Source organism: Tachypleus tridentatus, chromosome 1 (genome assembly GCF_004210375.1).
Source record: "Tachypleus tridentatus isolate NWPU-2018 chromosome 1, ASM421037v1, whole genome shotgun sequence".
NCBI classification, from domain to species: Eukaryota; Metazoa; Arthropoda; class Merostomata; order Xiphosura; family Limulidae; genus Tachypleus; species Tachypleus tridentatus.
Window position 1 is genome coordinate 45,978,207 of NC_134825.1, and position 72,089 is coordinate 46,050,295.

Here is a 72,089-nt window from a genome sequence, read left to right on the forward strand (position 1 = left end):
ACTTGTTTTTGAAATTTTGAATATGGGATTATTTTAAGTTCATTTCTTTCTACTAATAAGAAATTTAGAATTTAATGCTGCAGTTTTCTGTTTGAGTTTTTCTTTCAATTAATTATCCATATTTATCTCTTCCTTTTCCAGGATTATCTAACTTTTTCAGGTGGATTGCTGGTTTGGATGGTCTACTTGCTGTCAGTTTATTTTAGGGATTTTTGTATATAACTACTTCTAACCTTTATCTGGAATTAAACAAAAGGTAGCACCAGCTATCAACTCTTATGAGATATTCTATCAGTTATAGTGTACCCACCACTGTAAAGTTTGGAATAATTTTTTTGGGCTATGGGATATAAACTACAACTAGTAGATTATGCCTACCCCCCAGGCATTTCCTTGAATACATTTTCTTCTCCCACCCCAAAATGCAAAGTGATGATTCGTTCATGTCCTCAGTCACTAGAATCCCCTTCCAACAGCAAACACCTGCCCAATCAACCCAGGGCAGGATTCATAGAGGTCGATAGACCTTCCTTGAATAAGGACAGTAAGGAAAAAGATGTGGTTATAAACAGAAGGATTCTCCACCCAATTTGTCTACACGTAAATAAAAATGGCCACCCTGATACAATGGAACTGTTGAGGTTTACTTTCTAATCTGGATGACATCAAAACACTGATTGCTTCCTACCATCCTGTATGTCTTTTCTTACAGGAAACATTTCTAAAACATGCCGATACAGTCACCTTTAGGCAGTTTTCTTTGTACAGAAGTGACAGGCTGTGTGATGGACGAGTGCATGGAGGGGTGGCACTGTTGGTTGATCAGCATGTGCCCACCCTGTCTTTTAATCCTGGGGGACTTTAATGGACATCATTTCCTCTGGGGAAGTGCTGATATTGATAGGACGGGTTGCACTGTCGAGCGTATGCTCTCTGATCACAACCTTTCTCTTTTCAATACTGGTTCTTCTACTACTTATTTTCATGCACCTAGTTAGTCCTTAACAACTATTGACCTCTCAATTTGCTCCTCTTCATTATTCTCCCATTTTTCATGGAGGGTTGACAATAATCCACGAGGCAGTGATCATTTTCCTATAATTTTAAGAGAAACTGACCATGGTCGAAGCCACCTGACCCTCTTGCCCTGGTGGAAGCTAGATCATGCAAACTGGCTCTCTTTCAATGCTCTCACAGAACTTGATCCTTCCCTCATCTGTAAGCCATGAATAAACGACTGTGTGGCAGCAGTAACTGACTGTATTATACAAGCAGCTGCTCAATGTACTCCTAAAAACCTTGACACAGTTTTCACTATATTTTTGTTCATGGTGGAATCCTGCCTGCTACATGACAGGGAAAGCTCTAAATGGGCCTGGGATACTTTCCGTAGATATCTCGCACTTTTAAACTGCATCACTTTCCAGTAGGCCCATGCACATGCTTGGTGGGTAAGATGTCAAAGCCAGAAGGAATCTTACATTAACTTCACAACCAGCATATCTTCTACCACCAGTTCCAAAGTTATATGAGACAAGATTCAAAAGGTCAGTGGGCAATATAATTCTGTCCCCTTTTGATCTTGCTCTCTGATGGCCAGGAAGTAGCTGATACCAGGAGCATCGCTAGTACTCTAGGTGAAAGCTTTTGCTGGGTATCTAGCACTTCTGCTTCTTCTTCCACCTTTTTAGAGTTGGGCAGAGCGATCACCACTTACCTTTCGAATTGATTGTCTGCATGACTATAATTGTCAACTTACACTGGTGGAACTCAAACTGGCCCTTCATTGGTCTGGCAGTACATCAGTTGGACCTAATGATATACAATATGAAATGCTGCACTATCTATTTCCTGCTTCTCTTGCTATTCTTCTAATTGTTTTTAACTGGATCTGGCAGGAGAATGTTTTTCCTGATGCCTGGTACCAGACTGTTGTCCTTCCTTTCTCTAAGCCTGGGAAGGATCCTAAGATTCCTTCAAACTGCTGTCCAATTGCTTTGACGAACTGTCTCTGTAAGACCTTGGAGAGGATGGTTAATGCTTGTCTTGTTTGGTTCCTCGAATCAAACCTCCTCATCTCGCCCAACCAGTGTGGGTTCCGACAACAGCTCTCCACCATGGACCACCTGATTGGATTTGAAACGTCAATCAGAGAAACCTTTCTCAAATGACAACGTCTTGTATCAATATTCTTTGACATTGAGAAGGCTTATGATACAACATGGAGGTATAGCATTTTGCGAGACATATATATGGGTTACATGGTCGTTTGTCCATTTTTTAATGGACAGAAGATTTCAAGTTCGTATAATTTCAACACTTTCCCGTTCTTTTCTACAGGAAGTAGGAATCCCTCAGGACTGTTTTGAGTGTCACACTTTTCAGTATAAAAATTAATATCATCACTGAACAACTGCCTCTCACTGTTGCAAACAGGCTTTATGTTGACAACTTTCACATCTCATATCAGTTGTTGAACATGAGGTATATTGAGCAGCAACTGCAGACTGCCCTCAATCATTTACTGAAGTGGACCACAGCAAACAGCTTTAACTTCTTTCTCTCTCTCTCTAAAACTGTTTGCATGCACTTTTTCCACCAATGGGGTATTCACCCTGATTCTGAACTCCATATCAGTGAAGTTGTGCTGCTAGTGGTCCCTGAGACAAAGTTTTGGGGCTTATCTTTGACCTAAAGCTGACCTTTATACCACACATCAAGCAGCTACAGGTCAAATGTACAAGAGCACTGAACATCCTCTGTGTCCTCTTTTCCACCACTTGGGAAGCAGATCGATGTTCTGTGCTAAAGATATATCGAGCTCTTATACGATCAAAACTTGACTATGGATCACTGGTCTATGGCTCTGCCAGAGCATCGGCTTTAAAGATGCTGGACCGCATTCATCATCAAGGACTTGGGCTCTGCACTGGGGTTTTCTGCACTTCCCCAGTTCAGAGCTTATACACAGTCTCATGAACCTTCTTTGCACCTCTGCCATTTGCAACTGTCTTTACTATGTGCTTCAAAGCTCTGCTCCTTACCAGAATATCCCACCTGGGGTTGTGTTTTCCTTCCTAGGTGGGCCATACATTTTCAGAACAGACGACCTGCCGTTGCTCTTTTGGCCTTCGTATCCAGGCTCAGTTAAATAAATTGGGTCTGTCCTTGGATAACATTGCTGTATTTACTGGTCAGCCCATCCTACCATGGCTTCTTACAGTTCTCAAATGTGACCTATCTTTAAGTAATCTGAGAAAAGCGGACACTTCCGATTGGAAATACTATTTGTTATTTGTTGAACATCTTTCGAACCGTCCTTCCATTTCTATTTATACAGATGGTTCAAATTCAAGTGACTGTGTGGGCTCTGCCATGGTTTGTTGTGGTTCGGTGGTTGCAAGCGGAATCCCCTCTACAGCTTTTATGTTCACTGCTGAACTGTATGCCATTTCTCTTGCCCTGGATCACATAGAAGCTAAGCAGTATTCCAACTGCACTATGTATACTGACTCGCTTAGTTCTCTACTGGCCCTAGAATTGCTTCATGTTATATCGCACCCTGTTCTTGCCAATATTCAAACCTGACTGGCCCAATTCTCTTTAACATCTACTTCTATCCAGTTTTTATGGATACCAGGCCACGTTTGTATTTGCGGGAATGAACTCGCCGACACCGCAGCTACATCTATCTTCTCTGGCACTATCACCGATGTGCCTGTTCCATACATGGACTATGGTCCTGTATTGAAGGCTCAGCTCTGTGTCAGCTGGCAGTCGACTTGGAGTGAGCAATGCAAAAACAAGCATTTCCAAATAAAACCCTGTATTGGACTTTGGTCATCTTGCTTCTGTAAGGATCAGAATGAGGGAGTTTTAACAAGACTACACATTGGTCACAGTTTTTTAACTCGTCGTTTTCTTTTACCTGGAACTGATGCACCAGTGTGTAGTCTGTGTAACACTCAGGTCACAATAAGCTATATTTTAACTTTCTTGCCATTGTTACAACTCTCAATGATGGAACCTTTTTAAACATGTTCTATCCCAAGGTTTGTCTAGTGTTATTGGTGATGGTGACACTGTCCACCTTGGAAATATTTTTAGTTTTTTAAAGGCCATTAATCTTAACTTCCATCACATAGCCATGATACTCACTTGAGCCCCCCCTCCCAATGAACCAAGCCTTCCTCAGTCCCCAATATTGTTACCTACATATATTCATAAAATATGGAAAACACAATCATTGTTGTTGCTTAACAATTAACATCAAAGAGACATAAATCTGTTGAACTCAATGTCTTCATTAAGATGAAAGATAGTTAGCCTGATAGTGACTTTACTTTTCCTCAGAATGTATTAACTTCACATAGGATAATTCATTTCTGGTATGTAAACTATGTCTTCATGTTATATTTCTTTTGATTTGTAGCTTTACTCTTAATGGTTTTGACAACTGTTTACATTTCATAATAAATTGATTTCAGCATTTGTCAAGGAAGTTCATAAACATATTAAGAAAGAGAAGATAATGATTGAACTGTGAACATTAGATTGAAGTATTTATAAAGTATTGAAAATACTGTTAGACAATAAAATTCAAAAGGAAACAAGTGTCCATGTTCTGTACAAAAATGTATTTCAAGAAGAAACTACTGTAATTTTATATGGTGAATCTACTAAGTAAAATTTTTTTAAGGAAATTATTATTGGTAATTCCTTCCTTATTATACATTAGGTTTCTTAAGACATTTAATTTGCATATAGTTTTTTAAGTTTTTATTGCTTGGTTTTAACATCATAATGTAGGAAAAATATTCAAATTTTTACTGTTACAGTACACTTATTTTTTAACTATTATTGTGCTTTTCTGAATCTTATTTTTGGTTCACATAGAGAGCTGTGTAGATGAAGATTATGGTTTCTTAAACCTTGGGCAAGATCTTGGAGCTTATAACCAAGAAGGACAAAGAATATCAAAAGTATGTTAAAAAAAAAGGGGGGGGTTTAGTTGTATGTTTTTAAAATACTTTTCCAAAGTGCTTTTAATATTTAGATAATTTAATTTTCACAAATTGTTATAAATTACTTTTAAAAGAAACTTAATTCTAAGCATTTGTGTAACAATGTTTGCTGTAAAGAAAATACATTTAAAACTATTTACCAAAAACTAACTTTCTGATCCATTGCTGAAGGTTCTTTTGATCTTTCACAACCTCTCCTTTGAGGACCACAACGTTCCAGTCTTAGCAGCTAATCAAAGTTTTTTAAGGTAAGATAGAAATGTGGTTTTTACAGTAATGTTTATCTTTACTCGTTTGGCAATATTTGGTAATAGAACTGCTTGTGAATAATTGTTTGATAGTAGTTATCTACCATAATGTTTTATTCTGTAAAAGTACTTTTAATTTAGTTTTAATATATTCAAATGTCATTAATAAACTGAAATATTTCATTACAATTTTATAAGGTTATTATTATAAATTTGTGATGAGACTGGCACAAATTTCTGTTTCCAGGTTTCTTTTACTGAGTGTACACTGCAAATGGTCCTCGTTGAAGCAAATTGCTTTAGATACATTAGGAAATCTTGCATCTCAGGTAGTGTTATCCATACTTACCTGTAGAGAAACAGCTCATGTATATTTTGGTTCTGTAACACTTTAATTAATAAAAGAGCTGAACTTTCTTTTTTCAAAGCATATTACTGTGTAATTTGGATAGCATAAATATACTAAATCAAGACTAATATCTGAAATATATAAACAATTGAAAACAAATATTATGCAAAAGAATAAACTCTACTTAGCTATTAAAACTTGAGACAAAGAAATCTAAAATAAAGAAAAACAGCCAAAGGCAGAAAAATAATGTGTTTTGTGAAACTGGTAATTAGAACACATTATTTTTGCATAGGTAAATGTCTTTACACCAAAAACTTTCCTAACATGTTATCTTGAACTTAAAAAAGATTGTAGTGAATAAAGAGAAATCAGTTTTATCATAATCACAAATTCAGTATACTTGTATATTTTATTCAGGTTCTTTCATAGGACTTACTTTAAGGAGTGTTTAATATTAAGACCCATAAAGAAAGTAAAAAGTCACATGAATATCTATGTGAAAGTGATTTATGAAATAATAATTGATCATAAGTTATGGCTGTAAACTACATTTAAATTTTTATTATGTTTTTAGCCACTCGGTTGTTCTTACCATTATGGAATTCCTTCTTTTTACTGTGTTTTTTAAAGTAAACAAATGAAAGAACAATTCAGTTTATTACGTACTGTTCAAAACATTGAGATAATTATATTCTGAATGCTATTGAAAAAGTATCAAAAGAATGTTTTTTTTTGTTTGTTTTTACATATTATACTCTTTTATTTGTTTTTCTGGCAGATATCTTTAGTTCCAGAGGCAAGCATAAGCACACGGCTTTTGTGGTGGACAGTAGCAGAAGGAATTCAGTCAGTTGACAGATTTGTTGCCATGAGATCTTTAGAAATTCTAAGTCAGCTTTGTTTATGTGATGGTAATGAAGAAATTATAACCTCAGAACTTGAGTTTCAGGTTAGAGACAAATTGGACTTTTATTTCACTTTTCAAAATAATTTAATAACTTGTTTTTTGTTTTAACAACTAAGTATGCAAAGTATTTTTTTATAATTATTGAAAATGTATGTTTTACAAAATGTATTTTAATGGAAGATTGCTCTCTCAACAAGAGGTGAAGTGTTATCAGGAATTTAAATAAATAAAAAAAACTAAACTATTCTGCAGAGTTACTTTTATAAGTAAAGAATAAACATGAAAATCGTGAAATAAAATATTTATCCAGTCTTCTTTGTTTTCTTGCTCTCAATTGTAAAAGAGAATTGACTCTAATTGTTTTATACTACTTGCAATGTTACACTTAATAATTTTTATTTTATTATATAAATAATGCACCAAGCAATATAAACAATTAACATGGGAAAAGTAGATAAATTTCTTTACCTCTTGAAATTCTTCTGGCTTTCTAACTCTCTAACCAGAGTTTTTACAAATTCATCCAACCTAGTCATTAACTCTCCCATGGGAATGATGTTGGTACACTGAGTAAAATTGGCATTTAACCATTCAGAACATAACATTATGCAGTACATCATTTGATAGATAAAAACCTTGAATTTCTGTTAGTTATATGTAATATACAATTAAATGTAAGAGAGAACTATTAATAAATTTTGGAAGAGAGGATATGGCAGTTGGGCATGGCAGGAAGGGTCTGATTTTCTATTGATAACTCTATAACCAAACAGAATAGAAGAGAAAACTATAAAAATTATGGTTTATTTGATTAGTAACAATTTTATAATAAGTATTTCACTGTTGATTTTTTTTACTCTTTCATGGGGTGGTGAATAAAATAGAGATGATATGCTCAAAATGAATGTGTTACATTAGGGGAAATTCAAGATTTCTACCCTGACCTGAACAGTGCAGTATGGGGTCTCATTTGAGAGCTGTCAGAGTTATTAGTCATGGGGGGATGGTAGTGACAGATGATCCTTTTCTTCCAGGATGTTATTCCTATTTCTTTGTTGTAGTTAAAGATGTAGTTAAAGGCAAAATGAAGTCACTATGATAATATGGAGAAATGCCTCAATAATCTCAAGCTTGAACATTCACAGGCCTGGTAAATAATGCAAACAGGGGTTGAGAAAGTACACCATTAAGAATGTGGGAGGAGAAATTGACAGATGATTTTCATTCTATTTTATCTCCTCCCAGTTCCTTAATGGTGTACTTTTTCAAGATTATTGAGGCATTTCTCCATGTTATCATAGTGGCTTTATTTTGCCTTTAGCTACATTTCGTGTACAGGGATCGGGTTGTAGAAGTTTTTGCCATATTTTAAGCCTAGCTTAGACTCATATTAAGCTCTAGGCTGTTGTGGAATGGGCAGAAGGTTCTTACTTGCAATGATAATTCTCTCTCTCTTTCTTGCATTTGTGGGCTTTCCTCAAATCTGTTTGTTTTTTTATGAAGATACATGCTACTTCTTCAGTAATCCTAGGACAACTAATGAATCTGGAATTGGAATCCACTGGATCTTGCACTCTTTCATCAGGGACAACATCTTATTTTTGAGTAGTGGTTGGTTTGAATCAACCCTAACATTAGAGTGTATGTGTATAAATATCTAAAAACCTTCTGTTCTGAGTTTATTTCTTTAGAAGTGAGGTATGCAAATTAAAACTCAAGTAATATGGGTTATATGAATAGAGGACATACCTTCATTCTTCATCAGTAATTTAGATCTTGCTATCCAATAGACAATAGTACAAGCTCTAGATCTCTTGCCTAGGAATATTCTCGTGAGACATTCACCAATTTCACAATGAACTCTTCAATTTACTGTCTTGGAAACATTCTCGAAGCTGTTGTTTTTGAAATGTGGTTCTTTCTCTACAGGGCTTATTCCAATATAACAACCTTTTAGCTTGTCATTTTCCTGAAGTGATGAATTTCTTATATTGTCAGTCTTAGCCCTCCATTTTCCTGACTGAATGGATTCTGCATTGTAAGGTTCTGGTTATAGACTTGCTCTCAGGTCAAAGTGCTGATTGATTTTGCCACTCATTGATACTCCCTACTACAAACTTTACCAAATGTTTCCACCATGTCTTGTTTTGACCTGGTTTTCATTTGTATCTAGCTTTGTCTCTTGTTGTTTAGGTCAGACAACTTTTTTCAACTAACACTAGTCATTCTAAACATTTGAAGGTTTTGGACTCTTCAGTGATATTACACCCCTTGTCTCATCAAACACTCGAGCCTTTAGCCCCACGTACAACATATAACCTTTTCCTTAAAAGGTAGATATATTTTGAAAGTTAACATTTTCCTAAACTGAAAATGTATTTCCAATAATACTTACCTCCACCAACACTCTCCTGCCCTTCTTCCCCACTAAGAGCCAGCATTAGTGACTGGGATAGCTTAAGTCTCAAAAAGTGGTTACATTATCTGAGTGAGGTGCTTGAATACAGTTCTAGGATAGAAGGTGCATTGACATGGGTGAAGAGATATGCAAATTAGATATTGCTAAGTGCATTTAAATGGGATATAAGTTATCATTGTTTATATAGGCAAAGCCAATGTTGATGAATAACTATAGTGTCAGTGGAGGTAATTATTACTGGAAATAAATTTTCAATTTAGGAAAGTGTTAACTTCTGTTACATGTTAATAATGTGCATTTTTAACAGTCATGTGATGAATGTATCCCATATTGACAGCACTTTCTTTTGATTTGAGTATTTACAGATACCATACCAGGAACTCTCAGAAACATTTAAAGGGTCTTGTATATAATGAATGGCATTTGAACAAAAACTGTGACTGATTCAACAATTAGTTTCCCATAGTTTTAGCAGCCTGTTATTTCTCTACCCAGTTTCATATGATCCACAATGTTTCACAACCACTAAAACTGCTAATTCACATAGTGTGCCCAAAGTATACTTGATGAACTTTGTTACATTCTGAAGAATCTGATTACTTTTGGTAAAAAAGTGTAAATAAACTTCAAAAATAAACGTTTATATCTTTTATGAAAAGAAGTTGTAAAAACATTAAATCAAAATGAAAGTCATTTGTGTACAAAAAATATAATTGTTTCTTTCCTGTGAATGGTTTTTATATTGATTTTTTTAAAGAGTTTTAATTAATATAATTATGAAGTTTATCAAAGATAAAAAAAGTAAAACTGAACTTCTGAAGTTTGTATTATATGATAAATTAGTAACTTAATACATTTTATAATATTCCAGATTTGTGAGAAAATGTTTTCTTTTCTAACTGTTCATGACATTATGCTTATGATATACACACTGGAGGCATTGTATTCATTCTCAGAACTAGGAAAGAGATCTTGTGAGAAGCTTGTTCGAGTTCATAAGTGTGTAGGTGAGTAACCAGTTTTGTATTATATTGTCTTAAACTGTATTAATACTTCAGATGTTCAGAAAAGAAAAAAAAATTAAAGTAAGAGAAAAAATCAGGATTTTTAATTAGGAATATTTAATATATTTTCTTGTAGAGAAATAGAAGATTTAAATTATTGGTAGTGTGAAAACCATTTTAACGAAAATTAAATATCTGTCTGTGTATTCATTGTACACTCGCTCATAACGCATTTGGAGTTATGATAATAAACATTTACTTCCAAATATATTGGAAATCCTGTGTTACTCTGCTATGTTTTAGTGTACTTCATTTTTCCATTGAAATTCTTGTAAGCACTGTTACATAGGTGTGAGGTATCTGTCTTAAATATTCCAAACATTCTGTATTTTATTTAAACAAAAGAAGTTCCATTTTGAAGATTATAATGTAGATTTTTACCTTTAATGAAAAAGTGTTTTATAGAATGTCATTTGATAAGTTTTAAGAAAAATTTCAAGTGATGACATAAACAAAAGTTTCATTAAAAATGTTGGTGGACATACATGTTTGTACATATTCTTTCAAATAATAAATTATGTACTTTAATTATAGATCATTATCTTTGAGTAGATTTTTTTTGGCTGAAATAGGTCTTGTGTATTTTCTCCAGGAACATTAGTTTCTCTACTGACTTTTGAACAGAGTTTATATGGTGCTAGTGCTCTGTCAAACTATAAACTAGTGGAGACATTTGAGCCAGAAGGTGAATCAAATATGAAACAAAATGCTGCCTCCTATGCAGGTAAATAATTTTAACTTTTTTTTTCACCAACAGTTATATCTGTTTTGTTAAAAAACATTCTACTCTGGAAATATTTTGAAACATTCATGAAATCTATCTGTGATTTGGAAAAAAAAAAACATTTAAAAAATTCTAAGAATTTCCATTTTAATACTCGTTGGTTGCCAAGGTAACATTTTCCTTATGTGGCAATATTGTGTTCCATTGGTATACTGCACAAAGTATGTCATCAAGATGTGTACATGTAATCAGAAAGCACCACTTATTGGGAGAAGTGTGCCATAATGAGATATTTTGGCAAATTTTTTTCACCTGTTTTTGGCTTTCCACCAGTATTATTGACAGTGTGTTGACTTCTACATATCAAAATTACTCATAACTATTTCAACATGGTCAATATGACTGACCACATGACCTATTTGTATTAGTTTAAAGTCTATACATATGATGCTTCCAACTTTCAATACAGTATGTATATTTTCAACATATTTGGCAGTTTTTAGTTAACATTACAAGTCATTCACATATAAAAAAATCATTCTTAGTGAAGTATTTTTAATAAACTAAAATAAAAATTTACCCATTAATATACTAGGTATTTGTTTTGAATAATTCATGTGCAAAGTAATTTTCTTCTAAACAAATGTCAGGTTTACTTTTTATAATAAAATTTCTAAAACCTTCAAAATACAATTCCAACTTTTTTTTTCAGTAAAACATGGATGTTTATATTCCCTAACCTAACTCAAAATGGGGTTGGTCAATTTGACTGACCTTACAACCACAAAAAAAAAAAATTGATATAAATCCAAATTGCCCTTTGAACCATGTCTGATTTATTTGTACCATTATAAGCTGTGAATCACTTGGGGCATGTGCTGCTCACATGCTTGCCTCATGCCTCGTGAAACATTTTGATATTTTTATTATCTATTTTACGTAATCTTTACTAACATAAAAATGTCCCTATTTCTACATTATAATTACTTTTACAATAATAAATAAAGAATAAACATGAATTTTTCTGACTATATGACAAAGAGCTGTTACAAATTCATCCAAGCTAACCATTAAGTTTCTCACTGGAACATTACTTGTACACTGATTAAAACTGAATGTCATCTGCTCAGAACACAGTATTATGCAGTATGTCATTTAATAGGTAAAAACCTCAACTTTCTGTTAAAGATATGTAATATACAATTAAATGTAAGAGAGAACTTATTGACAAATCCTGAAAGAAAGGATGTGACAGGTGGGCATGTTAGGAAGGGTCTGATTTTTTATTGATAGCTCTGTAACCAAGTTAAATTGAAGGCTATTTAAAATTATGGTTTTTCTGAGCAATAACAATTCTTTAGTGACTAATTGCTGTTAAGATTCCATTATTAACTGTAAATGAAAAGTCTTCATTGAAATTACCATTGTTGTTTTTTGTGTAACATAATCTTGGGAAGTCTTTACTAAAGGTAAGTATACTATTATAGTAGTAAAATCTATGTTTGTTCTATTCATCAGGTGGTGCTATTAGTCAGTCTTCTTCCTCACTTAGTATGGCTGAAGTAGATTCTGAAACTTTTGCTTGTCACTGGTATGTAGCTTTTATGAGTATCTGATGTGTTATGTTTACACGAATAATTATTTTTCATACCATTTGTTAAATCCAGCATCTTTGTATTGGAATTAAGTATGATCTTACTTTGTTATATGATTTTTATTCTAAAGAAAAATATTTTTTACATGTTGGTAAATATCAGCTAATTGTGTAAAATATAAATTAGCTTCAAAAAAGATCTTGCTGCAGTTACAAAAGTAGTAATACTAGTTTAACAGCTTAAGTAAATTTAGTATTTTGAGTTGCCTTTCTTTTTTATGTTAGTGTTTTGAGGGTTAACTTGTATATTAGGTATCTATATGGAAGCAAACAAGAATGAATGTGTGTATTTGTGTCCTATAAATTCCTATCTCAGAATTATTTAATGAATTATACTAACTTGTTCTTTTTTATGAATGTTCCGTTTTTTGCTCAAATCATGATCTGTTTATAAGAATCAAAAAGGAAAAATAGTTTTGTATGAATATTTAAGAGCTAAAAATTTTAAATTTCGTCTTTTTGCATTTTTATAATCTATTTCTTATTAAGCATATTTTGGAAAAAAATGTATATAAAGAATTTTTTCATACTATAATGATATAAACATAGATCTTTATTTTCTAGGTTGCAGAGTCATTATGAATATGCTGTGGGTCATACAGTGATAAGGGATGAACTGTATGCTGATTATGTTAAAGGGTGCTGTAAAGCTGGGAGAAAGGGGGTTGTAGTTGCTGGAACATTTAGCAACTGTGTAAAGTAAGTTGTTTTATTAAGATAATGTCTGAAAACTTGCTTCGTAGAAACCATAATTTTAAAATACATTTTGATACATGAAACAAATTTATATTGCAGATTTTGATTTGTAATGTTTCAGTACTTTGGCTAAAGCGAAAAACCTTCTTTATATAGGCCTATACAATAAAGTGATAAATTGTTCCCTCAGGGCTTGAAAAGGGTGAAAAGAAAATTTCTAGTGAGATACAAATAAATTTTGATAATAAATAAAAGACATAGTCCAAATGGCTGCTTGCAATAATCATGTTTATGCTTGAAATAATAAAAATATTTGTATATCTGACATCTACCAATAGTTTGAGTATGGTGCTTCTACATACTGGGTATGTGAGGGAATCCATAGTTACATCATCAGTTCTTGCCAGCCAATCAGAGCTCGCGTAGATGGCTATTTCTTTTTTCTAAGCAGCATAGAAACACCAATGTGATTGTTCACAAGTTAGAAAAAAAAAGGCCTCGTTCACCACATTGTCTTGTTTCTGCCAAATCTAAAAGGACTAAAACTGTGAAAGGGCTTTGTCTACAATCATTATGCTCAGTCATTTGAAATAGTTGGCATCTCTGAAACACTGGTCACAGCTGATTAAAATAAATATTCTGTAAGATGTTGTATTTAATTTTTCAAAGCTGTTTGAAAATAAATTTAAGTAAGCATATAGTTAAAATGATCTAGTTTAAGAAATATGTCAGTGAAAGGTGTGTGTATCATGACAAATTGTGTTCTTCAGAGAGATTTTATAAACAAAAAGTGCTTAAAGCTTAAAAACTTGTGTAGTAAAAGTTACATTCTAGAAAAAACTTTCAATGTTTTTTTAGTGTTAGAATGAGAATTTTAAACATTTTCAAGAGAATTATATTTTATATAAAGTTATGTTGAAAAAATATGATCTAAAAACTTTGGTAATAATTACAATAACATTTGAGTTTAGGTTTGAGTGTTTTTCTTTTTCTTTTTAAGTATATCATATGAGGAAAATGTAATGTAACTAAAGACTTAGTACATAATGTTAACATTGAAATTTGATTTTGTTATCCATTCATTTAATAATTATGAAGTATCTTGTTGAGCACAAAACTATGATGCACTTCCACTAAAGTTTGCTACCTGGTTCTAACAAATAACCAATGACATGGTTTGATATAGTACATGTCTAAAAACATTCTGCCATTTTGGTGAATTACCCTGAAAGTATGTGCATGGGCTTGAAATTATCATATACCTAAAAATGTTGTTATAGTTTAGATCAGACAATAGCTTTATAATTACAATTACCACAGCACCATTGGTAACAGGAATTCAAGGTTTTCAAAAACATCAAGATAAGTGTTTTGGTAACCACATCATCATCTCTTATATGTTCCTTCATTTGTAGTAAGATGACAGAAAAACAAATGACCTAAAAGTTTAGGTCATTGTTGATAAGAACATTTAGCTATATAAAACTACAACACTTAACATCACTCTGGCTTAGTATAATTCTATCAATAAAATGTGCATTTGCTTTTGTTAGATAAAGCAGTTTGTACCATAATGAATTAAATTGATTTCATGCAGTCTGAAACCAAATTACAATTTTAAAGTAACTACATATATCTTGGAACAAAAATATCTGAAAGAGATCATTATATAAGCAGTACCTTTAAAACTGAAAAATTATGAATGGGTGGAATTTAATCATCCATCCAGTACTAACTCATTTTTGTTGGTTGCTTGCAGTAAGAGTATTCTCATGCTGGTTTGTTTTATTTTCATGATGAAATTTCAAATTTTTTGTATTCCTTTTCACTATAATTTATTGTTAAGAAAATATTAACTAAAGACTTTTTGTTTACTTTCTGCTTAATTTCTCCATTCCTGCTCAAAATCAGAAGTGAGTAAAAAAAATAGCATTTTATATCTGTCTTTTGTCTCCCATAAATCATTGCCCTGTGTGATCTTCATTTATTACTAGAACTCATTTTTTGGGGTGGATGATGAGGTACAAAATATTTTATGAAACACTTTTTTATGTAACATACTTATAAAAGTCAGGTTTAAACATTGAAAGCTAGTGCAATATTGGAAAATCAATAGGCCTAAAACCTGTTATAAAAACAATTTGACTGCATAAGTTTGTTTCATTATTTTATACTATTTATCAAATTCCATGTTAATTTTGTCTTGTATTCAGTATTAAAATAAATTAAAACTATGCAGTTGCTTTAGTTGTTTTATTTTTTTTTATTAATTATCTTTCTTCAGTTATTAGTACAACTTTAAGCATTCCAATAGAATTATTATGGTAGCATGTATGGCTTTAAGGTATTCAATAAAACAAATAGAATTATTATGGGCATGTATGGCAGCTGTTAATCTTTTCATTGTGGGCTGATGTGACTACCATCCACTTAACTAGGCAAGGATATTTATGCAGCAAAAATACAGTAAATCAGTGCATTTCTCATGAAACCTTGTAAGACTTTGTTAAAAAGTTCATAAGAATTTTGTACACAAAGACTGACGTTATTTTCATTACAACTTCCTAATAAAATGTTATTTATCAAACAATTAAAATAGTTAAAGTACAAGGTGATTTTTTTCTTTTTTTTTTTTTAGAATATCATTTGAGATGATATTTTGTTTATACTTGTAATTTGAGATCCTTTACTTTTCACATATTGTTACTTTTTAGAATTTTATTTTTCTTTCTTATTCTTTACCATTTATTCTTTTTCTCAACACAAGTCAGCCATACCCATGCAGCATTTTCCAGTGTCTCTAACAGAGACCCGCATTTCTTCAGAAAAATATTTATGCACTGTGTAATACCGTAAGTCTTTAGAACTAACAAAGTATTATGATTAATATTTAAAAAGTGTTTAAACCTTCCATTTCAAAACATAAATAATACATAATGAAAATGTAATAGTAAGACCTAAATATAATTTAGACTGGATCTGTAACTGTAACATATTTAGGTATGAAACAACTATAAATACTATAGTCGATCAAGCAACCTACAATACTGGAATCAGTTACAATGTACCCTATGACAATAACTGAACACCAGTTTCAAAATAACCATTGTCAGATTATAATGTAAAATGAGTTATTTCTCATGATTATAAATATACATATACAATCTGTAAATGTAGGCTAAAAATGCACAATCTTTTGAAGTTGGATGTGACTCCTGTCAGGGATTGACAAAATGTACTACTTGTATCAACTTCATTCATTCACAGGACTTTGAAAAGTACGAGCCAAAAGACTAAATCAGTTGACTTCGTATAGTTTATACATCTACGTAACTGTCATTTGTACCACTGAAAATACAGAATACCAAAATAGAGTTTTCATAGTTCGTTGGTCATGTGACAATGCATCTAAAATTTTACATGTTTTTTTTAATGGTTTCTTTGGAAATCCCCTTGGTGTGGATTCCTGTACGTGGTGAGGGGACCTCCAAGGGAAGGTTCTGTTCTATCTGGTTACCTTCTCTGGAATCTAAACATCCACCCACATGTTTGCCGTGTGTGGCGACCCATGAAGGGGAGGAGAGGATCCTGGTGGTTGAGGGGTCCAACCCTAACACACCACTTTGGCCTCAATTCCTGTAGACAGGCTGCCTTTGGGTGGCCCCCTTGGGTCAATCGGCTGGTCCACTTGGGCTAGAGTCAACCAAGTACCAGTGTTGGAAGTTCTCAACGGGTGTTGTGGACATTGTGCCTGATGCTGGTGTTTGGGTATAGTGCTCACAAAACCCTGGCGTTGCTGCATTGTCCTTGCGTGACTTTGTAGTGCGTCCCCTTGTAGGGCTTCATGGTGGGTGGGGTCAGTGGGTACTGAAATTTTTCCTTTTTCCCATGGATCCTCTAAAAATTTAAATAAAATTGTAAAAAACAGTCAATGGGTAGCGACCACGTCTTGAATACTCAGAACAGCAATCTTCAACATCAGTAACACACGCATTACCTCATTTTCTTATATTACATTCTCTTTGGAAAAACCTTTAGGGCAAATGTCCCCTTTTTTTATTCAAAAGGGACTAGAGGGACTTGCTGGCTCTCCAAAGTCAGTAAAGAAACTTCGATCTGGTGACATATTGGTTGAAACATCCACATCCCAACACAGTGAACTTCTCTTGAATTCAAAGGCAATTGGGGATATACCTATTGAGGTTACACCCCATGCTACCTTGAATTCTTCACGAGGTGTTATTGTTGAAAGGGATTTGAAGAACGCTCCCAGTCAGAGATTCTCGCTGGTCTCTCCACTCAAGGAGTTTCTGCAGTGAGGGGCATCTCCACTCACAAAGATGGAGTTACACTGCCAACAAATATCCTCGTTTTAACATTTACTTCACCACGTGCACCTGTCACCATCAAGGCAGGTTATCTCATTTGCAGGGTTCGGCCATACATACCAAACCCTCTTCGATGTTTCCAATGTCAGAGATTCGGCCACTCAAAGACATCTTGTCGTGGTTCCCTGACATGTGCTTGTTGTGGAGGCAAGGACCACGATGCCTATGACTGTGACATGAACCCACATTGCATAAACTGCAATGCTTCTCACCCCTCTTACTTTCATTCTTGCCCAAAATGGTTGGAGGGAAAAGAGGTGCAGCTTTTGAAAACGACACATAACATTAGTTATCCTGAGGCTCGGAAATTGCTGTCCACAACTCCATCTCGAACATATGCTGCTGCACTTCATTCCGCAACTACAGTGGGAGTGCAGACAGATCTCTCTGTGCCTCCAAGAGAATTGTTTTCAAAAGAAATGAAAAGCCTTTTGACCTCCGTAGTTAAAAAGGTTGATGAATCGACTTCCACACCCATCTCTGTTCCTCCCATACCTTCCAACAAACCTCAAGATCCACGTCCTTCAGTTTCAAATACAGGCATTTCTTCTGATACATCTTTTTCTCCCACCACAAGAGACAAAACAATTATTTGTTCGTGTCCTCAGTCACTGGATTCCCCTTCCAATAACAAAAACCTGCCCACCCGACCCAGAGCAGGATCCATGGAAGTTGATAGACCTCCTCCGACTAAAGACAGTAAAGAAAAAAGATGTGGTCATAAACCGAAGCGTTCTCCAGCCACTTCACCTACCCGTTCTTAAAAATGGCCACCTTGATACAATGGAACTGTCGAGGTTTACGTTCTAATCTGGATGATATCAAAACGCTGATTGCTTCCTACCATCCTGTTTGTCTTTCTTTACAAGAAACATTTCTCAAAACTGCTGATACTGTCTCCATTCGGCAGTTTTCTCTGTACAGAAATGACAGGTTGTGTGATGGTTGAGTACATGGAGGGGTGGCACTGTTGGTTGATCAACACCTGCCCACCCTGTCTTTGTCACTCAACACACCCTTGGAGGCTGTAGCCATCCGTGTTTCCTTGGGTCATACCATCACTGTTTGTCCCCTGGAGAGACATATGATCAATCAGATCTTGATGCTCTCGTTGAACAATTGCCATCTCCATTTCTAATCCTAGGGGATTTTAATGGACATCATCCCCTCTGGGGAAGTGCTATTATTGATGGGAGGGGCCGATCTGTAGAGCGGATGCTCTCTGATCACAATCTTTCTCTTTTCAGTACTGGTTCTTCCACTTACTTTCATGCACCTAGTCAGTCCTTTACCGCTATTGATCTCTCAGTTTGCTCCCCTTCATTATTCTCCCATTTTTCATGGAGGGTTGACAGTAATCCACTAGGCAGTGATCATTTTCCGATCCTTTTGGGAGAGACTGGCCGTGGTCGATGCCACCCTATCCGCGTGCCCCGGTGGAAGCTGGATCAAGCAGACTGGTCCACTTTCACTGCTCTCGCAGAACTTGATCCTGCCAGAGTAAATCAGCCATCAATAGATGACTGTGTAGCAACGGTAACTGACTGTATTACACATGCAGCTGCTCAGTGTATTCCTAAAACCCTACACACGTTTTCCACGATATCCTCGTCCGTGGTAGAATCCTGCTTGCCACTTAGCACGGAAGGCTCAAAAGCGGGCCTGGGATACTTTTCGTAGATATCCCACACTTTCAAACCGGGTTGCTTTCCAACGGGCCCGTGCACATTCTAGGTGGGTAAGACGTCAAAGCCAGAAGGAATCTTGGATTAAGTTCACAACCAGCATATCTTCTACCACCAGTTTCAAGATCATATGGGACAAGATTCAAAGGTTAATGGGCACTACAATTCTGTCCCCTCTCGATCTTACTCTCTGATGGTCAGGAGGTGACTGATGTTGAACATCGCTAACACTCTAGGTGAAAGCTTTTGCGGGTATCTAGCACTTCTGCTTGTTCCTCCACCTTCCTGGCCATCAAGACTTGGGCAGAGCGATCACCTCTTTCCTTTCGAACTGACTGTTTCTTTGACTATAATTGTCCCTTTACCCTGGTGGAACTAAAAATGGCCCTTCATCAGTCTGCCAGTACATCTGTTGGACCTGATGATATTCATTATGACATGCTGCACCATCTATCTCCTGCTTCTCTTGATGTCCTTCTGATTGTTTTCAACCGGATCTGGCAGGAGAATGTTTTTCCTGATGCCTGGCGCCAGGCTATTATTTTATCTTTCTCTAAGCCAGGGAAAGATCCCAAGATTCCTTCAAACTACCGTCCAATTGCTTTGACGAGCTGTCTCTATAAGACATTAGAAAGGATGCTTGTCTTGTTTGGTTCCTTGAATCAAACAACCTCCTCTCGCCCACCCAGTGTGGGTTCCGTCGACAGCACTCCACCACAGACCACCTAATTGCCTTGAAACATCTATCAGAGAAGCCTTTCTCAACCGCCAACATCTTGTATCAAGATTCTTTGACATAGAGAAGGCTTACGACACAACATAGAGGTATGGTGTTTTGCGAGACCTCCATACATATGGGTTACGTGGCCATTTACCCATGTTTATTAAAAAATTTTTTAATGGACAGGAGATTCCAAGTTCGTGTCGGTTCGACACTTTCCGTTCTTTTGTACAGGAACTTGGAGTCCCTCAAGGCTGTGTATTGAGTGTTACACTCTTCAGTATAAAGATAAATGCCATCACTGAACAACTCCCTCTCACTGTTGCGAATGGGCTCTATGTCGACGACTTTCACATCTCATGTCAGTCGTCAAACATGAGATATATTGAGCGGCAACAACAAACCGCCTCAATTGTGTAATGGAAGTGGACTCTGGCGAATGGCTTTAATTTCTCTCTCTCCAAAACTGTATGCATGCACTTTTGCCATCGACGGGGTATTCACCCTGATCCTGAACTTCATATCGGTGAAGTTTTTCTGCCAGTGGTCCCGGAGACCAAATTCTTGGGGCTTATCTTTGATAGTAAGCTGACCTTTATACCACACTTAAAGCAGCTTGGTCAAATGCACAAGAACACTGAACATCCTCCGTGTTCTCTCTTCTACCAGTTGGGGGCAGATCGCTGTTCAATGTTAAAGGTATATCGTGCTCTTATTAGATCGAAACTCGATTATGGATCAATGGTCTGGGGCTCTGCCAGACCCTCGGCCTTAAAGATGCTGGACCCCATTCATTACCAAGGACTTTGACTCTGCACTGGGGCTTTCCGTACATCTCCAGTTCAAAGTATATACATTTGAATCTCATGAACCTTCTCAACACCTTCGCCTTTTGCAACTATCTTTACAATATACATCGTAACTTCATTCCTTACCAAAACATCCCACCTGGAAATGTGTTTTCCTTCCTCGGTGGGCAGTACTTTTTCAGAACAGACGATCTGTCATTGCTCCGTTTGGCCTTCGCATCCAGGCGCAATTGGATGAATTGGGTCTGTCCTTGGATAACATTGCAGATTCCACAGGTTGACCATCCCACCATGGCTTATTACAGCTCCCAAATGTGACCTTTCTTTCAGTCACCTAAAACAGGCAGATACTACAGAATGGAAGTACCGTCTTTTATTCAATGAATATCTTTCAAACAATCATTCAGTTCCCATTTATACAGATGGTTCTAAATCAGGTAATTCAGTGGGCTCTGCTATGGTTTGCTATGGGTCAGTAGTTGCGCTCAGAATCCCTTCTACAGCTTCTGTGTTCACTGCTGAACTGTATGCCGTATCTCTTGCCCTGGATCATATTGCAGCTGAGCAGTACTCCAACTGCACTATTTATACTGATTCGCTTAGTTCTATACTTGCCTTGGAATCGCTACATGGCCTATTCTAAAATGCTACTTCAATCCAGTTTTCTGGATACCAGGCCAGCACCATGGCAGCTAAAATGTCTGCTTCAGCACCATCACCCTATGCCTATTCCGCATATGGACTATGGTGTTGTCTTCAAGGCTCGGCTCCGTGCCAGCTGGCAGTCCACTTGGAGTGAGCAACGTGACAACAAACTTTTTCAAATCAAACCCAAAATTGGACTTTGGCCATCTAGCTTCCGTAAAGTTCAGAAGGAGGAAGTTGTTCTCACTAGGCTACGCATTGGTCACAGTTTTTTAACTCATCATTTTCTTTTATCTGGAACTGATGCACCAATGTGTAGTTTGTGTAACACTCAAATCACTATCAGCCACATTTTACTTTCTTGCCATCGTTACAATTCTCAACAACGGCAATATTTTAAACATGTTTTTTCCAAGGGTCAGTCTGTAACATTGGACACAGTTATTGGTGATGGTGACTCTGTCCACCTTGATAATGTTTTTAATTTTTTAATGGCCATTAATCTTTTTAATCTCATTTAAGTGTTGCATATTTATTCATTACACCTTTTTAATTGTGGTTCCTTATTTACAGTTTTAATCTCTCTCCTTCAATTTGACATTGGACAATGGCCAGAACATTAAATAACTCAACACCAGGACTGGAAAGGCCAACTTCAGGTGACTAACGCTACTGTTTGAACTATCCGTTTGAACTACTCGTTAGTCATCCTGACGAGTTGTTATTATACTTTTGCTGCATATCATTTCACACTTTTACTACTTAACTTTTTAGTACTGGCCATATTGACTCATAACCCGGAACCAGGACTGGAAAGACCAACTTCAGGTGACTGACGGTGGTTTTTATACTTACCTGTTAGTCTTCCTGGCGGGTTATGATCATTACCATTCTGCTACAGGTAGTTCTTTACAACTTTGTTGACTGGATGTCAACATTGGTTTTTACGCCATTTTCTGTTTTAATTGCCATTTTGCTTTTATCTTCAATTACTTTTACAAATTTTACTCCATTTACTTGACTTTTATCTTTTTACTGGACATTTGGCTACTCATTATTATGATTTTGCAGAGTGTCTTTTAAAACTTCTATTCTTTTACATTTTGATACTGGTTGCTATGACACATAACCCGGAATCAGGACTGGAAAGACCAACTTCAGGTGACTGACGGTGGTTCTTGAACTAACTTGACTAACTTACCTGTTAGTCTTCCTGGCGGGTTATGATCATTACCTTTTTGCTAGAGTAAATACCTTACAACTTCTTATACTCTGCCTTCTATCTTAACATTGTAGACTAGGTGTCAACATTGGTTTTATACTTTTTGTTTTACTTTCATTTCCATTTATGTCTATTACTACATTTATTTTTTTTTACATTTTTACCGAATGTCTGGCTCAGATAGCCTCGCTGCTTTGTGCCATAAAACACTAAATCAATCAATCAATCTTTTGAAATAAAGGACTTAAAACTTAGTGCATAGATTAAATAGCCCATGTACACACTTGAAACTGGTGTCTGATGTCAGGATAGTAAAAATGCTAAATTTCTCTGTTTAAAATTTTGTTTTTTATAAGCAGCTGCTAGTGAGTTTGTTTTCTCATTACTAGAACTTGTCAAGCATGCTGGAGCTCAACACAATGCAGTTAATAACTTATTAATTCACTTTCCCTGCTGAAAATATTCTGGTCCACTAGAGATGGCTTAACAAATGTGAGGTGGTTAGGGTGCTTGACTTGTAATCTCAGGGTCGCAGGTTTGATTCCCTATCACACCAAACATGCTCGCTTTTTCAGCTTTGGGACATTATTATGTGACAGTCAATCCCACTATTCATTGGTAAAAGAGCAACCCAAGAATTGGCAGTGGGTGGTGATGACTAGCTGCTTCCCTCTAATCTTATACTGCTAAATTAAGGACAGCTAGCCCTCTTGTAGCTTCATGTGAAATTCAAATAATGAACAAACAAACCATTAAATACAGATATGCTAAAAGCTATTAATTGACCTGTATATTGCTGTCATACTTGTGGTAGGGTACTTTTATCATTCAACAAGATTGGCTTTTCTCTCATTTTGTGCTACTGTCTATATGCAAAAGTTTTTATAAAGCATACCACAACCATCCACACTGTCCCTATTGGAATCAAATACTCAACATGTTTTTCATAGAAATCGGGCATTATCTCTCCACCAACAGGAGAGCACTACTATCACATGGCATGACTGGCTCTCTCTCTGCACCTAGCTTGTTTGTTCCTCTCCTGGATTTTGTTGGCTTTCTCCAGTATAGGGTGTTTTGTCTATTGCTTCTTATCTGATACATGATTCTGCCTCCCAGACTCATTTACTTTTACCTTGGTCCCCTGATATTTGGGTTCACACTGAACTTTTGACTCCAAGTTATGTGATGACATAAGCATGCCTCATTCCAACAAGCTTACAATCATCAGCCCTCTCTTATCATAGGGCAATCTTTCCATATCTGGGCCAACATTTGTTCAATTTTGCCTATTCATTTTGCTAAAGCCCAGTATTTCCATCTCACCCTGACTACTCTTTTGTGGTACCTCTTCTCAATCCATCTCCTATCTGAAGCTCTTCACAGGAATACCGAGGTTTTTTTGGGACATCCTCTTTTTTCTTAGTTTATGTTAGCCATCTTGTCATCTTTGACTCTGGCCCTGAAAATATAGTTTATTTGTTCTTGGGATCTTTTGGGTTGTGATATGATATCATCACAGACCTTTCTCTCAGCTTCTTATTTATAGGACTTTTGGATGGTCTAGATTTTGAAGTTGAGATCTGCTTGTCACAGTCTTAGGATATTTGAAGTTGAAGGTAGTTTCAGTTCAACAACAATTTATCCTTTCTTATCTGATAGTCCATTTGTCCCAGTCAGTGCTGAAAATGGCAATAATTCCTTTTTTCCAATCCTTCCCTTCCTAGTCCTTATCTGTTCCTCCTTCCTTTAGCACCACTGTTCATTGTTTTTCATGACAATGTATGCTACCCCAACAATGCTTCTAGTGGTTTCAGGTCTGGTAGAATCTCATCTGGCAACTTTCATTAATTGGAGGAGCTCTTTCATCTCTAATGGTTTGATTCACCGAGTTTAGTCATAGGGATTCATCGTAACTTTTCATACACTTCCTCCCATGTCTTGCATGTCTGTTTCATGCCCTACTAGTCAGGCTGGCTTTGACACCATATGTTTTTTATCAGATGGTGTGAACCTTCACTTTACGTCTTCATGTCCTGGGATTGCACTTTCACTTTTTAATGGACGACTGGTTTCTTCTTGCCTATTCCAAATGGGAGTCAGTTTGTCGTGCTTGTCAGCTCCTTCTTAAAGTTGTTCTAGTGGGCTGGTTGATCAAATTGGAGAAATCCTTTCTTCATCATACTTTGCACCTCATTCATCTAGGTGTTTTTTCAACACCCACCTCATTTGGGCCCAATATTCTCCACTCCAGCTCTGTTCTTTAGAACTGGCCATATGGGAAACCCTGTCTGCTCATGAGGTTCTATTGCTTTTGGGGGTGTGATCTTTTCTGTGTCATTTCATGCCCCTCAACTTTGCTTCTATATGATCCCCTCATTGGGTCTTCCACAACCATTGGAACTTTGCTTGGGATCTGTTAGATGATCCTATAACACTTCCTTCCTATATTTTGGATGATTTTCAGTGGTGGCTGGACAGGGCTCATACCTTGGTGGGTGTTCTGTTTTTTCCTTCATTGCCAGATTTGCATCTGTTCATGAATGCATTCCTTCAGAGCATAGGAATTACAGGCTTAATCATCAGGAGATTCTAGATCTTTGGTCTGTCAGGTATATTCTCTTTATATCAATGTTCTAGGACTCCTTGCTGTTCATTGGGCTTTGGATCACTTTCTTCCCATTTACAGAGATTGTTTGGTCATAATTCATTCTGACAGCTCAACAGTTGTGGCTTATATCAATCACCAAGGTGGCACCAGGTCAAGATACCAGCATTATCTAATATTAAGCTTTCTCTTTTGGGCCTATGATCATTACATTTCTTTTATCGCATGTTATATGCCTAGTGCTTTTATCCTTGTGGCAGATTGTCTTTCCTGACCTGACCAGGTTTACTTGATGGAGTAGTCCTTTTTCCTTCATCCCCTTGATTTTTTATGCCTTTGAGATTGGTTGGGTATTTCTCATATCAGTGCATTTGACATTTTCCTCAGTCACCATTTACCTTTGTTTTCAGTACTAATTCCCCATGCATAGGCTTTGGCTGTAGATACCTTTAGCTAGAATTGGTTATACAAGTTTCTTTATTTATCCTTCTGTTTGATTACTTTATCAAGTATTCTCCTTCATCCATACCACCCTGTGCAGAGTTTTTTTGATTTCTCCTTACTGGCCCACTCAACTGCAGTTATCTTGCTTACTCCAATTACAGTTGTTCCCTTCTGTCCCTCTTCCTTTATTTTCTAACTCTTATTGTCAAACCCAGTCACTGATTCTACATCCTGAACTTCATGTTCTTTTTCAGCATGCCTGGCAAGGAGATCCATCTTTTCATGTCAGGTGGCATTTCATTTAGGTCATTATATTCATACTTCATTCATGGCTGTATATCAGTGGAAATGGAATGTTTTTGTACCTGATGGCTGACACATATCCAGCTTCTCACCATATGTTTGAAGGTATCATCAAGTTTCTTATATCCCTCCTTTTGAGAAGGGGTCTTCAGTATTCACAGTATTTGGTTATGAGGCACTCCAGCCCTAACCTATACTTTCCATTTTTCTCATTATCACAGTCTTTCTCCTTTTCTTACCTTTTTATCCATTCTGTCCTGATATGTTGGCCACCTAGGTATCCAGTACATTCATGTTGGGTACTAATATTTGTTTTACTCTCCCTTACTTTACCATCTTTTGAGCCCATTGGCTCTGGCTTTTTGTTCCAGCTGTTTTTCAAGACGTATTTCCTACCTCAATTGGCCTGCAAATGGCATTAATCAGAACTGTTTGCTATCAATGTTACATACAACCAGACCTATCTTCTCCTTTATCCAGGTCATTTCTTCCTTCCTAAAACCTTGGCATTTTGTGAGGGTAACTTCTCTTTCTGTCCATTTCTTATCTCCACCCTTATCCAGATCTAGATAGGCTTCTATGTCCACTGTGTGCACTTTGTTGTTATATTGCATGAAGTTCTGGTCTCTTCCTCTCTGGATATTTCTCCCTTTACTCTTACAAATTGGGCTCGTTGTTGATTCTAGTTGGCTTATTCCTCCTCCTCCTCCCAATGTGTTTTGTTCCATGTTACCTTCCATCTAATGTGACACCTCATCTTTGGAGGAGAGCCTGCAGTAGAGCATGTGGACCACTTCTCTGATGTTCATCTCCCTTTACTGATATCACATTGCAATTTCTGCATCCTCTGGATATTGCCCACCACCTGTGGCTATACTTCAGACTTGAGTTTGGTTCTAACAGTAGGTAAGTCTTTAGGAATGCTTTCTTTTTTTATAGGGCCCCTTGCTTCAAATTTCATCTCTTTATTCACTCTTTGTGGTGAGTGGTGCCTGATGAGATGACAAACAGATATGCACTGTATGCCATGTTGATTTTTATACTCTTTCCATTACTCTGCACATTATCTTCAAGATGAAATGTTTCACAAGATCACTGGATGGTCAATAACTTCAAGATATTTGATTTGTAAATGCACTGTTCTGGACCATACCACCCCTGGCTAGCATGAGTAAAGCAGAAGGGGATAGCTGCCTATACTTCCCATGTTTCAGTTGAATAAATTGATATGGTATGCTTTTCAAATTAGGATTTGATGACTCTTCAATGCTCCCCACCTTCCAGTGAAGAACAAGAGTTATAAAAGTTTGAAAATGCTGGTGTGGTTGAACATGGAGGCATCCTGCTGGATGGATTCCACATAGATGGCTATAACCTTTCAGTTCAGAGTAGGGTGGTTGTGTTCTACCAGAGTAGAAGGCATACAATCCTTTAAATTGAGTGGCATACGACAGAGTAAGATGTCTCAATGCAGTTTATATCTTGAATTGGGTGCCCTCATCCTACTCTCACATGGATGTCAGTACCCAGCAAGGAAGTTTTGGATGTAGTTGGCTTACTGAGTGTGGTCCACTGGGTCATAGGTATTCTACACGATGGGACAGATCCTCAAATACCCACTTCTGTGGGAATTAGTTTCCATATTTATCTCATTGAGATCACTTACTTACTTACTCTCTTCCACTTAGATGTGTTCCCTTTCTTTATAACTGAGTTTGTTCATAACTGGTCATGGCAAGGAGGTTACTGGTTCAGAAGTGGTGCAGCACCCCTCTTTCATCTGATCTTTTTTTTTTTTTTTTTTGTATCCTTCAAACTCTTTTGCGAAGTATGTCTATTCTTCCCTTTCACCAGCCCCTCATCCTTTTCAGTATGGGATTCTAGCTAATCTAGTGAGAAGAAGGAAATACCATATCAGAAGTTATAATTTTCCTATACTGAAAATATATTGCTAGTAGGTACTTCCTTTCCTCCATTCACACTTCCCACCTTTCTCCCCACAATTTTCCAGTACTTACATCTGCCAGATTTTGAAGTGATGGTGGCTCAGTAGTGGTGCACAGAGAGAGTCACATGCATCATGTGATAGTAGTGCTCTCCTACTGTGGGAAGAGGTAATATGGTGTTTTTGCATGCGAAACATATTGGAATCAAATAATAAGGGTGTATGGTAGATTTGTTATTTAAAAAAAAGATTGCATATAGAGGGCAGCAGATAACAGGAAAAGCTGGTCTTGTGAGAAAAGGAAGTGCCTACTGAATATGCATTTTCATTAAATTATAACCTCATGAGCTGAAGGAAGTTTAGTTTTTCGAAGTTTTTGTCAAACAGTAATAAAATGTAATAACTTAAACATCAGAAACCATTTTTTTATATGAACTTTCACTTGTAAATTATTATAATTTCTCAGTTTGAGGTTAATAGGATTTGTTTGTTTTTGTCCTTTTTGACACACATATTTAATGTGAAATTTTGCAGGAAGGTTTTTCATCAATCCACACTGAAGATGTTGGAGTCAGAAAACAATCGTCTGTCTTTCCATCATGATGGAATTCGTAAAAAAACAAACATTGAGATTATTTCTTCCAAACCGTCTATGTCTACTAGTTCTGTCTATTCAAAGTCTAAGCTAGGTAGTTATTTGACAGTATAATGAAAAAATTTAATTTTTTAATTTGTTTATCTGTTTTTAAACTTCAACATAATTGTGAAAGACTCAAAGTAGTAAAAATGATTGGTAATATTTTAATATGTTTGTAAAAGCCATAAGCTACATGTGTTTCTGTATTTAAAGAAACGGTAATCTCTAGTACTAAAGACTACAAGTAAAAACCTCACAGAAGATATTTACTCATTTTCTGAATAAGGTATATTTAATGTATTTTTTCTAGTGGTTTGGCTGATGAACAAAATTTTTAGATTGAAAATGGCTTTTGTTAATAATGTTCATAAAATGTAGAACTTGTAGTTGAAATAATCTGTAGCATTATTTTTTAATTTAAAAAAATCAACATTTTAATTGTGTTACATTTTTTTACAATTATACATGTACTGTGTAATGTTGACAGAAATTAAGTTAGATATAAGGATAATAGAAATGTATGCATACCTACTTTGAATTTTTAGAAGCTGGCTCTGCAGTAGCTGTTAATGAGTGATAATGTTTCCTGTTTTGTTTTCAGTAATGAACCTGTGTTTTGTGTATATGTTACCCACAAAGTAAACTTTGAACCTAATTATTTAACTTCAGTGCAAAATTAGTTCTTGGTGAATCTAGTGTTTTTAAAGCATTTTGAAAATTTAAGGAAAAATATTTTTTATATTACTTAAGTTAGTGTTCTTGAAATAACCATTGTTTTTACCATTAATTTCAGGTATTGTATCCACAAATATACTAGCATTACCTCTGTCACGTTCTCCATCACCTCATCCTGTTTTCAGTTCAAACCCTAATAGCAGCCCAATTCTTAAAGCCCAGTTGTCTGCTCCACCACGCTCTTCCACTCCTTCCTCCTCGCATTTCCACTCGACATTTAATCAGGCCCTTGTTGCTCACCCTTCAAACTCCATGTCACCTTCTCATTCTCCCACAACCTACCAAGCATCAGTAGGAGGCTCTACCACTCTCATTAAGCACCTATTGGCTAGCAAGGTTTCCAGGAATCTCAACCACCACCAACAGCAGGTTCAACAAAATGCTTGCTTGACAACAAAACAAAATAGGTTTTCAGGGCAATCTTCCTTAGCAAATATCCAGTCTTTATCCTCAGCAAGTCCTCAACCTTGCTTTTTAGAGTCCAAAGTTAGTTCTGTTACAAGGACAACTACTTCCAGCAAGTTAAACTTAACAAGCTGTCTTACTGGTAGTCGCACAACTAGTGTCATTACCCATACTAGGTGTGCCAGACCAAAACTTTCTATCAATGCTATTTCTTCACGATTTAATGGAATCCAGAGAGAGGTATATATTTCCATTTAATATTTCAAATTACTTTCTGATTTTGGGTTAATTATATTAAACATTTCTTGTTCATTTATACAGAAAAAATTGTACTTTGTATACAATATCAAATTTAATCATTCATTTTTTGTTTTGTTTTTTGTATTATGGGAAAAAACAATGCTACAATCTGTAATCCAATATTTGGAACATACAGATTAAAATTGTCTCATAATACGATTTTGTGCTTGTTTTATGCATAGTTTTGTGAATATAGTTTTTATATAGAATGTTTAAATCCTGGCTAGAAAAGTATTATTTGTCAGTTATTAACTCATAACACTACAGTGAATTTTTTTTTTGTAATTATAAATTGCAGTCACAATCATTAAAAAAAATAATTAATTTTAATGTTTACATATTTTTTAATTTGAACAAAATATTTCATCCAATAGGTTGAAAATGATAAATGTACTATGGTGACTAAAGCTGAGGATAAATTACATGTGAAGATTGATAGAATCACATAATTACTGCCCTAAACTTAAACTGTAAATCTTTGTAACTTGTCACTTTGTGACATTTGTTCTTGTATTTCATGTTTTATGTTGCTTTTTTCACTATAACACTTCAGCTGTTGAATAGTACTCAATAACTGCTATGTTAAAAACAAAACATAATACCGTTGTATTGTGTTTCATGTTAGAAGTAACGTTAATTAATGTTTGTAAAAAATTTTTAATTGTGGGCATAGCTAGATATTTTTATTATTTTTTATGAAGATAGGCCTCAGAAGCAACCAAGAGTAATAGTGATGTCGACTAAAAAAATGTAATGAAACTGTACAATAAACAATGCATGTAAAAAGAGAAACTTGATTTTAGTATTAGTTTTAGAACATGACTTGTCTATTGCATTGCTTTGTAGAGGGTGATACTGAATGAAAGTTTTAAAGTAGTTAAAGCACCAAAAACAAAACCAATCTTGTAACATGTTACTTGGGACACAAATTACCACTTTCTGATTGGCTTTTACATATTCTGCAAGTGTTACATTGGGTTTCAAGAAAGTCTTCTTAAATTTGAAGAAATTGATATACATGTTTTTAAGACTTTTAAGTGTAAATTATTAAAGCTTCATTTTGTTTTTCCCTAAAAATTAAATCTTATCAATGTGAAATTAATGTATATTCTTCAAGATGATTTTTCTTATTTTATTACTGTTATATATTTAAGCAAAGAAAAACCTTAGAAAACATTTTATTCCTTGTCTAAGGAAAGAGTATTGTTAACTTGTAAATTTGATAAATTGTTCAATATTTATCTAACATTTGTTTATTTTTTAACATTAGTTTTAAAACAAGATATACGTCTTGTGGGAATCCATGAATTCAAGAACATATGGACTTTATTACACTTTGATTACCCCTAGGATTTACCTGGCAGCATTGTGATATTAGGGACTTCATTATTAATGAAATATTACATTATGATGTTATAAATTAACAAAAATTAAAATATTTTCTAACATATATTTGTCTTTTAACTTAAATGTTAAGCCCTGATTTCCCCCTTCCTAGAATTTTTTTTTTTTTCTTACAAGTGTATGAATGGTTTAGCAATGTGTACATTATATGTATGTATATTGAGCAGGATTGTTCCCAACCAGAGGAGACAAAGAATGTAATAAGTATGGACAGAAAAGCTCAGAATGAAGATAAGCCTCCATCTTTTAACCATGAAACAACAATAAATTGCAGTCCATCACAAATTGCAGAAAGATCAATCCAAGAATGCTCATCCAGAATTGGCAACCGATTATCAGCTATATCTACTCTGTCTTCCAGAGAAAATAGAGTACCCTTAGGAACCCCAGGTATTAAGACTCAAAATGGAAGTAGTTTAATGAATTCTAAGGCTGCATCACCACTTTCATCTCCGTCCACTCAAATACCATCAACAAACAAACTCATTTCTCCTACACGGTTTTTAAAATCAGTTTTTAGTAGCATTCGTGAATCTGAAACAGAAGAAGAAAGACGTAAAAAACAAATGGTTAAAGAAAAGATTTATAAAAATTCTCCACTTTTAAATGGACTTTTAGATAAAGGAAAGTTACCACTGTTATCACAAAGGAATGATTCTAACATGCTGAATGGAAAGGATCAGATTGAGGAAAAGGATAGCTGTGAAAACGTTCAGATTAAAAGTGTTAGTATTGATAAGAAATGTGCAAACCCCAATGAAAGTAGTGTTTTTAAGAGTATTGACACAAAAGTTTCAACCAGTCCAAGTGTAACTGTAAGCAGTAATTCTGTAAAGGAAGGATATTGTGAGACTCGCAGCTCAGAAAATTCAACTCAAGGCTCAGACTTTTCTTCCATAACTAGTATTGCCCGAACCTTAGATTATGCATCTAATATTATTAATAGAACTAATGTAGAGTGTAACTCTAATGAATTACCAGTTAAAAACTCTTTAGTGAGTTCAACAGCTGCAGCAACCCTAAATAGTACTGTGTCTTCTTGTTCTCTCTCAATTAACAGCTGTTCAAAATCTGCCGTTATTGTAAATGTTATTCATCCGAGCCAGACGGGGCATTCCAGTCAGTTATTGTTACATACTATTGGTCCAGTTCCAAATAAATCAAATGAAACTCAACATTTGTTGTTACATCCTGTTACAAATTCTAATAAGGTGGAAAAAATTCCCCAAAAGTTATTGTTACACTCTGTTGTTAATTCTGTAGATAATTCAGACCATACACACCAGAATATGTTGTTGCAACCAACTGGTAATTTTTCAAACAAATCAGAGGTAATATCTCAGAAACTGTTGTTACACTCTGTTGTTAACTCTGTAGATAGTTCAGACCATACACACCAGAATGTACTGTTGCAACCAACTGGCAATTTCTCAAACAAATCAGAGATAATACCTCAGAAAGTACTATTGCACTCTGTAACCAATTTTGTAAATGATTCTGTTGACATTCCAAAAAAGTATTTGTTTCATCCTGCTGCTAATTCCATAGTCACTTCAAATGAAACTTCTCAGAAGTCTTCATTACAACCTACTGTTAATACATCAGCCAGTTTTATTAAAAATTCTCAAAGGTCATTGCTACAGTCCAATATTAAGGCATCAGTTACTTCATATGAAAGTTCTAAAAATGTTCAAGTATCTTGTACAATTAATACTTCAAATAACCAAGACGAACATTCTCAGAAAGTACTGCTGAATACTGGTGGAAAGTTTCAACTTAACTCAAATGGAGATTCTCAACAGTTGTATGGACATGCTGCCATAAAATCAGGAACTAACCCTGATGGTGATCTAAAATTAGTATGTTTCCAATCAGCTCCTCATCCACCAATTATACCCAAGTGTTCTGAAAATTTTACTTCCCAGAATAAAGTGAGCAAACGGCCATCCACTGATGTTGATCCATCAAGCCAGTTAGAGGCAAAGAAACTACGACAAGATCCTCAGTTAGTGGTAGAACATAGTCACCACAAAGTTAAGCCTCTTGTTTCAACAGATACTCCTAAGACATTTGTGGCAAAGGTGAATCATTCAAATCTAGATTCAGCCCCATCGAGAACACCTCCTGTTGTAAAAAGACCATGCTTTTCCAACTCACAAGCGAATGTGCAGTCACAGGCCTTATCCTCTCAGAAACCAAGTGGTCAACATTCATCTACAGAGAATAAAAATGAAGAATCTCCAGTCAACAAAAGTTCAGGTTCCATTTCAAAATTACAATATATCTGTGAATGGAAAGGATGTGACAGGTAAGGTGAAGTAGTTTTATCTCAAACTTCTTGTAAACCTTAAACTAAATATATAGTACTGTAAATTATAAACTTACCTGTTGAATAGTTATAGTGGTAAATAGGTATTTATATTTTGTTTAAATGCTGGACTTAGTGGCATATAAGAATTATTTATAGTTAATATGCAAGTATGATTTTTGTACATCAGCTTAAATATTTTTGGAAAAACTTGTTTTGTCACATCATAAAATTTCATACAATACTGAGTTATTCCAACAAACTTATAGTATGCATAATGAAGAATAAATTATTACAACTTGCTTCTTAGCATGATTTACATTTTTGAGCATAACATGCATCTCAGCCACAGCAAAGAATTATGAAAATTTTGATAATTATATATATTTATTAACATCAGATTAAAAGTTGGTCTCAGTTTAATAATCTGTTTACTTCCTTTTCTACTCATTTATATGTTAGCATTCTGGCACAAATATGTAATGCATATTTACTAGTTATATCTGTGAGCGTAACTACACATTAATCTTTGCAGGATTTTTAAATCACCCTCAGCTGTACTTTATCATGTGTACAAAGTTCATGCACCCACAGTTAATGGAGAATTTTTTTGTGAGTGGGATACCTGTGACAAGTTAAAACGGAAGCGTCTGTCTTTAGTTACCCACCTCCAGGTATGTTGTTTGTGATTTATTATCTATTCCCTAATGTATGTATATTAACTTATAAATGCTATATGTAAAGTAATAATGCTGTATTTTATCTTCCTATGCAGTAGAGTATACAGAACTACTTTTATATTTTATAATCGTATGAACATTTTAAGAACTGTAAAATCTTTAGTGTGTGTGTAGTGGTTGGATGTATGTGCTGTGTAGGAGGATAATCTGAGATTCCATTAGGTGCCAGGTAAACCTCAACATACCTTGGCTAATTACAGTGCATCTGCTTGGCTCTACTGGTTTTGCATTTGCCCTTTCTACCAGTGTTTTTTAACCCTTTCATTATGGGTCATGGGCCAAAGGACACATCATCATGTTTGCTGACTTGCATTCAAAATTTTATTGAACTACTATTATATGAATTTATGTTAGTAAGTTTCGAATCAAACTGTAGATTATAATTCAAACATCAACATTATATGTGAGTTAATTTATTAATTTAAAAGTAAATATTAAACACACCTAAATATGGATTTTAGCGAGTCATGTGGTATGTTGAATGCAGCACTGTTTAAAATTAGATGTTTGAGATGTCAAAATATTAAGTCTGTAGTTTAGTACAAATTAGGAACTCAAATTACAAATATTAACAAACTAGAATATAAAATAAGAACCTTATCTTTTTATTTTGCTGAGATATGGCTTATGAACTGAATCAAAAACAGTGGCCCAGTTTACCTCTTTCTGTTTTTGGAAACAGTCCCTTGTATACACCTACTTCAACATCTGACATGAATAACCAATCAGCAACTTATTTTTTTTCATAGTGGCCACAACTGTAGCTAATGAAAACAACTAAGACCACAATATTTAAAAAAAAGTTGAAAGATGTGAATTTAATCAAAAAATTACATTTCAACTAACCTTCATTGTGAAAATTGATGGGGGATTTTCATCAACACATTTTGTGAAATTTGGCTTTACATCTGTGCTCAGTGAGCATCTTAGCTCTGCCTCTAAATTTATGTCAGTAAGCTATGATCTGTATCTAAACTTGAGAAAATCTAACGTAGAAAATGTTGACTCGCACACCCATGTGGATCTGAAAATCATTTTGAAATTGCTATCTTTAAGACTGGAAGACTCTCATTTATCAGAATAGTGAGACACACATCTCTGATAGAACATTTTTGTTTACCGTTTATGTGTTATACACTTTGCAGGGTAAAAATCTCGTCTTCAAATCCACTCTTATCCAAAGACAAAAATGTAATTTCCTTACTTAAATTTCTTAACTCAGATTGAAATGGATCATGCAGAAATTCAAATATCAATTTCAAATTTTTAAATTTGGAGAGACATGATTCAAATTTTGAGATCATCTTTAGCATCAGAGAAATCAGTCCTCATTATTTTCTAGAAAACTATTCAACTTTGCAAAATGTGTCAAATCATTCTTTTGTAATTGTTCTGCAAGGAGGTTTAAATTTAATTGAAATTCATGAACAGACTGTGATTGCTCACTTATTATTTTACCTCTTTCCTGAAGCTTCATATTCAAATTATTTAAGTGAGCCATCATGTTGCACAGAAAGTGCAAATCACACTGCCATGACAAAGTTTCAATTTCAGGAAAATTTTCAATCTTATCTTTTTCAACAAGATGCTCTCTTATTTGAGGAAATAAGGAAGTAAATCGTTCCAAGACTTTTCCTCTACTTAACCATCTTACATTTGCAAAATCAGTAAGTACAGTCACTGCTTTTCTTCAAAGACTCAACAAACTATCGATGGATAAGAGAGCTTCCACTTCTAATATAATTCACAATTTTTACAACAGTGTCCATCGAATTTTTCAATTAATCATTTTAGACATTTGAGCACATAAATTTTCCTGATGCAAAATGCAATGGAATTATGTCAGCATGGACTTCAGATTATTTTCAAATAAATGCTGCTTCAAAAGAGAAACAAATCCTAATTTTGCCTTAGTCATGGTGGAAGAGCCATCTGTTGTGAAGAAACAATTTTTTTTAAATCCAGATTAAATTTTTTGACATTTCAGGAAATTTGTTTAAAAAATGTTTTTTCCACATGTTCGATCTCATTATCCACAAAGGCCAAGCATTTCTTCCCTCACCTGAAGATCTGAATTTACATATTGAACCCAAAATATCAACTGTGCTAACATCTGTTAACTCATCTAGTGCTAATAAAAAGTACAAATAGTCTTAGTTGTTCAAGCAACTGATTTTCTATGTCTTTCACTAACTCTAGCATTCTGTGAACAATTGTTCTTCAACTTAATTGCAAATTATTTACCTTTTGAAGAGTATCATCTTTTATTCTTGAATCATAATTCTCCAACAAAGTTTCAATGACTACAATCAATATTTCTTTTACTAGGTCAGCATCAGAAAATTTCCTTTTTTTGAGCTAGAATCCAAGCTACTTTATAGCTAGATAATGTAACTATTCCTGTCGATGATAAAAATCTTTTCAGGCCTCCCTTTTGTTCTTGAAGTTGTGTGTTCAGATGGGTAATTTCATTCATACAATTTTTGCTGGCAGTTGGAAATTTTACATCACATTCATTGTGAAAATTGTTCAAGTGTTGATTAAGATTGTATACTTTATTATTTCTAAAAACTTTGTTACACAAAAGACACACTGGCTTATTATTTACTTCAATCACTGCAAATTTCAACTCCCAACTTTCATTAAATTCTCATTTCACGTTTTTCTCCTTGTGCACCATTCTGTTTTCAGCAGTAATGCCAGAATCAATTAAATTGTCTTTATTTTCTGAGTGTTCACCATCATGTGGATTCTTTAGTTTTCAAATTATCCACTTATCCATATTGTGGGATTAAAAACAAAATATATTTAAATACTTGAAAGTTGCACAATAAAAATGTTTGCAAGTGCATGCAAAACAATGCACACTCAATAAGAAGCATCTAAACCAGACTGACGTTACAAAATTAGTGGAGTCTGTGGCAGTGACGAAGTGTGCGACATAAGCGATGATGTGAGGCAGTGTAGCTGCTGATTACCGAATTTGCAATGAAAAAAATAAATGATGGAACAAGTGTATTCCTAAACTTGAAAATGGCCACAATTGTGCTATCCACTGGTCACATGTGGCCCACATTGAAAATTTTAAAAGACTCAGCAACCTATGTCCAGCAGCAACAGAGTTCAAAGTCTTGGCAAGAAGATATAATGTTTGCCCTACTTCTGGATTTGATTGTTCTGTATTTTAAGAAAAACAAGTTTAATAATTCATTTCTAAATAATAATTTATATGCATATACGTATAATTATTGAAATATGACTGAATGTTACAAAAACGTTAAGTTAACTAAAACAGAGAAGGCTAAAGGTCTGTTTTATATTATTGGACACATAACATGAGTGTCTTTGCATCATGTCAATGCAAGTTCTGTAATGTTTGCTATGCATGACTGCAAGGTCGATATAATAAATATATTTCATTATAAGACTTAAGCTACGTAGGTTAAATATTTGCATTTTCATGTTATAATATGTAGTCATTTTAGCACAAAAGAAGCATAATATATATTTCTTTTTTTTATGGTGGTTATGAGGTTGGTCAAGTGAGAGATCTTACATAGTGAGGGTATAGACAATAACATAAAATATAAAGACTTACTGAAAACAAACTTTTGAAATGTATTTAGGAGGTTTTACAGATTATGCAAGTAATATTTGAGATTTTTCAAATGAAGAATAGTTTTTAATGATAAAATTCAATCACTTTTCACTCAGACTAATAACAAAACCACCTCTATTTTCAAACAAATCTTTGGTAAAAATGTTTCACTAAAAAATCTTATTTTTATGTGCAAAAATTTGTGATTTTTACTAAATGTTTACCACATTTTGTGAGGATACACTTGTTATATCAAAAATTATAGTGTAAATACTTAATGTGTGCAACTGTGAAGACATGTTTGTGTATATTATACCAAGCTTGTTGCAAAATGGTTATTTCTACAGGAGCTCATCATCAGCTTCAATTTAAGTTCAGTTTTTTGAGTCTCTCTTAAAGTGTTTTGAAATTATTTTGAAGCTAATTCTAAAGTCTTAGCAGTGAAAGAATGTACATCATGCAGTCTCATTCCCATTATATGACCACCAGCATGTGCTTAGTATCCACTCTCTGCTCAGTCATATGTAATGAAAATTAAATATTTATTTCTGATTAAATAATTAACCCACAACACAGACAGACAGAGAGAGAGAGAAGAAAGAATATTTTATTTATTTACTAGATTTACCTAGTTCTACTAAATATGTGAAGAAAAACATGATACAAATAAAGGCAACAGTACAGCATTCAATTTGAAAGAGAAAAATGTTATGAAAGAATTTATTTATATTTTATAATTGTATTTTTTTTCTGATTATATAGGACTATCATTGTACAGAGCAAACATTTCGAAGTCGGGCACTACGCAGGCAACAACTAGCCACAAGTGGAAAGACAGTGTTATCCCCCTCTATTGTACAACCTCCTCATCCAGGTTATGCACCAGATGCTGCACGTTTGGCAATACACAGACATTCTGCACAGTTTATTAATCCACGGGAATTTATGGTTTGTAAAGTTTTTTATGTATGACATTGACTTGTTGACATGGGTTTTGGCACTGTTGAATTTAATTCCAAAATAACTTGAAGCTTCTCTCACTTTCATTTGTAGTATGTTACAGTTTTAAATAATTGAAATTTTATCCTTCTTCAAATACAACCTAGAACTGAAATAAGTTAGAAATCCTTTTAAGTATTTTTATCTGTCATAGTTTATTTTACTGAAAAATCAGTGGGAATTTCTTAAAGTTTTAAGTGTTAACTTTCTGTTTGTTATTTAACTGTAAAACTTAATTTCTGTGTTTGCTATGTATGCATTTTCCTGCTATAGTTTCTTTCTAATCCCTAAATTAAATTTAAAAGTAAAAACTTGATCCTTCATTGGCAGTTGCTGCATAATGAATGAAAAACTTAGAACCTTGTATTCAAAAGGTCTAGGTTTTAAAATTTCATACTTTTCTTTAAAAAAAAAAATTGTGTATGCTGTGTGAAGTAGTTTATAAAAGCAGGTAAAACCTTTATCATTATAAATGTTATATGCCTAATAATTATGTTTTGTCAGAAGTACTTTTGCATTGGTATGAAAACTGGAATTTGGTTAAGTCTTCACATGTAAACATTGTAAACTTCATTCCCATGAAATAACAACTTTAGTTAAACCCTTTCTGGACTACAGAACAACAACCTGTTAAGTGCACATCTGCATATGAAATTCAAAATTTAAATAAAAATAATCACTGCAGCATGATGAACCTTTCTAGAATGGACAGCAACTGCCTGTTGTGGAGACAAGTATTAGAGGATGATGGTTTGAAAACCTTCTGCCTTTTTTCTTCTATCAAAGAATCATTACAGCAATTTTAAATTAATATTTTATTTTATCATTATGTAATGTTTAGTGTAATTTGCAAAGAGAAATAAAACAGATGTTCAAACTTTTTTTTTGTGCAGCTCTGAGAAGGAACATCATCTGCAAACAATGCACTTTTGGACTTTTAAAATAATTTTCACATTCCAAAGCATTGATTTATATTTGCTTGAAAAACTATTATATCTTGATAATACAAATATCTATTGTGTATTTCTTGTGTGATTTTACTTCTCTTTCACTGGTTTTATTAGTACAACCTTTCATTCCCAAACTTTTATGATTTCATAGCATTATATTGATCCAAACAAGTAATAATGAAGCTAGCTTTTAAAATAGCTATAGGCAAAATTTAAATATAATTGAAGAGAACATTTATGTTAGTGTAGAGAGAATAAGGTGGTGTGAGAAGTAATTATGGTTTCATTGAAAAGTAACTAGATGAAGTTCCTCCAGAAAAAACAAATGAATTGATAGATGTTTAAAAAACTTGGGAACAAACCCACAGATATGAATTTTTTTTATAGTTGATTCAGATGTTCTTTTCATTTTTGAAAACGTTTTTATTTTAAATTATATTTGTTTTAAAGTCAAAGAAAATTTTCTTGTCATCATGCAAATTTAATTAGATTAAAAAAGCACAACAGACAGTGACAAAATATTCCAATGACTTGTATGTTTACTTATCGAATGCTATTTTAAAGTTTATTATATTCAAACAACATACATAAATAAGAAACTTAATTTATTGAAACGAAACTACTTATTAAATACCAGTTGATATTCATCAAGATTATTGTTAATTCAAGTGTTTTGTTGTAAGTTTCATGCAATTTGATCAAGTATTTATACTACAAGAAGGAAGAGAAAAATTAAGAGATGTCAGTTATAAAGTACAAAAAGAATTAAACACATTTTTATATTGTTCTGTAAATCTTTTTACAGCATGCAACTTTAGCATATTTTGACTTATTATTATGCATATGTTTAGTGTTACTCAGTAAATGTTATAAATTTGAAGAATTTATTGAAAAGTTATTTCTTATTTTAATATTTAAGACACTAATCTTTAACAGCTCTATTTTATAGAACCTCTGTTCTTTATGGAATATATAACAATTGGTGTTTTTCCTCAGAAGGGATATTTTGCATTTAAGTTGAAACATGATATATATATGATTCCATTTTGTGCTGTGTGCAGCAGATGTATTAATTAAAATTAATATATTGCCAATGTTCGATTCCAGCATTTTATTTTTCAATGCATGGAAACATTTCTAATTTTCAAAATGTTTCTTTCCTAGTTTTAGCACCAATAAAAATTGACTGTACAGTTTTTATAAATAATTGCATATTGTGTAAAATAGGTGACAATAGCATTTCAGAGGAATCTGTGTATATAATATAAATCTTTACTGTAAACTTGTAGCATTTTATAACTGAACCTAATTTGAACAGAAAGGATAAATTATTTTCATTGAACTTTGTGTATTTATTTATTATAAAAGATGAAACAAAAGACATGAGCTCATGATTAGTTATTCCAGTAAGGGAATACTTTTGAACCTTAACATATCTTGTGCCAGAATGTCATTAAAGCAACAGTTTTAATATAATGCTATGTTAGTTCATAAATAAAAAAAAAAAAAATTGGGTTGTTGAATAAAAGTTAACTTTAATAATGCAAAAAGCAAAAATGCTTTCTTCTGATGTTGTACATCATTATTTAACTTGTAGACTTTTGTAGAAATATGTGAAAAATATTCTTTTCTCACATACTGTTTTGTTGTTGGAACATCTTGCAGTAGTTTTGTCATTAACTGGCAGGTTTGTTTCTGTCTTGAATTGTTTTTTAATTATTTGCTTGAAATGTTACCAAAAACTTGACAGATTTTTTTTAAGGTGACTTTTCCACAAGGATGTATTTCATTATTTTATCAGCTTCACATTTTTTTAGTTTTTTCTTGTGTGTATGTGTGTGTGCAGAAAACAATTAAATACATACATATCAAAGCAATTTTTTTGTTTTACCAGTTCTAACAAAGCAGTTGTTATTTATAATAAAAAATGCATGTTTTTTTAAGATTTTTTTTCTCTTGCTTTCTAGGAGGAAAAAGAGGGCCATATAACAAAATGTATTAGAATCACGTCAGCCCTTATTCTTAAGAACCTTTGTATAAATTCTGAATTAGCACGCAGGTAATAATATCTGGATTTTTCATGATTTAATTAGAATGGTGAAAGGTAAAGTAAGTTAAATGTGTGAATAAATTTAGGTTAAATATGTATTTATGGTTACATTAATTTACATATCACAAGCATTAGATAGAACTTGTCTCAATCCAAAATCTATGACTTTGATAATTCTCTGTTTTTATTTAGTTGTTTTGAAGTAAAAGCCTTAAATTGTTAATGATAAGTGAAATGTATAATTTTGTATTTCAGCTACTTAAAGAGATACGAACCAGAGCTTACTTTGTTAGCCATGTCGTCGATGGAAGCATCTCGAATACTTGCCCACTGCCTGGCTGAGGCAGCTAGAATTCAGGACTGATACAGGCTTGTGGTTATATTGTACAATTTGTTTTGGCTTATTTAACATGGGCCATTCTTGTTCACTTTGTACAGTTATATAATGCAGATCAACATGTTGAGTCTCCAACTGTTGTGGCAGCAAATCTCATTATCTAATAGGCTGCTTAAGGTGGTGTTTTCTATGTGATTAAATAAATTTTTATTTAAAGTTGTATTTAATGTATCTTATGGGGGTGCCTAAGCATGAAGTAGTATTGTCCATTTTCATTGTTAGAAATGAGCCATAAATAAAGGTTTTTATATACATACTTTACCTCATTTTTTTACAAAAAGATTTGTAAAATTAACTGGTAAAATATGATGTTTGTTGATTGAGTTGAAGATATATTTAAAAAACATGGACCAAACTATATGTTACTGAAGATTGAAAAGCACCTAATTGCATTTCATGTATAGATGCATATTTTTTAAACTTAAGAACTCATCAGGAATAATTTTTTTATACAAGATTTTGTTTTAAGACACAAGGAGTACAAACAGTCATTGTGTACTTAAACTTATAAATAAATCATTAGCTGCCTGATGCTACTGCACTTACAGGCTTTGTAAACTTTTGTATTGTTTGTTGATTTTCAGTAGTTCAAACTTGTAAAGCATTCCAGTTGCTAAATTTATTTGTGTGTTCCTTAATTTGTCAATCAAAAATTGAAGTACATTATTCTTTATTCCCCATAGATACTTAAGCTATATTCATTTGACAATCTGCAGGTAATTATGTAGTATCTGTCATGTAATCGCTTAAGTTTTGTATATCACATGGACATAGTTTCTGTTTTGAAGTTTTTGGTCTATGGAGAACTCGTATGTGTAAAACATTTAATTTTTTTTAATGTGTGTTTGTTTTACATTACATCGTTGATTTTCACTCCCACATCCACATATTTAAGACCATTAACAGTTCTTGGAAGTTCTGTATTTTATGTTTTGCCATTGTGTATCAAGAGCAAATATTAATAGATTTTTTTACAATAAAGTTCAACTTTGGATGTATAAAATAAACAGCTGTTTGGTTTTTATCCATTTGAATAACGTTTGAAGAGAATAGAAAACAACATTCCAGAAAGCTACAATTTGAAACACTTGGTTTGTAGAATCTTTGGAGTAATTTCTGTGCAGAAAGGCCAGGAAATATTGAATGTTGTTAAATGGAAAAAAAAAAGAATAAATTGGCACATCTAAATTAAAACATGTTTTAGATTATTTTGTATGATATTTTGAGCAGATTCCCTTCATCAAGTAGCAAAGACTGTGACAGTGTAATTAGACTAATAAATATTCATTAAGAGGTAAGATAATTCAAAGTTTCTAATTACATACATTCATTACAGAGCACAGTTACAAAAGTACTGGTAAAAACATTGTTGAACACACAAAATAAATATTTAAAAAATTAGCAAGAATATGGAAAATAAATAATTGGAACAACTAAAGTTGTATTTTGAAATAGAAACTTGGGAAAATGTAAATTTGCAAAATAATGAAGTAATAGTCTAGCAAAATAAAATATTAATACAGGTAAATAATTATGTAGAAGGAAAAAATTTGCTTAGGTAAGATTTAAGATGGAGATTTAACTACGATAAGAGGTAAGGTAAATGCATCTAAAACAAAGGTTAAGGGAATGAAATTGGAGAAAGGATTGATTTAAGTTTTCTAAATGTTTTGAAAGTAAATCTTGTATTTATATTATAAGATGGCTTGGTATTGACTTGGAACATAAGACAGTATTCAAGGCTTTCTTTAGTTGACTTGTTAAGTCGTTCATTTCTCATGACTGAGACTGACTGCCATGTTTAAGGTACTATGGTAGTCAGAAGAAATTAGATGTACAGGAACTGGGAGGTGGGTGAATTCTTCTCACCCAGACTACAGGCTATTTCCACAGTATATTGTTTGAGACAACTACTACACTGGATGCTGTAAATAACTGTTATATGAAGTTGTGATGTCCTCTGATGTGGAAATTGAAACTAGAACCAATTATTATGGTGGTGTTTGAAATGTATGCCAAATTGTTTTCGTAAAATAAGTTTCAACAATGACAGCATTGTTATTCTGTAGTTTCCAGTGCATCAAGTTGTCTCTGAGATTGTCTATAAGATACTTGGGAAGGTATAATAAATATTTCTGCAGTGGTGGGGTCAGGTTAAATTAGCTTTGTATGTGTTTGTGGACTTTTTTTATGACATCAACAGGGTAGTTACATTTTGGGAAATGTCCTGTGCAAGGAGAGTAGGGAAAATGTTATAAAAAGTAGCATAGAAGCATTCTTTGAGGTAGCCAATAAATAGATTGGTGAGGGGATGACCCATTTTTGTACCCATGAAACTATGGTAATTTGATCATAAAGTTGACCATTGAACTGAAGGTATTTATTGTGAGAACTAATTCTATGAATTGAAATAGAATTTCATTGTAGGAAATTTGACATCTCGTTTGTTCAAAGAATTTTTTCCCTTCCAATAATTATTTCATGGGAGTAATGTTTTATTTTAATAGGCTAATATTTCATTATTTTACGAACTTTTGTTATTTTCCTGTGTCTGTATTTCTAAATCCAATTTTAGTTCTTATTACTTCATTTCCATATTTCAACAATTACATAACAAGCTAAACAATGTTTTTATTAGTATTTTTGTCACCATGCTCCAATTTGAACGTCTGTAAATTATAAAATCATAGGAATAAACTTCAAAACTTAATTTAGACTACTAATATAATAGAGTGGCTATAAACTGCTACTGTCATGCAGAATAGTCTGAATAAAACATAACTTATTTTTGAGTGAAAAGTTACCTAATGAACAAGCTATACTCTGTCCAACACGGGAAACCAAACCCTGGTTATTAGCATTGTAAGTTCATAAGCTTTAATGCTCATCCAACTGGGACAAAACTAACTTTAAAATAAAATTTGCAAGTGTAAAGTATAATGAACGTAAAGTATTTGCATTACAGAATACTGTAAAAGACAAAGAAACTGTTTTAAATGTTATTAATATAATAATACTTTCGAACTGGTATCAATTCGGGCATAGAAAACCACAAAATTAGAATTATAATTGGTAAGCATTTGTCGTCAGTATTGTTTTAAAGTATCCCAATGGGACAGCGGTAAATTTACGGACATGCAATGGAAAAATCCACAGTGGTTTCCAGAGAGCCCAATGTGGCTTTGCTTTCAAACAAACAATTGCTTAAATATATAATAAAAATGTTTTCGTCAGTATCATACAAATAAGTTTTTTTGTTTCACATATCGAACAGTTTTTATCGTTCTCTAATACATTTAATGGGGGTGAACTTGCTTCCAAGTTCCTTCTCGAGGAGCCTTTTTTTAGTTTGCAAATTCTCACCAAGAAATATTACTAGAGTTGGCATTACTTATTTATTCATCAAATTCTAAACTTGGAATTAACAGATTAATTGCTGCAACAGAGAATAAATCTGCAAGGAATGAAGACTAATTTTTGTCTTAATTTCATAAAAGACAAACGTAGTTACAATTGTGATATTCCTTGATCATAAGTTATCTACATTAGTGACACAGCGATATGTCTGTAGACTTAGAACAATAGAAATTGGGTTTCAACACCTGTGGTTGATAAAGCACATGTATTCCATTGTGTAACTTTGTGCTTAATTGCAAACAAACTACGTCAGCGACCATTTCGGTTTTACAAACCCAAAAATAATAATTTAATATCCAATCCATATCATACGAGGGCTGTTCAAAAAATACGCGGACTGTTTGAATTGCGCGGCTCCAGTTGGTTCCAGGGGAATCCACTTGGTGTCGCTAGGTTCGCACAGATCAGCTGATTACGACGTCATTTCCCGATTGCAGATATCTTCATTTGTGTATTAGCTACGCGGTTTTAAGTGAAGTGCGATTTTTTCGTTTGACGGATTTCAGAATGAATGACCTGAAGGAGCAACGACTTGCTGTGAAATTTTGTGTTAAACTTGGAAAATCTGCGACTGAAACTTTTGCTATGCTTAACACGGCTTACGGTGATGTTGCTATGAATCGTACGGCATGTTTCAAGTGGCATGAACGTTTTAAGGATGGTTGACAGTCTATTGAAGATGATGAGCGTCCTGGACGACCCACACGTCGACAAAATCAACGCCCTGATGCGGGCAAATCGACGTCTGACTGTCAGGGAGCTTGCTGAAAAGTGTGGGATATTAGTTGGATCTTGTTACGAGATTTTGACCGAAAAATTGAAGATGCACCACGTTGCTGCGAAATTCAGCCCTCAGAACTCGTGAGTTTTTGGCCAAACACTCGATAACTGTTCTTCCCCACCCCCTACTCACCTGACCTTGCTCCATGCGATTTTTTCTTGTTCCCCAAACTCAAAGACCCTTGAAAGGAAGAAGATTTGAGACGATTCCCGAGATTAAGGCAAATGCGAAGAAGGAGTTGGAGGACATTACAAAAGAAGCGTACCAGGACTGTTTCAACAAGTGGAAACACCGTTAGGATAAGTATGTGCGTTGGGGAGGAAAGTACTTTGAAGGGGTCCCAGACCTGTAACTTCTAAATAAAGTACATTTTGTTTTATGACGTCAGTCCGCGTATTTTTTTAACAGACCTCGTATGTTTAAGCTCTCCCAGAAAGCAGTGAAACAGCAGCTTAACTAAACATCGAGTTATATGAAATAATCAGAAGTGCCTTAGGTGCGAACAAAATGAGATAGACCGTTCGACCTAAGGGAATAAAAGAATTACTTGATATGGTAGCTAACTTTATACATTGTAATGATGACAAATATGGCTAGTAGCTATCTTATACTGATCGTGATGATTTACTGTAACTAATGGCCAATGTTCATATTAATTTGAGATGTAAAAGAGGTTTGTTTGTTTTGAATTTCGCGCAAAGCTACTCGAGGGCTATCTGTGCTAACCGTTCCTAATTTAGCAGTGTAAGACTAGATTAACTACATGTCATCACTACCCACCGTCAACGTTTGGGCTATTCTTTTACCAATGAATAGTGGGTTTGACTGTAACATTATAACGCCTCCACAGCTGAAAAGGCGAGCATGTTTGGTGTGACGGGGATTCGAACCCACGACCCTCGGATTATGAGTCGAACGCCTTAATTCACCCAGCTATGCCAGGCGTAAGACAGTGGTACTTGTATTTGCATGTTTTAAATAACTAAATTGAGTGAGTAACATAAGAAAAAAGCATTAGTGAAATTTGATAAAGAAATAACTTTTCCACTGCTTTTCAAAACACCACAATTGCTAACAATGTACACTTAAAAAACAGTAAAATATTATATTGAATGCAAGCACTGAAGTTGAAAAAAAATGCCATACGTAATAGCTTTGCTATTCAACAAAAGATAGCTGTGAGTTACCAACGATGAATAAAATACTGGTATATTGTTTATTCACATCCTTGAGGCAAGTATAAAAATCGTAATGCAAGTGTTCTTCACACACGCATTGTACATGTTATGCCAAACTAGTGCGGTAACTATCCAATATTAAAAGAAGACTTTCTGACTGAATGTGGATGCAAGTTGACTGATCCTGATCTTGGTAGTCCGAAAACAAACCAAATTTGTATTAAATTTTCTCATATATTGAGAAATAAAAATATTTTTTAGAATAACACCCATATCGTTACTACAATAATTATCGTAAACAGTTGTGTTTGAACAAAAATTCTTCAAGTCAAACACTGTAAATGATATTGCTGCTGTTTAAGTTTCCTCTATTTTCTGATTCGCATTTAATTTCCAGTTTTTACTAGGGTTTGAATAAGCCATTAAACTTGAATTAGAGAAGTATTTCATAACTGAAATGTTTTTAAGGAAATTTTTACTTATTTATGTAAAATATAGTTTTCCGTAGAAGCAAAATTCAATATTATTAAATTGAATACTTTAAATGTATCAAATTCAGACAGTAGAAATCTCAAACACATCTCTACTCTAAAATGGACTACTTTGAACAAGAAGTATGTGTGTGTGTTTTCCTGACAGCAAAGACACATTGGGCTATTTGCTGAGTCCACCGAGGGGAATCGAACTCCTGATTTTAGCGTTGCAAATCCGTAGACATAATAAGAAGTAACGCAACTGTTTTTCCATTTCTACCAAGTTTCGACCCAACTTCTAAAGTTGCGACTCACTTTCCCTGTGTTAGAACAATTTTCTTGCAGAATCCTTAGAGAAATTTTGCTCATTTTTAACCAGTTGTTGCGTGTTTTCTGTGTTTTGAAGAGAAAATAAAAAGTGCAGTCTCCTTAAATATAACCTGCAAAACTTTCAAGATAGGACATTTATAATACATTATAAAGAGTTAGGAAAAGAAAACCCGTTATGGACTTAGTGTTCATTCTTACTTCTAGACTTTCACCAGATCTGTCGGGCTTTCACCAAAGGCAGAACTAAAAGAATTAGTAAAATTGCATATCTACATAATTCGGGTAATGAAGAAACTGCTTGATTTAGACTTGTTCATTAAAACTTACGTATCTTTGGTTTAAAACAGATCTGAGTTTTTCTGGAAATTTTTTCAGCCACATTTTTGTTATTTTAAAGATAAAAAAAAAAAACGGGCCTAACAGAAATTCAATTTTGACCCCATTAAGACCAGTAATAATAGTTTGAAGTGTATTTTTTCAATACATCCAATAATCAACACAATTAAGCAAACAGTAGGTTATTAAAGTTCACTCCTTGACCTTTGTAAGTTTCTTCAGGAATTCAGGATTACGTAACCTATCATTCGGCTAACTGATAAGTGACAAACTGCACTAAACTGTCAACCAATGGATAATATTTCAGCATTGGTCCACTTGTAAAAGTGACTGATAATGATGAACGCATACTGATTGTTACTATTGATCTTTGTGACAAAAATATATATGCAATAACATCTGACAACTGTCTAAGCTTTATTTGATATGGCCAGCTTTTACCCTGAGCATCACACACAGTTCAATGTTTACACCATTTATACCATCTCTAAACATGTTATAAAGTAAACAGCTGAATGAGACACTTGTGTCTATTGACTGTAATGGATGGTACTCGCTGCTGTTATCTAGTTCATGTATCATGAAAGGTCAGTAAAATGCCATTCTTCATAAATTTTCTAACTGATAAATACATCACAAGTTTGGTGGCATGTGGGTAATAGTAGCAACACACGCTTCATCTTGCAGTTTTTACTCTTTGAGCAAGTGTCAGAAGCCTATATGTAGCCATCGAACTGAAAAGTGCATTATTTACCTTGCTGTGAAGCAAGAAGTATCCTGACTAGAGCCATGTTTTTCCAAAGCGTCTGATTTGTCACTTGTGATGTCCGTTCACTGTACGCAGTTTTGTGCATCCATTGCTGTAACAGCAAACACAATCACCCAGTTGAATAAACTCTCACCATGCGGCCAAAGAAAGTGTCCGTGCTACAGTGCTGCTCCTTCAGTCAATGATGTTCAACAAAGTTATGTTCTTGAAGCATTGTAATACAATGTGCAGTCTTAACAATAGGATGTTGAAGTTCATAATTAATTTCAGTGACACATATTTTATTCTTACTATAAATTTCCTATCATACAAGTAGTATTTGACAAGCATTCTAACAGCAATTATTTAAGAACTGGAATATACAACTCTCTTATGTTATTACAAATCATTGTACACCTTTTACTATCACTGACATCTGTATTTCACGATGAGCAGACAATCCTGTTTAGGGTAAGTCAACACTGAAGCACCAACTAAAGCACATTTGAATGGCTGGAATGATTAGATACAATTTTCAGACCAAGTATAATATAAATCAAATTTAGTTCAACCAGACAACAAAGAGCTCTCCTCTTAAGAGATTGGCTAAAGATGCTTATAATACGACACAAAACACCTTCTTTACAAAAACAGGCTTCCTTTTTAATCAGTGTTTAGTCATTATGATTAGCAATTTGGTCATTCTTTACTAACAATATGGGAAAAAAACTTCACGTGCGAGTTCATATTCAAATATTATTTTCTTACCTTTAACAATAGATTAAAATATGTAACCGAGCACTTAACACTAGAATGTAACCTGCATAGATAATATATTTTTGCCATTGCAATCCTTATTATGGCTATTACATTCGTCTGCTTTCTTTCGTGTTTGACTTCAACATACGCTTTTTAGGCCCTAATAGATATCTTTCCACGATAAGGTGTGACATTCTAGTACTTGTTTGTCATGTATTTTTATCTGTTTCTTTGACGCCGTCGATTCAAGGAAGCGTTGAGCAACTGCCAGGACTAGTTCGTGCCAAGTGTTTTGACCACTTCAATCTCTAGTTTCTGTATGTTCCAGTTTTGCTCTTACTCCAGATTGTTTACTATTTGTTTTGTTCCTTATTTTATCTATTCTGGTCATACTGACACTTTATGGAGACATCTTATTTCCCATATTATTCTTCATTCGGTACTTTTACTGACGATTTATGTGGCATTAATTCAATCATACTGACACTTTATGGAGACATCTTATTTCCCATGTTATTTTTCGTTCGGTACTTTTACTGACGACTTATGTGGCATTAATTCAGTGTTGTTGATGTAAATACATGTTGATAAAATGATCTCTTCGTTTCTAATGAGATGTATTTATCGAACAACGTATGTATGTTGAGGGTGTGTTACCTACGTTACATATTACGATTTCAAATAGCCGAAAATTTTAATGTTCTTGTTTTTGTATACGGCACTGGCAAGATATTTGTCAACAGTACTCTTCCTCAAGTGATTCTTGGAGACGTTACAGGTAGACAGACCAAAACAAAATGTCACCGTCTGTATGGAAAGCACCTTTTTCATAACACTACACGCGATCTTAACCTAAAATGAATTTAGCTATTTTGGTTTGCCAACTGCCTGTATGTTTAACCATACACAAGAAAAACATAGACTGCACCGAGTTCTTGTTGGTTTTCAAATTTCTTCTTTCTTTCTCTAATTCAGGGAAGTTCACGACTTTTCCTCCTCTTCTTCTTCCATAATGATTAGTTTATTTTTCACTGTTGATATTGTTTTACGGAAAATTAGTGCTTTTATTAATACATGGTGGTCCTGGTTTGTATCCTGCGTGTGAGTACAACTTTTTACCTTTTCCAAGACCTCGTCCATTCTTTTTTTGTTCAGTTTGTGATACAGTCTTTCACATTGAGAAGTCCCCTGCTGATACAGCGGTAAGTATACGGACTTACAACGCTAAAATCAGGGGTTCGATTTCCTTTGGTGGACTCAACAAATAGCTTAATGTGGCTTTGCTGTAAGAAAACACACATATTGAGAACAATTTCAATGATGAACATAAAGTTTCTCTATTTTCACTAATTAGATGTGTATATACATAAAAACCTTTTTTTATATAATAGACACATAATTCATTGATCTAACAGCAGGTGGCTTGTTTTTATACTTATAATAGTAATAGACGTTAACTGGGATTATATCCATCATGTTTGCGGTTTAATAGCTTGTTTTTATTGATTTTTTTCTGAAAATAATTGAACGTATTAAGTAGGAGTCAGTCAGGTAGGGGTTGTATATTTGTATAATGGTGTGCAAAAAGTAATGATGTTGAACTGAGGATTCTGGATGCTGCTGTGAATAATAAATTTTGTATTATTTGTAGTTTAATTTTAATGAGGGAGATATGTAATCCATGCCGGAAATAAATAAAGAATGTATCAAAACTCCTTTCAAATTTCGTACTTTTAACTTAGGTGATGTTACTGATCTATAGATAAATTCGCTAGTCATTAAACTTTCTGCTCTCTCTTCCGGAGTTGGTTTTCTCTATTAACCAGATACTTGTTTGATCCATTGTGTTAATAATTATATACAGGGCACTGACGCTGAACTATTATAGCCATCTATAATGCTGATTTAGGTGAAAATGTTTGACATTTAGAGAGGAGATGAAGACGAATACAAAATAATGTAAGCAAAGTAAAAAAATTAAAAACTCGTAGCAAACAGTCAGATATACGATTTCTGTGAAATCCGTGTGCTTTCCAAGTCTCCAGTACTTAAAACAAGCTCCACTTGTGACAATGTGATGACATTTTGTTGTTGTTATGCTTAAACGGTTCCCATGTCTTATAAACACGTTAATATTTATTACCAGCAAGTTAAGGGTGTTTGTTCTTTTCACTGTTCTGCTTTAAGAATGTCAATCCAGTTTTCGGTCAATAGTCTTCCATTTAGTTCGACTTCCCCTCGGTAGACACAGCTGAGATCCAAATGTGGCATTGCTATAATAAAATACGCACGTACACACTTGATCAGTAACCTCAGATGTTTAAACAGCCTGCGTGATGTAGCTGAAGTGAACACTAGTTACATGGGTAGTGTCAATTACTTTTCTTTCACTCACTAATTCAAAAGCCAGTCCATTTTGTATTTGAAAAAATATCTTTCTATAATTGCAAAATGTAGTTGTTACGTATTTGAGATTGCATTAAAAGAATTGTGTTTCGTTCAGAATAAATGTGAGGTCAGAGAGGCTGCTGTGAAATGATTTCTTTATGAGATAACTTGTCCTATTTACCTTTCTTTTTTTTTCTTTTTTTTTTTTTGGGGGGGGGGTAATTATTTGCTTTTTAAACATGAATAATAAGGGAGGAATGATCTCGTCGAAAGGCTGTCGCCTCATGCTGATTAGCTGGCTCAAGGGAAGGGAAGAGAAGGTGGTGTAATCAAAAATGGCCATAAGGGTAATTACGTGATAATACCAAAAAGTAAAGAACGTGTTTCTAGGCCGTCATGACTTATATAATACATGTCCGCCCGTCTTGGGCAGGTGGGTAGGGTGTTCGACTCGTAAACTGAGGGGCGCAGGTTTGAATCCCCGTCGTACCAAACACGCTTGCCCTTTAAAACCCTGGATAAAATAGTAGCCCAAGAGTTGGCAGTGGATGGTGATGACTAGCTGTCTTCCCTCTAGTCTTACACTGATAAATTAGAAATTAGAGACGACTAGTGCAGATAGCCCTTGTGAAACTTTGCGCAAAATTGAAAACAAACAAACAATACGTGTCTCATCATGTTGATAATTAATCATTGATTAATTAATTAAATCATCTTTAAAATACCGCTTAGTACTAATCCACTAAATCATTTATAATTAAATCGCCCTAAAAAGAACGTTTAACAGTGATTAATTAGTTAATTAATTAATAATTAAATCATCCTACCACAAAGTATAAAATATGTTTGAGAATATAATTAATCACTAATGTGATAGTTAATTAAATCATTTATAAAAAATGATGCTTAAGAGTAATTCAATAGTTAATTAATTCGTCGTAGAAAGGATACATAACACTAATTCAGGGATACATTTATGATTAAACTGTCATAAAAAAGGACATTTAACATTAATAAATTAGTTAATAAGTTCCTCACTATTTATATGTTTTAAAAAGAATAACTTAATTAAAACTTACTATTTTAATTATCAATCATATGTTTAGAGATTTTCAATAATATGAATATAATAACTTGTAAAAAACATTATTTAACGTAACATGTTTGAATGAGATTACAACTCACAGAGAAAGTCGTATGTTTAGAATGAACAAATATATTTTGCAACACTACATAGTGATTAAAATTTTGATAAAAATACATTGTTTGTAGCAAAAAACAACAACATCGGTTACTGTAATATTTTAACAATAAATTAGAATAATTAATATTCACCTTACACAAGTAATCAAATTATTTTAGAAATTATACAAAACATTTAAAAACTAAATCAGCCGTGCACTTCACTTACAATTCCCTCTCTCTCTCGGAATTTGGGTAATCATATGTACCCTGGAGGGTCAGGTGCGCTTTGACCTCTTCTAACTTCCTTTAATTACATGACCATGTAGTGTAGGTTGGTATGGTTGCTTCTTTAGGGTCAGAGTGGTCTGAGTTTACTCCGACCATTTTCAGGGCAATGTCCATGTATGGGTTTCGTACATTTATAGATATTATTCGCCCTATCAGTAGGAAGTCTGGTTTGATGGTGGCCTTTCCCCTTTTATATGTATATTTTTTCTTTGTATTTTTGTGTTTAAAATATATGTTGATTGTAGGGAGATGCTTAGGACAATCTTCATCATGTATGCGATACCTGTCTAGTTCGCATAATAATTCTTTTATCATCCAATTTTTTTTATCAAAATACGTTATTGTATTATGTAGGTGTCTATCTACCATGGTTGGTATGTTTAAATATTTGTGTATGAAAGTAGATGTTGTGGTTCTGGGAACTCTGTATGCTGTTGTGAGGATCGTGTTTTGTATTGTTTGCAGCTTGGTTTTAATTATTTTGTCACTTACAGTAATCCAAGCTGGAGCTGCATAGTCAGTTACTGGTCTAATGTATGTTTTGTAAATTTCTAGTATATTATCTGTTGATGCTCCACTGTACTTGCCAGTTATACTCCTAGCATAGTTGCTTTTTTTTTCGCCAGACTTTACTTTTAATTTTATTTAAATGGTTAATGCATATAATTTTGAATCATAGGTTAGACCGAGAAATTTTACCGATGTGGCAGTAGAAGTAGTATTCCATTCATATGTATTTCCGGCTGTACTTTTTTGTACTTTGTCAGCGTAGTAAATACGACTAGTTGTGTTTTTGCTGTATTTATTTTTATTCTGTATTTTTGGCAGTATTCATTTATTCTATTTAATTGTGGTTGCATGTTTGTGGCTGCTATTGCTGGTGTTGGAGCGCTTTTCCAGACTGCCATATCATCAGCGAACTGTGAGGAGAATCCATGATTAGGATCCTTCAATGGCATATTGTTTACATACATGATGAAGAGTATAGGGCTAACCACTCCTCCCTGAGGGACGCCAGCTTCTGGAGTAAAATACTCGGAAAAGGTTCCCTCTACCTGTATTCTACATTTTCTGTTTTACAAAAGTTAGATAACCAGCGAATAATTCCACGCCGCAGTCACATTTCATGCATACGGAACCAGTTTAAAACTGACCTTCTGTATTCAAACCAAGACTTGTAAAGTGTCACATTATTAGGGATTATTTAAATGTTTGTTCATATGATGATGTAAGTAATACAAATCTAATAGACATAAATAGACAGAGAACGTGTCAAAAACTATAAGTATTTCGTTTATATAAAATCGACGAACACCCTAGATTTTGTATTTTAGTATCTTTCACTTTTCCTATGATAAAGATAACACATACCTTTCCTTTCACGTTTTATAAATCCAGTATGTTTACAATCCAAATAAGCTGTTACATTCCTTATGTTAAGTTTCGATCTGGAACTCAAAAGTTGTCTTTTAAATATAACACGCGAATTTTGTTTGTTTTGTGAATTTCGCGAGGGCTATCTACGGTAGTCCTCCCTAATTTAGCAGTGTATCCTTTTCGTTTTGCCCACCAGTGGCTCAGCGGTTTGTCTGAGGACTTACAACGCTAAAAACCGGGTTTCGATACCTGTGGTGGGCAGAGCACATATAGCCCATTGTGTAGCTTTGTGCTTAATTCAATTCAAAAAACAACTTTTTTTTTTAATTTCGCGCAAAGCTACACGAGGGCTATCTGCGCTAACCGTCCCGAATTTAGCAGTGTAAGACTAGCGATGTCCAGAAAACCCACTCGTAGAGAAAAATATATATGTAAAAACGGCTCGTTTGAGTTAAGAAAATTTTTTACATAGAAGAGCGAACAACGTTTCGACCTTCTTCGGTCATCGTCAGGTTCAACGTCGAAACGTTGTTCGCTCCTCTACGTAAAAAATTTTCTCAACCCAAAAGAGCCGTTTTCACATATATAGTGTAAGACTAGAGGGAAGACACCTAGTCATCACCCCCTTTCCCCGTCAACTCTTAGGCTACTTTTTTACCAACAAATAGGGGGATTGACCGTACATGTAACGCCCCACGGCTGAAAAGGCAAGCATGTTTGGTGTGACGGGGATTCGAAGCCGTAACTCTCGAAGTAGGAGTCGAGTGCCTTAGCCACACAACAAAGTTAGATACACGGTCTTAATTTCTTGAAAGTGTAAGCATTTAATAAGCATGTAAAGAAATGTTGGTATCGTCTATCTTACAATTTCAGATACAAACAGTGCAAACTTACACTGCAAGAAACCGAGTTTTGACACTTGTGGTATGCAGAGCACAGATAGTACAAGGTGTAGCTTTGTGCTTAACTGCAAACAAACAAACAAATTAATTATTGTTAAGCATCCTTTTTAAGGCGATTTAATATACATGATTTAATACGCTTTCTGCTTTGTGGTACTATTATATAATCATCCGTTATGGCCGCCTGTCTGGTATCGAACCATAATTTTAGTCTTACCGTCAGCTAATTGCGCCTCTTTGTAACATTGTATTGAAGTATGACGTCATGGACATCTGCCATGGCGGCTTAGCAACGTGTCCGTAATGACGTACCCTCTAATGACAACTTTTGAAACTATGATATATTGATCCTTGAGTACGTCACCTCTTCTCCTTCTGCCCTGGGGCAGCCAATCACAGTGAGGCGGCATCCTTTGGACGCGATCATTCTGTCCTTACTACTATTATATATTTTAATAATCCTAATGGCGTGTGTGTATGTTTTCTTATAGCAAAGCCACATAGGGCTGTCTGCTGAACCCACCGAGGGGAATCGAACCTCTGCTTTCAGCGTTGTAAATCCGGAGACATACCGCTGTACTAAGAGCATTTGCTAAGATTATTGTTGTACATAACAACTTCTCCGTCATTTTGTAACTGATGGCCTCACCTATTTGAAATTGCTTTTTATGTATTTCAATAAAATACTACTTGAATACTATCTTTTATACTGAAATTTTTGTTATGCCATTTCTCTTTGGTAATATGAAATAATAAAATTGCTGTTACCCTGGAAAAAAATCGTCGTTAAATTGTTGGAAAAGAAATAGAAAACGATACTCAGTATTCAAGACACCTAATAGTAGACGGAATCAAAAGGAGTCAAATATAAAAGAAAGACAGTAACAAAACATTACGCATTGCTTGATCAACATGATAAGAAAATATTCTATAGTAGGTCATTGACCTTTAAGATAGAAAACCTCATTTCACAAAATTATTGGGGAGAGGAAGAAGAAGACTGGCTTCTAGTGCGCCCTAATTCAGTTGGGAATCATATGTTATGGTATAAATGCGTTAATCTGGCTTGATTAAAAATGTCTAACAGAAATTGGGTTTTGAAGCCTCTTTCCAAGTTTGAGTTTTAGTTGTCCCCCACCACCACCATCCAAATGGCGTCTCTGTTTAAAATGTCTATCTATGAAGTATGGTTTCTAAATATTATAACAAGAACATGAACTGCAATAGATGGGAATAGGTTTGTCAATATTACAGTACTAATGTTTTACTTTTGGTTATTTATCCAATAAAACTCTTCTTAACGGAACTATTCCTTAAAAACATTTTTAGTCCGTTTTAAATGCGGCAGTTAAAGCATTCTGGAATCGCTTCGTATTATTTAGTAAAATTTAACTGTTTTATAAACATTCCACCTGAACTGATAATTTCGATGAGCACGTTTGTGTTACAGTTGATTCAGTTTATCTGTTTGTTTTTAAGCACAAAACCATATAATGGGCTATTTGTGTTTTGCCCACCACGAGTATTAATACCAGAATTTAAGCGGTATGATACCTCAGACTTACTGCTGAGTCACTGTGGCAGGGGAACTTTATCTCAGATTAGCAATATCTTGTTAGGATTAGTACTTTTTAATATAAATTTCCTATTTTCTTTCAAATAGAAGATTAATTTTAACCTTTAAGTGTTAAAAACTAAAGATGTGTGTAACATCTTATTCGTACTCAAAACAGTTTCACTGGTTGAAGATTACATCTGAACCTTTTGCTATGAAAATTGGTTGTTAAAATCTACTTAAGCTTGTGCATATGTATGTGTATAATTTCTCCAAGCCAAACTGAATTGTCTTTTTGTCAATATTATCACCCTTGGTAACGAACTTTCGTTACTTTATCTGTCTTTCGATTTACGTACACATATCATGTTGAAATTATGCTATTGAAACAACTGTTTGTCACTCACCAAACTGTGTTTTCTATCTGTTGTTGTTTATTTTTGCTGAGTAAATTTTTTTTTTCTGATATACAGGGTGAGCCAAAAATAGGTGGACAGCATTTGGAATAGGTTTATGTATCGGTTATATTAATGCAATTGTATAATATAACTATGTTGCAACTATATTATTTGTGTTATATAATTACAATTGTATAATTACATTTGTTTTTATTTAATCTGTTTTCTTTTTTTTTTTTTAGATTGTTAATAGAACCCATAATGTCAAATACTTTAAATACAGATAAAAGAATATGGGTGTTAAAAGAGTATTGGAAATCTCAAAATACTGAAACCGTAAGGAGAAAGTGGGTTGAAACATTTGATACTCCAGCTCCAAAAAGACAAACCATTTACCGTATCCGTGACAAATTCGACGCCACTGGCTCAATCCTTAATGCTGCTAAAACTGGTCGACCCAAAACAGTCTGTACAGAGAATAATAAGCAACGTGTTGCCGATGCATTTGTTCAAAGTCCAAAAAAATCCACCAGAAGAGCTTCTATGGAATTGAACATACCACAAACCTCTATTAGGCGAATTATAACGCAAATTGGGTTGAAACCCTATCGACCACAACTAATTCATGGCTTATTGGAGGATGATCCAGACAGGCGACTGCAATTTAGTGAAATTATGCTGAACAAGATTGAAGAAAACCCAGGAATTTTAGATAACATTGTGTGGAGTGATGAAGCTTCTTTTAAATTATCCGGTCATGTCAATAGACATAATTATGTTTACTGGTATAGTGAGAACATGCATTTCACATTAGAACAACAGCTAAGTCAGCCTGGTGTCAATGTTTGGGGTGGTATTTCAAGTTCTGGTGTTTATGGACCATTTTTTTTGACGGAACAATTACAGGAGATAAGTATCTCGAAATTCTAAGGAATCAAGTTGTTCCCCAGTTACAGCAACAGCCTAATTTACATGACTTTTATTTTCAACAAGATGGGGCCCCTCCACATTATTCCAAAGGAGTTCGTGAGTATCTTGATGAAACATTTCCATTGAAATGGATTGGTCGAAGAGGTCCAATCGATTGGCCGGCACGTTCACCGGACTTGACCCCTATGGATTTTTTCTTTTGGGGAGTACTCAAGGAAAAAGTTTATAGTCAAAAAACCAAGAAGTGTCGGTGATTTAAAAAATTACATAAGAGATGCATTTCAAGAAATTAATGCCCAGAGTGACTTGTGCAAAAATGTTTGTCGAAGCGTAAGAGGTAGACTTCAAAGCTGTGTAAATCAAGAAGGAAATCAATTTGAGCATTTGCGTTAATAAATAACATTTTATTTTCATTAATATAATTGTCTTATTACATATAGTTGTACGTATACGTGATCTCTAAATAAATGTTTTTTTACTGTCCACCTACTTTTGGCTCACCCTGTATACAATCTATGAGAACTTTTTCTGTTTTTTTATTATTATTATGCTATTATCTTTATACACTAGGTGTCAGAATATAATTCACGTGAAACAAATTAGTATAGGATATACTTGTTTCACTTGTCAATGAGTACACGAAAACCGAAGATTAGGTAGGAAATGAATCTGCGCAATTTAAAATTATTAAGTTTAGAGTTATTATTTTTTAGTCTAAGTATAGTTTTTAACAAAACGTTGTCTCAAGTTGACCCGGATGCTTTCAGAAATGTAGTAAGTATTAATTAGATTTAGAAATTACGTTATTTAACATTGAAATTTAAACCTGTCATGTTAAGATCTTCTAGGTAGTATCACAGATAAATCGGTGTTTGAATCTAACCCCATTTATCTTTTTTCCGATGCGTTGTGTTCGCTTATAACTGACTAACCGCAGTATATCCGTACTTTTAGTTTTACTCTCCAGGTAGTGATGAAGCTTAGTCGGCATTCGACTACACATGTTGAAAACAGCAAATGCTAGTCTAGGATGCATGTTATAACATCTTTATTATCTGGAATTAGCAGAATACTCTATTAAAAATATTTCTGTAGAAAACATTTTCGAACAGTAGTAAGTCGTAGGAACAAAGGACAGCTGGTATGGGTATTAAACAATTTTACTAATAAAGCAGAGAACAACGCTTTGACCTTTTTAAAGTCAACGTCAGGTTAACAAAGAGTTTGCTGTTCCACTTTCTTTTAAAATTATATCTAAGGCTCGCTGAGAGTGGAGATGGGCAAGTGACCAGAGGTCTGGGCGAATGAAATCAAGTTATAGTGTAAAACCCACAAAGCACCTTTAGGTTCTATTTTAATTTAAGGATAAATAGCACGCTTTTTACTTTTCTTTACATACATGTACTTGCTACATTATGAATGACTGAAATAATAATTTGAGTAATAACTTTGTACTTTATTGATTTAACATGTATTTGTTGTTACTCTATTAACATTTTTACATGTATACTGTGAGCTAAAAATGGTTGCTGCTGTGATTTTACCTTGTTTATGAACTTGTTGCTATCCTAGTTTAAGATCTCATTAAGATCTCCTTGTAATAAAAGAATTATGACAATCAAAATGAATGTTTTTTAGTTATTTCACTCATTCATTGATGTGGTGACATCAGTGGTATAGCAGTATGTCTGTGAACTTGCACCACTTGAGACCAGGTTTCAATACCTGTGGTGGGCAGAACACAGGTAGCCCATTGTGTAGAGCTTTGTGCTTAACTACAAACAGGTTATTGATGTAGGAAAATATTGTGTTAGAACATTAAACTCCTATGTTGATCAAAATTAAGTTAATCTATATGAACATCAAACTCCCATATTAAGTAAAATTAAAGGAGTCTATAAGTAAATATGTAACTAATTTAAAACATCAGCATAATTTAAATTACAATTGTTTATGAACAGGAGACAGGTTTGGGATACACAGCTTGTACTCCTGATCATTTCTGAATAACTAATCATTCACTTGTTTCTCTTGGTAGTCTCAAATCATAAGAAGTAAAGGTTATCCAGTAGAAGAATACAGTGTTCAAACAACTGATGGCTACATTCTGGGAATTCAACATATTCCTTATGGAAAAAAGTTTTCTCAGAGCTCAAAGTTAATTAAAACATCATCCAAAAGAACAGTTTTTCTACAACATGGATTACTAAGTTCTTCCACTGACTGGGTAATTAACTCACCCACTGAAAGCTTAGGTAGATTATTGTCATATTCTAGCCATTTTATTAAAGTAAGCCTCAAACTAGTTTATTACATGTAATTTTACTTTTAAACATATTGTTTGCATAAATTGAATGTATAAAAATAGTGAACTCAAATGTTTTTTGCATTATTTTTTGGTAAGTTCCTTCTTGTACTTTTGGCTGAATTTTTATTTTTATGGATTTTTTTTTCCTTCTTGTAAGTACATGATATTATATATATTAACTAAAATATTATAGAGTTTAATCTAAAAAATTGAGATTCATAACAACCTTTCATGAAGCTGTCTTTAATTAGTGTTGGTGCAATTATTTTTCAAATAGAAAATTATGTAGGGATTTCATAAAAGAAAAATTAAATGCCAAATATAGTGGGATGGATTTATTCTGTTGGTGTTCTGTGATGTTGACAGTAATTGTTTTGTTTGAAAATACATTGTGCCTAAGTAATTTGTCATTAATGCTGGCTGGCAACATATATACTGTGTAGACATTCAACAGTTGAATTTTAATAATTTATCATGTAAGTATAAAATGAGAATAATCCCTTACAAGTTCTCAAATCAGCTAGTGCAGATATAATATAAAGTTGTAAAGTTTATTTCTCTGTTGAAAAGAAATGGAATATGACAAAATTTTGAAATTATAAAATAATTTAGCTACTCTAATATAAGGTTTTATACAAACTTTTTTGTCTAAGATGTCTATAGTTTATCTGTAAGCTGTTTCATAATTTTTAAGGACTGTGTTAGAAAACTTGTAGAATAGGCATAAAAAAAACTCAAAAGGAAATTCTTTGTTTGTAGAATAACCAAATATGGAAGAGATTTAAAATAAGAAACAAAAAACTGAATATAGTTGTATTTACAAAAGAAAAAAAAAATCAAGAAAATTTCTTTCATCTTTTCAACTTACTTGAAACTTCCTTTGAAACATCCATGATCCTACAGGGAAGAACATTAGAACCACAATTTGAGAATAATTGACCTAATGACATTTTGATTAATTACTGCAATTTTTAGAGTTTAAACTAACTGTTAAAATAATTTTGAATATTACCTTGATCCTGCTGATAGGACGTAGATACATTGTATAGTTTATTTCTTTGGGTTATTTTTTTAATTTGTATTGTTTGAAATCACTTGTAAATTGTCAAAAAATTATAAAGAAACTCTGATGATGAAACCTAAAAGATTGTGTATAAATAAAGCCATGAAGAAGACATCTGGTCTAGTTATAATGCAGTAACTTGTCAATGCTTGTAATATTTTTGTCATAGGTTTGTAAAGTTATTTTGCAGTGTAAATGATTGAGTAATCTAATTATGTTGCAACAGATGCAACATAGATATTGCATAGCTGTTGTGTTTTTAAAATCATTTTAACAATATTTAGAACTATAAAGTGATAGAAGTGTAGTCAGGTTACTGTAGAAGCTCTAAAACTTGAAATTCAAAATAGTAGCTATTTATTTTGAAATTTATAGTGCTCATAACACTTGTAATGGAATCATGAACATAATGTAAATGTCTGAAAAGTAGAAACGGACCTCAGTTTTAATAAACCATAGCTTGTACGTAATTTAGAAAACAAAATGTCCTTTATTTTCAATTGTTAAAATTTTAGTAAAATTCTTCTTCTTGCTAAAATTTTTACAAAATTATGTACTAAACTTTAGTAATTATGTTGCTATGGGCTGACTCAACATTTGCACATTTTTTCTTTCCTAATCAAAAACAACAGATTATGTATGCATGTACAGTACTTTAATACTCTTGTTGTTTAATATGTTTTCTTCTGCATTGCTTATATATGAGTGACATTGTTTAATGGTAATGTACATGAGTGGTGTACAGCATGTTAAATCCAGGTCATGCAAATATGATTCACAGTACTTTAAATTTCTAAGGGGCTATTTGAGTCTGGTTTGTAAGGCTTCTTCTTAAGCTTCTGTTATGGTTTTAAAATGATGTTTAGGCAGGAAAACACTTATACATGTATTATATCAATGTACAAAAAGTGATTTATTACAAAACAAACTTTGAATTGTAAATCTTTGAAAATAATGTTTTGTTTTGTTATTTCTCAACTGAATTACTTATTACAAAAATAAAATATACCTATTCTACAAAAAACAATGTAAATGACATGGTCCTGAAAGTAAATGGACTTCCATAGAGGCCCATGTCACTTTTTTTTTTTTTTTAAATGAGCAAAAACTGTATTTATACCTAATAACTCTAAATCTGGCAAATATATAACTATTTGGTATAAAAAATAAAGTTGGGCCAAAGCCAAATTCCACAAATATGACATTGGGAGTGAATGTAGTAACATTTTTTTTTACATTCTTGTATATTTGTTTATCCTGTAGTTATGGTATTTGTGTAAGCTGATGTGGGGAAAATTATGTACTTGTGCCAGTCTTCTACTTCAGACATATGTTACCTATGACATCTCTTATGAACTGTTGTGACTTGGAGTATATCTTCCTTGAATATGTATAGTGGGGAAGATCACTGATGTTAGTAATTTCCAAGGGCTGTGGAACACTACATTAGGACTTTTCTGACTTGAAACTTTGGTATCTTAATGTTTCTTTGTTTTTGTCTCCATCTGATGTAGATATGTTTTCTAACCTGCTCTTTTCCTCTAGAAACAAATTAGAATTCAACTTTGAATCAAAATCTGACCAGTAGCCCACAATTTACATTGTATGAATAAAAATTAGTTTTATTTATACGTACTTCTGTTTGCTTTTATGTCACTTTCCAGAATTATTCTTTGCATGAGATTTTCAAAAACTGCATTTTGTGGATACTTGAAACTGTTTGAAAAATATCAGTGTATCTGAACGATAACTATGCAAAGATGAAATTATATAGTTTTCTTGTTTGTGTGTGTGTGTGTGTGTGAGGGGTAGTAATGTTATTAAAAACACTCAACAAAACTTTCAACACTTTTCATTCTTTCAGTTAGGATAGTAATATTTTTATGTATTTTAATCAAATGGAACTGAACTGTTGATGCTTTTACAATGAAGATGTCTATAATATTTAGGTTTCATCCTTGCTGATGCTGGTTATGATGTCTGGCTTGGAAATTTTAGAGGAAACACCTACTCAAGGAAACACATTAAATATTCCACTCATTCTAAAGAATTTTGGGAATTCAGGTTGGTAATAAATGCAACATGAATCATAAATATTATCTAGTGCTTTATTGTATTATACTGTAAACACTATAAAAGTGATGCTCTTCTTATGGCTGAATATTATCTTTTATCTGTGAAGAGTTATTAATGTTTTTTGAATTACTTTGTTGTTACTTTTCAAATAAGAAATATTGTCCTTTCCATATTTTAATAGTTTTCAAAATCTAGTTTAAATATTAAGTATCTGCACTTGTTAGGTAATTAAATGCTGATTGGTTTTTCTTATAGTTTTGATGAAATGGCCCTGCTTGACTTGCCAGCAATGATTGATTTTGTACTTAACAAAACTGGAAAGAATCAACTTTTATATGTGGGCCATTCTCAAGGCACTCTAACGGCTTTTGCCCTGTTATCTGAAAAGACTGAATACAATAAAAAGGTATTTTTTAAAAATTAATTCAGTTTACTGCAAATCTTTCTTGTAGTTATACATTTATATTTTTGATACCTTTACACATTAAATTAGGTGCTGTTATTTTATATCACCACTAGAAGTTTAAAAATTATTTTAACATTGACTCTTCAAAACAGGCAGACTCACCTCTGAAATAAGAAAGGCTTTTTCTTGTTTAGTTTTTCTAAATGAGTCAGTGGATGTGAGATCCATAATATCCTTGATGTAATGTTGATCATCATCAACTTATCCATTGCACTTGTGTTAGGAGGATGTGTAGATACACACATGTATGTGCTTTCCTGCCATAATTCAGATTTTATTTTTGACAGTCATGTTGTTAACTTTGTTAGAATTAATTTGGAAGTTAGTGTTTATTATGACCCAGATATTTCCAACAATAATAGGACTTCTACAATTTCTTTGGAGGTCTTACTCATGCAGTTGCCTTGTAACATACAGGGTGATTCAGTTAGTGATTTATTAATGTATTCAGGCTGTTGATGCTGTATTATCTGCTGGTGCATTTTGCAATTGTCTGGATGCTCAGTTTGCATAAAACCTGATATTTTATCAGGAATTTGAACAAGGTTTTCTTTTTCTCAGGCCTACCTGCCTTCAGTGTTTTCAAAGCAGAACTGTTAGCTCTACCAATTTTATTTTCCAATATGTTCAGTTTTAAATCTTAACAGATTTCTGTTACTCCTGAAGGTGTTAATTTAAAAGAAGATTCAGTTCTTGAATCCTTATTTTTTCCACCTTCTCCTAGTAATTAATTGTTTTTGTTGCTTTTAAAAACTAATATAATAAGACTATTTCACTCCTCATATTTCTAATTTTCTTGATCCTCAGATTAGGTTGCTTGGAGACAGTCTTCTGCATGGTCTTTTACTTTGATTTATTGTCAGTTTTCTGCTCTGCAGTTTTCCTTGTTTTGAGATTTTATTCTCATGCATACTAATGGTTATTCTTGTTTTCCTGATTCTTTCATTCAGGATCAAATATATACCTTGCAATCTTCTTTAACTATGGGTCTCAGCAATATTGTTTTATATCACCATATAGTTCTTATGTTTCTTCTTATGTTGCTTGGAACACATTATTCTATATCTACAATTTGTGATCCACTCACAAAATTTATGTATGAATTTTCAGATTATGGCCCTATAATTCCAACCTCAAGCAGTTGAACCATGACTATCTAGTTGGGGTCTGGCCAGTAGTGATGATTGAATATATAAAATTTTTTCTGCAGTGCATGAATTCAGTTCTGAGCAAAGAGCAGACCTGTTCTGGATGTAGTGTGGTTCTTCCACTTAGGTGCTTTTTTTTTTTTTTTTTGACATCCGTGATCTGTTCAGATACATTCTCTCTGGGTAATTCCTCACCAGCCCCTGTAATGTGAGAAGGTAAGGATGTTATGGAAATTAATATTTTCATAAATTGAAAATATATTTCCAATAATAATTACTACCTCTTCTAACTCTCTCTCCTTTTCTCGTCTCTAAGAGCTTGTGTTAGACTGCAGGCAGATTGGGTTACTCTTGAGGAAGTGATAATATTATCTGAATGAGGTGCATTGGTACATTGAGATAGGTGAAGAGTGCCACGAGACAGATATCAGTAAGAGTAATTAAGTGAGGAATAAAAAAAGTGCAGCAAGAGAGAAAAATCAGACCAATACTTAGGTGGGCAATGGAAAGAAACAATAGCAGTCAAGTAATAGTTGTAGTTTGATAGGAGGTAAGTATTATTGGAAATGAATTTTCATTTAAAGAAAATGCTAACCTCTGTTGGACATGGCAACCCGTGTATTGCAATACAGTGTACCATATCTTTTAACAATTACAGGGACATTTGAAGTTATAAAATAATTTAAGTTAAAATAAATAAACTCACAAAACAATAAGAAACAAATACTGTCTCCATGTTTGAGTGAAATTATTCAGTATGGACTCTATGTTAAATATACTTCTGCAATTGACTCAGATAAACATTCAGTCTCTATTACTTCATGAGAGGGTGATGCCATTTGGTGACTGATAATAAACCAATGGTTTTATGAATCTCCCGTTTCCTCCTCCATTTCAATGTAGGTATTCTGACTTTTTGTATTTAGAAGTAAATATATCTGTATTGAATTTTACAATTAAATTTCAAACAGATACTTTCCTCTGAAATGTATTCTCACTATAGATAAAGTTGACACATGCTCCACATTGTTTCAAAGATATTCAGAATTTGATTTTTCGTATTTATTGACAACATTTTAACAAGTAAGAGCTTTTCATGTTTCATAGTTTATTTGTTGAAATTCATTTTAATTCTGAACATTTCAAATTTTAAAATACATTTCAGAAAATCCTATTTGAAGACAAATGTCATTTAGAATTTTATAGAAATTTGTCAAATAACTGACCATTTACACAAAAAAATCAATTGTCTTCCATTCTATATTTAACTTCTCCCACATTTTTGTCAAATAAACATATAAATGACACTTATTCATCAGAACTGGGGTCTTTTTTATTTTTGTTTTGTTTGGTTGTTGTGTGTTTATTTGAAATCTGGTCCAAGTTTCACATCCTGCTGCCACAAAATCACACTCTACAGTTTGGGGACATAAATGCATGATAAAAGTGGTCAAATCCCACCATTTGATTAGATAGTTCATCACTAGCTGCCTTCCCTCTAGTTTATTAGTTCAAAATTAGAGATGGCTAGTGCAGTTGACCCTTGTGTAGCTTTTAAGAAATAACTAAAACAATTATTTCAAAGCAACTATAACTTTTTAAACATTTGCATTATTACTTGTCTGTCAGTTGTTTTTTGTCCCAAGGTTCACATATTGATCTACTTACAGCTATTTGTTTTCAGATGCACTTCCATAAATAAATACATTTCAGTGAAACGTTATAAATTATAAAAACTGTTAGTAGTTAACGTTTTTTATATAATGTTAAAAGATGTATGTTTTTAAGCTTAAAATAAAATGTGCACCTTCTAATGCTTGGTGATAATTCAACAGATATTACCTTAACCTATTAAGAATACTAATGAAAGATATAAATTATGTATGAAGTCTGAATTTCTCTGCACTATTGCTTTGAATAATTTATTATTTAAATAAGCATGAGAGGGTTTATTTTAACAAAAACCTAATGTATTTTCAGTGAACTCAATTACTAAGTGTATGTGGATAGGTGTTTTTTCTTTAGATGGCAAGAAAATTCACAGTGTGGAAATTATATTAAATTTTATTGTACTCTTAAAATATGAGTTTACACAAAATTAGTATATACATTTGTCCAGCATCATTCTGATTGAACTATAAACTTTAACTTCCAGGTGAAAACACTCTTTGCTCTGGCTCCTGTAGCAACTGTTGGATACATCAAAAGTCCTATTAAATATTTAGCACCATATACCAAAGACATAGAGGTGAGATTTTAATTTAATGACTATTTTCTGAGGAAGAATTATATACAAGTCATTATAATTAGTATTTCCTTATGCCTTTACTGTCTTATTTTGCAGTAAAGTCATACTTGATGAACATCCACATACATGAAACCAATGTTGTCTTAACTGGAAGTAAAATGAATAAGAGCTGAAAGTGTTCTAGTGGTTAATGTGCTGCACTGTGGGCCTCTAGATATATTGTTTGCTTCCTGTCTCCACAGATGAAAGTATTCCAGTGGTTCACCTGCTGCACTGTAGGCCTCTTGATCTATTGTTTGATTTCTGCTGCTGCAATAACAATAAAAAATTGTGCTCACTACTTTGGGCTATTCATTTTGGTTAGACAAAAGTAGCCCAAGAGTTTACTGTGTTGTTGACTACAGTAGCTGCCCTCCCTCTAGTTTATAAATTGAAAATTATAGATAGCTCTATATAGCTTTAAAGTTATTAAATTATTCCTTATTTTAGAATATTAATTTTCAAAAACATGTGTAATGTATTATTACTGTGTTTATTGTTGGATTATTGTAAATTAACATTCTCCATGTGTAAGAGTAATCATATTAAAGGTACCATAACCAAATAGCTGCATTATTTGTTTTTCTCAACATAAAAGGATTTTTAAAGAGTAAATAACTTTTTTTTTCAGGTGCTTTTTAGGCTACTGGGAATTAATGAGTTCCTTCCAAATACTAAGTTCATAAAATTTCTTGGTGACTTGGTGTGCTCAACAGAGATTAGAATATTTTGTGAACAGGTTATTTTTCTGTTTGCTGGTGTTGATCCCAAACAAACTAATGCTGTAAGTACTTCATATTTTATGTAAAGTTTGTAATAAAACAAACGTTTTCCATTTTGCTTTGTTAAATAAAAGAAAAGGGTACAGTAAATCAGTGTGTTACAAGTTTAAAAATAGATTTATTAAAACCTAACTTTTATCATCTGGTTTTTTGACATGTACCAATGTAATGTTGCTTACTTCATAACTGGATCATGAAGGTAATTCAGTAATAATAATTCCTGTCAGGAGTGACCTGTTTCTACTTCTAATTGTAAGTCTAAGCACTTCAGTTCTATATTTGTTCTAAATTAATTTGTGAATTACTTTCATAGCATAAAAGCTGTAAATAGAAACTGATAACAATACTTTACAAGGTGTTGATACATGTTGTTTTTATCATTTTTATAGACTCGTTTACCTGTATACATTTCTCACAATCCTGCTGGAACTTCAACTCAAAATATTGTGCACTTTGCTCAGGTCAAAGAAAGTTTTGTACTCATTAATACTGTACTGAACATTTTAACTTTGTTGTATTCTAAATATGATTTAACTTTTGTTATATATGTCACTACAACTGGTCTTTCAGTTGTTATCCAGGCAAGTGCAAGTAATGGTGCTAGTTAGTTCTTTTGCATTTTTATATAATTGTTTATGATAGCCATATGATTTTGTGTACTTATCTTACTTCTCTAACAACTAACTTATTACAAAAAATATCATACTACTTCAAAAATATATTTTGTTGATTGTTAAAGCATTGTATTTAAATATATTAAAGACTTACTGAATGTTTACAAACTGCTTTTTTTAACAGCTAGTGAATTCAAAAAAACTTGTGAAGTACAATTATGGAAAGATTAAAAACATGGAATTATATAATCAGGTACTTGTTTTTAATTCTTATTGTTTGTAAATTTGTTATATCATCATCACTTAATCATTGGATTTTAAATTTTACATTTTGGAGGTTCTCAAAATCTTGAAAAATTAGTGAATTACAAATGACTAATAATAATAATAATTCATTACAATCATTTATTCAAAGAAAAGAAGATAATATTTGAAAAATAATTTAAATATAAGAAATTCAAGTGTCAAGCAAAAGTAAATGAAAAACGAATAAAGTGAAATATGTAGTCTTAAAGGTTTCTCTTATCTCAAAAATGTACATACACACACAGTGGTTTCATCCTGAAGTCCTTTGTATTATTTTTTTCTAATTATTCACATATCCCTAAAGAGCCAATTTGTTGAATATTAAAAGTAAGTGTAACCTGGAAATTCCAAAAGAAGGTAGTTTTGGATGTACCTTTCCAAGAAAACTTCAAGACAAGTTTGTTTGTTGGTTGATTAAATTTTTAAGTGGAATACAGCATCCACAAGTCACCTTACTAGCTTGTACTAAGATCTGCATGCTGTGAGTACATTCAGCATAAATCAATAAAGCCACATTCTCTGCATAATTAGTTGAGCAATTGCCGACCTTTTATGCTTCTGCTATTACCTTTTTATGTTAGCTTTCAATTGAGATACAAATGATTTCACCTGCAATTTGGTATGAAAGATCGAGACATCACAGTAGTCAGCATAGAATGATCATGCAGGAACACTTTGAAAGCATCCACAGACAAATTGTTGTACTTGGCATGTGGCATGATATCTATCAACATGGTTCTAAACAATTTTTTAGTGTCATTTGAAGACTTCCATGCTTCTTGTACTTGGCTGTTAAGCTTGTGATGCACTGATAGATTTCAGTCACCTTACCGCTTCAAATTAAGAAAAACTGGATTGTGTAGGTTTTTGTCTTTTCAACAAAAATGTCCCCCACTGGCACAAGGACCTGTTAAAAACATACATCCTAATTTATTATTTTATTTCTCTTAATTTTGTAATGTACTGATGTTTTCAATGAGTGAGTGAAATCCATTAAGTAAAGTTTTCTCAAGACTTTAGTATGAAAAACTTTCAGTTTAAGTTTTTAGTTTTGTGAAATATATTTTTTTCTTTTGGTTTTGAATGTTTCAGATTCTCCTTACTAACTTGAAACAAAATTCTGATGAAAAATGATAAACCACCTTACTTCTGACACCCTCGTGTAACGTCTGAATGTTTTAAGTCAAGAATAAACTAGTAATATTGTTCTTTCTCTGCAGTGTTGTGAATTCTTTCATCTTTCAATAAAGTTTTATTATGATTGTTTTCTTCATATTTTTGAAATAAATGAATCAATTAAAACTGTTTATAATCAGCCCATAACAAAAATACTTTCTTCTAATATCCAGACAGATCCACCAGAATATCTTTTGGAGAAAATTACTACACCAGTGGTTCTATTCTGGGCACAAGATGATTGGCTTGCTGATGCTGTAGATGTTGCTTTATTACAACCACGTTTGAAACATCTGAAGAAGAGTTACTTAGTCAATTATACCATGTGGTCACATTTAGACTTTATATGGGGAATAGATGCTTCAAAATATGTATATAAAGAACTACTAAAATTGCTCCAACTATATTAGATGTATTTTGTCAAAGTATCTATAGAT

The 72,089-nt window shown here is 33.4% G+C and overlaps 2 protein-coding genes across 4 annotated transcripts in view; both read left to right on the forward strand.

Annotated features, from left to right (window-relative positions):
• Positions 1–4,851: 4,851 nt before the first annotated feature.
• On the forward strand, positions 4,852–43,388 carry LOC143247443 (uncharacterized). 2 transcript variants are annotated; one of them, XM_076495550.1, is made up of 15 exons: positions 4,852–4,982; positions 5,196–5,272; positions 5,520–5,601; positions 6,403–6,573; positions 9,822–9,957; positions 10,607–10,738; positions 12,257–12,329; positions 12,957–13,091; positions 28,393–28,547; positions 29,289–29,875; positions 31,507–33,647; positions 34,183–34,321; positions 38,748–38,933; positions 41,902–41,993; positions 42,240–43,388. In XM_076495550.1, exons 4-15 carry the CDS (start codon positions 6,493–6,495, stop codon positions 42,346–42,348), a joined length of 3,966 nt encoding a protein of 1,321 aa, XP_076351665.1. In that variant the 5' UTR covers positions 4,852–4,982; positions 5,196–5,272; positions 5,520–5,601; positions 6,403–6,492; the 3' UTR covers positions 42,349–43,388. The 2 variants fall into 2 exon arrangements, with proteins under 2 accessions (XP_076351665.1, XP_076351675.1); XM_076495560.1 differs by lacking the exon at positions 5,520–5,601.
• A 16,624-nt stretch (positions 43,389–60,012) lies between these two features.
• Positions 60,013–72,089, forward strand: part of LOC143247453 (gastric triacylglycerol lipase-like) — a 13,646-nt gene continuing 1,569 nt past the window's right edge. Inside the window, exons 1-9 of one of the 2 annotated variants that reach the window (XM_076495589.1) lie at positions 60,014–60,200; positions 61,465–61,681; positions 64,747–64,861; positions 65,129–65,279; positions 68,643–68,735; positions 69,406–69,558; positions 69,946–70,017; positions 70,355–70,423; positions 71,826–72,089. The exon at positions 71,826–72,089 is cut by the window's right edge and continues 1,569 nt beyond it. In XM_076495589.1, coding sequence (XP_076351704.1) covers positions 60,090–60,200; positions 61,465–61,681; positions 64,747–64,861; positions 65,129–65,279; positions 68,643–68,735; positions 69,406–69,558; positions 69,946–70,017; positions 70,355–70,423; positions 71,826–72,062 — 1,218 coding nt within the window. In that variant the 5' untranslated portion in view covers positions 60,014–60,089 and the 3' untranslated portion in view covers positions 72,063–72,089. Of the gene's footprint in view, positions 60,201–61,464; positions 61,682–64,746; positions 64,862–65,128; positions 65,280–68,642; positions 68,736–69,405; positions 69,559–69,945; positions 70,018–70,354; positions 70,424–71,825 lie in introns of both variants that reach the window. The other variant, XM_076495598.1, reaches the window with a different exon arrangement.

Coding starts and splice junctions, on each gene's coding strand:
- LOC143247443 (XM_076495550.1), top strand. CDS start 6,493: ATGAGATCTTTAGAAATTCTAAGTCAGCTTTGTTTATGTGATGGTAAT. Junction 28,548..29,288: donor CTATTCAAAGTCTAAGCTAG/GTAGTTATTTGA, acceptor CATTAATTTCAG/GTATTGTATCCACAAATATA. Junction 38,934..41,901: donor TTAATCCACGGGAATTTATG/GTTTGTAAAGTT, acceptor CTTGCTTTCTAG/GAGGAAAAAGAGGGCCATAT.